Genomic DNA, 59,542 nt, shown 5'->3' on the forward strand with positions numbered 1-59,542 from the left:
ATTCCCTCCTTTCATTCATTTATTCCAAATACTCATATGAAGGGCCTGTGGTGCTGCCAGACTCTGAGAATCACAGACGCACCAGGCACCAGTCCCGGCCTGGAGGGACAAGTCCCTGCCTGGTATCCTCCTTGGGATACCCACACACGTGGGTGCCTGTGAGCATCACAGTGAGCAGTGACAGGCTGCATAGTGGGTAAGCTCAGAGGGCTCGAGGATCCAGAGCAGGGACCCTGGCCCAGGCACCACGCCTACACAAAGCTCTGCCCCCAGCAGCCCCTGTGCTCCCCGCCCATGCACACCTGCCGCATGCACAGCAGCCCCTGGGGGTTAACACCCCAACACATATTGACTCATGGAAAAGGCTGAGATGCTCTGACCACCCACTCTGTGCCCTGCACAGTGCTCACACACGCACCCAATGTGCTGTTGCCACCTAGCTTGCACCCCTTGCCCCTGGGGTCTGTCCCTAACCCACTCCCTATCCCATTAGTCAAGCCAGACTGTGCCCCACCTTCTCTCTGGCTGGAAAGATGGGCATGTGACCCATACCTAGCCAATGATGGCACGCTATCACTTTGTCTTTGGTGTTTGGCCCAAGGGCCCCTCATGTGATCCAGATGGTGCCAATCAACTTTCCTCCATGAGATCTGATCTTTGGACATACCTCCTGCTGTGGGACCAAGATCTGTTAGGATGTAGGCTGAGGCTTGTCAGGGGAATCTCCCATTTCACCTGGAGGACCAGGACTCTGCGAGGTCACACAAAGAGGCCTGGGCACAGAGAGCTGAGAGATGAATAGAGGGAGGATCCTGACAGAGGTGGGCACACACACACATACCCACTCATACACAAGGATATAGACGCAGCTCCGGGCAGAAGAATCAAGCCAGACAATGGCTGTTGTCATGTGTTGCCGTCTTTATTGACAAGAGCTAAGGGCAGAAGCAGCAAAGAATTCCCCTACGGGTTCTTCCAGCCACCCTTGCAGAACAGGCTCACCTGCCCCAGGAATCAGGAAGGCAGCGCTGGCCAAAGAATGCTGGAATGCCAGAGGCCCTCTTGCCTCAGACCCCCAGAACCTCCCCAAGGGAGGAGGGCCTGGCCCCCGGCCTCCACACAAAGTCTGGTTTTGTGAACTTGCTCCCCCATGAGAGGGCGCCTCTCCCCCACAAGCCCTGCTTCCCTGATCTTTGGCTTCTTACCCCAACTCCCCCTTTCTCACTTCCAGCAGTGTCCTCACCCCCAAGGATAGGACAGGAGACAGGCTACTTGATGGAGAACAGGGTGTAGGCCAAGCCTGGCAGGAGGCTACCTCCACTATATAATCTGTATGTCCCTCTGCACATGCCCCCCATTGTAGTATGCATGGCAGCCTACCCAGTATGACTCATTTTCCTCCCCCAAATCCCAGGAGGCAGGCAACTACATCCAGTTTCTTATGGGGAAACTGAGGCCCAGAGAGGTCAAAGCTAGGATCCTGAGGAGGGTTGGCTATCTGGGTCCCACAGCTCATGGTTCACATGCTTTCCCTGAGGATGCCCCCCCCCTCCTGCGGGGTGGAGGGTTTGGGGATGTAACCTGAGGTTCCACTCTCCGTGGGGCCGGTTCACTCATCTCTGGCTGGGAGTCCAGCCCTGGACAGCGGCCTTTTACTGCCTTACCTTTCCTGGGTCTCCTAAACTGTAGCCCCAGGAATGCAGAAAACAGGGAGGCCTGCTCCTCAGGCCCCAGGCCCTGCTTCTCAGCTCTGTCCCCAGGCCCCCACCAAGGTCCAGGCTTCCTTACCAGGCCCTCCAGGGGGCTGGCCCCTACCTTCCTGAGCGTTTGCTTTCCTGTCCTGATCACACGTGCATCCTTGAGACTGAAGAGGCCAGGCAGGAGCAACCCAGTTCCATGGACGCCGCAACTACGCTCAGCGCAGAGGGACCGGTGGGGGGGGCACCCGGGTCACGGCCGCTTCTGACCTCCGCCCCCCACCACCGTCCTCGTCCTCCTCCGGGCTGTGCTGTTTAGACACTTTCCACGCCAGTCTACCTGGCCCTCTGGGAAGGGAAGGCCAGGGCTGCGTGGCCCTGTCAAAGACCCAGGGCCACCCACCTGCAACCACAGGACACTGTAGGATTGAGCTAGGCTTTGGGTGGCCTAAGCTTATGCAATTTGGGGTCACTCTTTAAGAAAAGAAATATAAAAGTACAGATAAAAATTAGATGCAGGGCCTCAGAAAGGCCCAGGCAGTAAGGGACCCTGAAGCTGGAAATTTCCTGGGAAATCTATCTCCTCTCATCATGTCTAGAGCACAGGGGTCCCAGCCCTGACTGTTTGGGCCAGGGGTTCAGCAGGTGAGGCCTGAGCCCCAGAAAAGAAAAGGGCTGAGCCACGGCCTTGCGGCAGCCTGGGCCTCCCACCCTCCTTCCCACCCCACTAGGGGGACCTTCCCGGCCCCGGCCCCTCTCCTGTGAACCTGACTCTGAGCCCAGGAAACTCAGGCCTTTGTTTATCCCTCTAAGGTCCAAGACTCAGGCTGACCCGCCAGGACGCTCTGTCTCCGAGGAGGAAAGCCGGTCTGCACCTTTCCCCTTAACCTGGGTCCCACGTAGGAAGGACATCCCAGTGGTGATAGCACTCCAGGCCTCTCACCTGACAGACCTCATCTAGGCTGGTCACCCCTACCCCTAAGTCACAGAAGAGAACAGGGGGCCCAGAGAGGGGAAGTGACCTATTCAAGGCCACACAGCAAGTCTCAGCAGCAATGGGATCAGAGCCCACCATGAGCCACTGACACCATGGGCAGAAGTTCCTAGGTGCACCCACAGCTTCTGCCTCATCCTCTGGCCACCCTGGCCCTCTGCAGGCCCCTACAGATAGCTGATGTGCAGGGTGCTTGACTTCTCCCCAGCTGAGGCCTCTTGGGGTAGAAACTGCTGCTCCTTGCTGGCCGTGCGGCTGAGTGGCCGCTCTGGTGCGCTGGTGCCAGGCCGGGAGATCTGGCTGACCTGGCCATTCATCTCCTCCCCTTGTCCCTGCTTTCCACTCCCCTCCTCCCTGTCTTCCTCCCCATCCTCATCCTCATCCTCTCCAGTCTTCTCCAGAGGCCCCACGGGAGGCTCCTGGCTGCGCACGCGGCGGGAAGGCCGCAGCAGGACCCTGCGGAAGCCTTGTTTGAAGCGGTAGGAGAGGAAGCCATAAAGGATGGGATTGGCACAGCTGTTGGCATAGGGCAGTGCCACCACCAGGAAGTAGAGGCCAAAGAAGGCAGGCTCCTCGGGCAGTGGGCGCACCACGTTGATGATATTGAGCACGTAGAAGGGCATCCAGCAGAGGACGAAGAGTGCCACCACGGCCACTACCATGCGCGTGACCCTGCGCTCGGAGCGCCTCCGCCGCTGGCTCAAGGGTGCCTGCACCCTCCGCCCCGCTGAGCGCACCTTCACCACGATGAGCAGGTAGCAGAGGCAGATGACCAGCAGCGGCCCGAAGAAGCCTAGCACGGCTGTGTAGATGATGAAGCCGGCACGCCAGGCCGCTGCCGGCTCGGGCCACTGCATGTGGCAGGTGCTCATGCCATGGGGCACACCAGAGAAGACCACCACAGGCAGCACCACCACGGCTGAGGCCACCCAGACAGCCGCGCTGACCGTGCGAGCCACGGGCGCCGTGCGCCAGCGGGCTGAGCGGGTGGGATGTACCACTGCCAGGTAGCGATCCACACTCATGACCGTGAGGCAGAAGATGCTGGTGAACTGGTTGATGCCATCCACGGCCATGACCAAGCGGCACATGAGGGAGCCGAAGGGCCAGTAGGACAGGGCGTTCTGGGCAGCCAGGAAGGGCAGCCCCAGCATGAAGAGCTCATCAGCCAGTGCCAGGTTGAGGATGTAGACATTGGTGACCGATGGGCTGGCCGTGTGTCTCAGGACCACGTAGATGACCAGAGAGTTGCCCAGCAGGCCCACCACGCACACGACCAGGTAGACGAGTGGGATGAGGACGCCACTGACAGCCAGCCCTGCTGCACTGGGGTCCCCTGACACGTTTCCCAGGGTGGCAGCCAGGAGCCAGGTGGAGGAGGCATTCCCAGATTCCAAGGTCATGGGCACCAATGAAGGCGTGTCCATGGCTGAGGGGAGGGCAGTCAGCAGTCAGCTACTGGCCTAGGGGAGGAAGGACAGAGCTCCATCAGAAGATAGCTTTCTCTCCACTGCCCCTACCCCATCACACTGAACTTGGAGGCTTACTGGGTGCCTGGCCAGGTGTGACATGCACCAGCTCAGTCTGCCCAGGCTGGCAAGGTGGGCCAGCTGGACATTCTCACTTCTCACATGAGTCTCAGAGAGGTAGAGTGACCGCCATGTATCACACAGCCCATGTATGGCGTGGGATGTGGGCTTGCCTGGCTCCAAAGGGCAGGCACCAGTGCTGGCCTGTGCACCACTGTATCCCTTCATCTGTGTGCAGGGTGAGTGCTCCCAAACGCCAATGTAGGGATGAATGGGTCATTCAATCAGCCATGATGACAAAGGCCCTTTCCTCTATGCCAGTGTTTTTCAAACATTTTGACACCATTGCATTTTACATTGCAACCCATGCCATAAAGCAATGCTTGCCCTTTCCACATACAATGCCCCAGTTGGCAGAGCCCCACGTGGATCACCCACTGTGACAGACTAAATGTGTCCTTCACTAAATTCATATGTTGAAATCCGAACTCCCAAAGATGATGGTACTTGGAGGTTGGGCCCCTGGGGGGTGATTAGATCATGAGGGAAGAATCCCCAGGATTGGGATCAGTGCCCTTATAAAGAAGCTCCCGAGGGCTTCCTTGCCCCTCCCTCCATGCTGGGACACAGTGAGAAGGCAACAGCTCTGAAGAGGACCCTTAGCAGAGAGTGACCGTGCTGGCACCTTGTGCTCGGACTCCCAGCTTCCAGAACGGTGAGAAACAAAAAATTTCTGTTGTTTATTTGCCACCCAGTCAACTTGTGGCATTCCGTTACGGCAGCCTGAACAGACACTATCAGCCACCAAAACATCTCGACATTTGAAAAATATGGTTGCATATCATAGGTCCTCAACCTGGAAGGTGGGTCTCTAGATAAGCTTCAGAGGATCTGTGAACCCTCAAAACTCTGGTGAAAGTTAATGTGTGTGTGTATTTTTTGAACAGAGCCCCCCCCACCCAAGAGCTTTCATCAGATTCCTCAGATTCCAAATGGAATTAAGAACCACAGACACAGGGTGTCCCCTCCCCTGGGGTCAGAACCCTTGGGGACCCTCTCAGCCCAGCCCAGCCCACTGCACCCCCACAAAGGCCCTGTGAACCTGCAGGGTGGGAGGCTAGGGCCCCTGCTTTCTTGTGGAGAAATTGGCTACATACTGGAGGTGGGTACCTGAGCAGCCACCTCCCCACCCTGTGCCAGTGAGGCAGGCTTCCCCAGGAAGAGGGCATTTCATGTGGGTCTTGAAGGATGAATAAGAGCTTGCCCAAGAGCAGCTCCATTGACTTTTCTTACCACCTCTCCCGGTAATTATAAGGAGCTAGGCCTCTTCTGGCTCCCTGGCCAGACATGACTCTCTCTCAGGGTGGGGACGCTTTTACTTGCCTTTGAACTTTTCCCTGCTCACTTTCACATGAGCACAAGCTCTGCATCAGTGTTTGACACATTGAATGAATCAGAGGAATCCTGAGTGATCAATACTTAGCATGAAGTGGGAATGGATTGTTGATAGTGGAAATTCAGGCCCTACTGGAAAGGCCACCCACCACAGGATCTGCTGGCCTCCCCCAGCAGGACTTCCTGGCTTCAGAAGGCCCAGTTAGAGGCCAAGGCTGAAAGCTGGAGCCTCCTCTGGGGCCACAGCCTACGCCCACCCCTCCTTCCTAATGATCCTGCCTGGAGTCCAGGTCCCCTGGTTCCCCGCTGGCTCCTGACTCCCTGCAGAAAGTCCCGAGGGAGAAAGCAAGCTCTCAGAGGAGGGGCCCTCCCTCCAGTGTCCTCCCTCTGACCCAGCGCTGGGTCCGAACCCCCTCCTGTGGGCCCTCTCCAGACACTACTTTCAAGAGGCAAAGCTCCTGCAAAGGGGAGGTACCCCAACTTGGAGCAAAGACTTCTGGGTGGGTGGCATGCCTGCTCCCCCTGCACAAGGACCTGCGGCTTCCAAGGGCTCCGAAACAGGCTGGTGATGCCGAAAATGGCAATGAGCCCCTTGGCCATGACTCCTCCTTATGCTGCCCCAGTTGCACCTTTTCCTGCTCCTCCAGGCCCTGGGGGAGCCCCCCAACCTGTCCTCACCCTGGGCCCTCATCAGCCCTCCTGAGCCTGCGACAGTGGCACTAACGGACAGTGGTCACAGTGCTGCCAGCTCCTTGTCGCTGGCCCTAGCTGCCAGGTTGCAGGGGAAGCTGGTGATGTGCAGCATCCAGAGGGATCTGACAGGGAAGGCACTACGCTGTCCCCACCACACAGACAGGGAACAAAAGTGAAGCCATGTGCTCTGGTCACACAGCTAGGAAGGGCAGAGCTGGCAGGACCCTTGAGCCCACCCCACCCCCTTCCATTTCACAGGACGGCAGACTGAGGCTGGACTGGAGGAGGCACTTGCGTAATCATCACAGCTGGTCAGAGTACCCAGCTGGCACCCAGCTCCGCCACTGGCCTGTTCTGAGCTCCCCTTGCTGTTCCTCAGGCCCTTGAACTATTAGGATCATAGATTCAAACCCCTAGAATCTTAGAAGCCTAAAAATAGAACTTTAGATTCTTAGAACTGATTTGTAGAGTCATAGATTTTTAGACTCCATGCCGTTGAATCAGAGAAGGTCAGAATTCCAGAATGCTGGAAGTGGCCCTCCTTAGACCTGGAACTATGGACTCTGGAACCTCGGAGTCTTGGCTTCCTGCCAGGCCTCCTCCCTCCCTGTGCCCACATCCTCTGTATAGCACAGGCAGCCAATCACAACCTAGGGCTGTTGGAGGAAGGGGAGAGCCAGGCTCCCAAGAAAGGGGCAATGAGCTGGGCCAACCCAGTTTCCAGGCTTCAGGGACAGATGCCCGCAGGGAAGCCTGGGCTGAGCTCTGGGAAGAGCCCCCCTCCTAGGCACACACGTGCCCTCCCATAGGCACATGTGCCCTGGAGGGACGCAGTGTACCCAGCCCGGCCCTGCCTTAGTGCCAGAGGATGAAACAGCCCCTCCCAAAGCTCCTGGCTGCCCCTCAACCGAGATGCCCTGCTTCCACCCTTATTTGGGCCCATCTTCCCTGTCAGTTTAACAGGCAGGCTGCCAGAAGCTGGGAAATTAAGCTTTCCGCAGGCATAAGCCAGACCTGCAATTTGGGTCCTGCCTTGTCTTTAAGGAGCTGGAATCCTGTGCGTTGATCTAGTTCATCCTCGGGGAGGAGGGCCTTTTCCTCCCTGTCTGGTTTATCTTTGGCACAAGCTTGCCTGAAAGCTGGGGGCGGACTCCTCAGATAACTATTTGGGTGGGGACAGAGGCCCAGAGAGGGTGAGTGGCTGCCCTGGGCCACACAGTAATTCAGGATGGCCCCTCAGGTTGGCCAGACACCCCAGGTATTTTCCATCTGTCTCCCACCTTTTCCCTCTGGAGAGCCAGCTCCTGGGTACAGGGGCCCAGAGCTATTAACTTCTTTAGCCTCAGCCCCTGGCCCAGTCCTTGGAACTCTGGCAAATAAGAACAAACCCAGGAATTCAGCAAGCAGGGCTCTGAGCACGGTGGAGTGTTCCTCCTGGGCAGAGGCGTCAAACTCACATCATGAAATCCTCACAAAACCCAGGAGGAAAGGTTTTTGAAGAGGAGGAAGTTGAGGCTCAGAGAGTTGAAGTTTAGTAACTTGTACAAAGTCACCCAGCTAGCGAGTGGGAGGCCAGAATTCAAATCCAGTTCTGTCTGTTCCTAAATAATCAGTACCTCCTGGCCCTGCCGGCTTCCCCGAAGGCCTCAGGCTGCGAGAAACCAAGGGCTGGGCAGCCCTGAACCATGCAGGCTGATGCCCTTGGCTGACTCTGCGTTCTGCTTGACCTCTGCTACCCTGGGCCTCCCCCAGAGAGCCCCGGATTGTGCTAGTCACACTGACCAACTCCCACCCCACAGCGGGGGTCTGATCCCCAGGAACTCACCCCACAAGCCCTAGATTGGAGGCTTGGGACCTCCCATGGAGTGATAATGCCAAATTACTGGGTGACCTTGGGCAAGTCCCTTCCCATCTCTGGAGATGTGTTTCTTCCTATTAAAATGAAGACAGGAGTACCCACATCCCAGAGTTGTTGTAAAGATTAAATGGGAGTGTGCTGAGCACAGTGCCCAGCACAGAGGGGCAGCCCAGGAAGCTGGCACGGAAGCTGAGGAGGCCGAACAACATGCCGCATCTGGTTTCTTCCGGCTCTGACATTCTGCTCTTCTGTAGCTCCCAGATTCTAGAATTATGGCCTGAGATTCCAAGATCAACATTCCCCAAACCCCCACAGCCCACCAAGAGGGCACAGGAAGGCCTCCTTCTCCCTGGGCCTCCAGCCCCAGCCTCCCAAGTACATCCTGAGCAGAGGGTGGGCTCCAGCACCCCACTGTCCAGGTCCCCACCCAGGCCCCAGCCTCCTTACCTGCCCACTGGGTGACAGCTTCCCTTCTCGCCGCCAAGCCAGTTATCATTCTGCTGCCCCTCTTCCTGCCCAGTGCCCAGGTGCCCCCAGAGCACCCCTTAGCCAGGGTCCCCACACAGTGCCCACTTCTAGACCGCTTGTGGGCCCAGGCCCCCTCCTAGGCTCGCGGCGGCCACTTCTGCCCACAGAGCCTCTCTCTGGCCTCCAGCCCTGACTTCCCACGGGCGCCTGGTACATCACCCTCCATTTCCAGGACACGTCCTGGGGAGGCGGCAGGCAGGGGCCCAGATGGGGGGTCTGCAGGCAGGAGCTGGGGGGTGGGGAGAGGGAGAGAGACGCCTCCCAAGGAAGAGAGAAGGGAAGCGGGGAACTGTGAGACGCCAATAGAAATAGAGGGGAAAGGGGGGTCGGTCGGAGGTGGAGGGAGAGAGAGAGAAGACAGTGAGTGGGTGGAAGCCAGAATGGGGGGGAGCGGTGAGAACTGCGTGACAGGAGAGAAGGAGCAGGAGAGAGAGCGGGAGAAGGGGCGAGAGGGAGAGATGGGGAGGCAGGGACAGCGAGCCGGGAAGGAGGAGGAGGGGGTGGCAGGAGAGTGACAGAGAAGGATTGTGCCACAGATGGTGACACGGAGAGCCAAGGAAGGGGGGTGTGGGAGGGGCCGGGGAGCGGGTGCCAGGGTGAGGGAGGAGGGGCGCAGGTTAGGAGGGGAGGCTGGAAGGGGGGCCAACCCCATTACTGCGGAGATCCCAGCCACCCACGCTGGCCTTGGCTCCCGCAGGGGGATGGAGAGAAGAGCGTGGTGCTCAGGGAATCTGGACGCCCCCTAGGCCATGGTGGCACCCATCCCCCAGGATGACAGCTGGGACCCGGGCCAGGCAGATGTGGGACTGGGCAGTAACGAGGGGAGGGCTGGATCACTCACAGGGGGAGCACTGTGTTGGGAGTCCACAGTCCTGCTCTCCTGGCTCATTGTCTACAGATGGACAACAGCCACAGAGGAAAGCCAGGTGGGGGGTCATTGGTCCTGAGACTGGTTGATTCTGGAGAGCCCTGTGCAGGCTGAGGAGTGAAAGGACAGGGTGAAGAGTAAATATTTCAGGCTTTTGGGGCCAAGGGAAGGGTGGAATTCTCTGGGGGGGGTCGCTTAATTTTAGTTCAAAGTTAGTATTTCCTACTGTCAAATGATTGCAAATGGTCATTTAGGAAATCCATTCTTAGCCGGCTGGCTCTACAAAACCAAGCAGTGGGCCAGATCTGGCTCCTGGGCCAGCTTTGCCAACCCCTGGCCTAAGATGCTCTGACCGGGGCTTGAGCAGGGGCCTGGCTGCTCCAGGACACTGTGCCCCCGCTTGTGCTGACGGATGTGACTGTGGGCCGGGTGTCCCTTCTCTGGGCCTCAATTTCCTCACTGGATGGTGGGGAGGTCAGACAAGATCATTCCTAGCGTCCCTTTCGATGTGCGCACTACAAACCCTAAGGGTCAGTCAGTCATGCCAGCCATTTTTATTAAGCCCTCATCTCGAGCTGGCTGCTTCACGCACATCCCCTTGCTTCCTTGCCCGCACGGTGAGCAGTAGTAGTGCATTTGGTGTGCACTTGGGGAAGCTGGGGCTCAGAGCGGGGGCCAGGTTGCTCCGGTCACACGTGCCATGAGTGGAGAAGCGGCCTCGTGCCAAAGGTATGCTCCTGCCCACGCAAACAGCCTCTCTCAGGAGGGCAAGGTGAGAAGCAGGCAGAGAAGGAAAGGAAATGCATCTTTGTGGAGCACCTACTGTGTGCCAGGCACCACATCCAGGGGCCTTTCCACAGCGAACCATTCCTCAGGATGAGGGCTGTACCTGCATTGTCCTGAGGTCCCCAGGGTTAGTGTGTGGTAGCCCTCGGAGTACCAGGAATCCAATTCTCCCTGAGGGGCTGTGCCAGAGTGCTCTCCTCACACACCCCACCCACCCCTACGTGCAAGGCGCCTCCTCCTAGAGGCCCCCCTCCATGGTCTAGGCCCCTCCCCCACACTTCCCAGTGTCTCCCACAGGCCTCAAGTCCAAGCCCATGAGACTTTCATTTCCATGTCTTCTGTGCTGGGCTGTGAGCTCCAGAAGGGCAGACTTTGTGTGTCCCACCACGTCCCCAGGCCTGGCACCAGCCTGGCATGAGGTGGCATTTGCTGCATGTCTAATGAAGAAAAAGCAATAGATGGACAGTTGGCGGCAGGGTGGCAGGAGACGGGAGGGTATCTGCAGAAGGCCTGCTGGAGGTGGGGAGGGGTCCTGGGCTCCAGGCTGGGGGCAGGTGTGACCTGAGCCAGACACCGACCCCCACCCAGGAACCTGCCCTGAGCAGAAGGGCCCCTGGGGCCCCTGATCAGCTCCTCCTCCTGGGGGTGGCAGGGTAGAAAGAGGAAGTGGGGCTCCACACCTGTGGGCCCTGGGGAGCTGGGGCCACTGGGGTCTGGGGGCCGTGGGGTGGCCCCTCTCTGACTGGCTTGGAGGTCCTTGAGCATGAGAGCCTCTCACCTCAAGCTGGACCTGGCATGCCAGTGCTGTCACCTGTGCCTGGTACCCCAGAGGGACCCCCTGGCCTGTCTTCATGGGATAGGACATCAGTATGTCTCCCCCATCAGACCCTGGCCTCCACAGAATTAGGGCCATCTCTCTCAGATTGGGGGGCCCACCAGGACCAACAGTGGTGCCTGTGCCGTCGGACAGGTGGTTTTCCAGGAGCACCCATCCCTGAGAGCCAGGACAGAGCCCCCACCTCTCCCCTCTCTCCCACAATACCTCAGCAAGAGCTGACCGCTGTGCAGAGTAGGGGCCTCGGCTACTGACGCTGAGGCCTGTCCTCTCAAATGAAATGGGTTGAGCCAAAACACCTTCACAGCTTAGCCCCTGTGGCTTTGTCGCTGGAGTCCCTGTTAAGGGTGTCCTCTGGTTTAACAGCCCCTGGGGGCTCCTGCTGGGGTTTAATCTTAGCTTCTCCACTCACTGGCTGTGTGACCTTGGATATGTGACTTAACCTCTCTGAGCCTCAGTCCCTCATCTTCAGTACCTACTGCACAGGGCTGCTGCAAGGATAGAATTAGTTAACCCCTTTACGCAGCAGCTCCCAGGGACACGGAAAGCTACATGTTAGTGTGACCCTCCCACTCCTCATCTGTGGTGCCGGGAACCAGGCTAAGAGACCGGGCAGCACGACTTTGTGAAACCACTCTGTGAACTTTTTTCTTCAGTGGAAAATGTCCACCTTCCCGCCTAGTTGCACAGTTCTTGTGAAGATCAAATGAAGGAAATGCCTGTCAGCTCGTTGCCCCAACATCAAGTCTTACGGCTTCAGCTCAAACTCAGCCTTCTAACCTGACCACTGCCCTCCATACTCTGGGGCTCCCTCCTGCCAAGCCACCATCACCTCTTGTTGGTTGCCCTGTTTCTGCCCTCAGGAGGGAGAGTGAGACTGTTAAAAGCAACTCACAGCAGTTGCTTCCTCCTTGAGACAAGCCCCCAGGGCCACCTGTTGCTGTAGAATGAAATTCACAATCCCACCCGTGGCCTGAGTACCCCTCGTAACCTGCTTATGCCTGCTTCCCTTCCCATGTGCCTCTTACTCTCTTTCTACAGCATCAAGGCCTTCAGTCTGAACCTCACACATGCCCCATACCCTTTGCACAGACAATTCCCTGTCCCTCTCTTAATCCTGCAACAGATTTAGGCATCAGCTGCTCCAAAGCCTTCCTATTCTCTGACACTCCCTCCTCTGGTTCTTCTCTGGAATGCAAATTATTTTTAATTTGCTTTTATTATTATCAAAGTACTATTTACAACTAAGTTTTTAAAAACAAATAGTGCCAAAAAGACTTAAAATGAAAAAATAGCAGTCCTCCCATGACCCTGACCCACACCATATCCCAGAAGCAATTCCACCCTCCTGATTATTTCTCCTTGTATTTATCTCCATCCTGTTAAAGGTTGGGTTTGTTTTTCAATCTCTTAACTCCCAAGTTTCACCCATTATCTATTGATTTCCTATTATTGTAGGTGAGGATTTTAGATTTCTTACACACTCTCATCCCTTCTCCCCATCCTCTCAGCATAATATAATTTCCTGTTAAAGGCATATTCAGTGTTTCCATTATGAATATTATGTAAATATTATTTCCTGCTTAGCCAGGAGTTAATAATTGCTTTGTTTTTGCATTTGCTTAGTTACGTTTTTTGTGTTTTTTTTAATCTTAATTTTCTAGGACCAAGTATTTCCATATATTCCCACGGCTTCATAAAAGCCTCAGTGGAATTTCCAGGGGCTGAGCTCAGTGAGAATTTTTTCTTGGAAATTCCTAAACTCCTCAGATCTATCCCAGCTGTCCTCTCTGCCCATGTATAGTTGACACCCTGAGATTCTCTCTCTACCATCATCATATCAGACATTCCCTTCATTTTTTCCCATGTTAGACCCCATTTATTGAATCATCCTGGTTTACTCTGTTATTTTGTTGGCATACGTCCTCCAGTAACTTCCTGAGAATGTGTGCATGTTTGAAACTAGTTAATTCTCCTCTCATACTTATTGATAGCATGGCTGGGTATAGAATTCCGGGTTGAGAATCACTTTGACTCAGATGGTAGATGGCATCTGTCCATATCTCTAGCTTCCAGCACTATGCTTATTCTCAATCCATTGCGTGTAACTTTAAGTAGTTTTTTTCCTTATTCCAGTGCTTCTAGGATCTTTGCTTTATACCTAAGTTTCTGAAATTTCATAATATTTCGGATGTGTCCCCTCCTCCCACCCTAGCACCAAGTATTTGGAGCATTCTGTGAATTGTTTTAATCTGAAGATTTGTGTTCTTCAATTCTGGGAAAGATTTTTCTATTGTTTTCTTCTGGAACTCCTATTATTTGACTATTGACCACTTAGAATAATCCTTTAATTTTTTGTTTACTTTTACCATCTTATCTACCTTCTGGGATGTTTTTGTTTGGGCACTTGTTTTGTTCACTTTTTCTCGTCCAACTTTTCTATTTTTAAAAAATTTTAATTAACATATTTTTAAGTTCTAAGAGCTCTGCTCTATTTTCTGATTATTCCTTTGTTACAGCTTTCTGAATTTATTTGTGGATATAATATCTTTCCTTATCTCTTGAAAGATAGCAACTAGGGTTTCTTTGACATTTTCTTTTGAACACTACATTGTCTCTATTTCTTACTAGTTCATTTTTTCTATTTGTTTGATTGGGTCTCTTTCATGTTAGAGCTTTCCTCAATTGTATGGTCATCTTTTGTTACCCATTCATTTTTCAGAATGAAGCAATAAAAGCTGAACTGGGAGCCCATGCAGGAAGCCAGGGCTTGCAAAATAGTGAACATCTTTGTAAGGACAGCTGGATCCCCTGTAAAGGACATCCAAATGCCACCAGGTATCAGCATCTGTAAAAACCTTTCACTGGGATGTTCCACAGTTTTCTGTCTAGGATGAGTACATGCCTGAGTGCTAGCATTCCTGAACTGGACCAGGGGAGGTGGCTGGAGTGACCCTGTTCAGTATTCAGACATTCACTGAATCCCTCTATATCAGTCAACTATCGCTGAGTAACAAACAACTCCAAAGATCTCTGTGGCACACAAAAACAAGCATTTAATGCACTTCAGGTCAGCTGGGATGGGGTGATAGAGGCTGGGCTCGGCCAGGCAGATACTGCTTTGAGCTGCAGATCTGCAGTTCAGCAGGACATCTCTGCTCCGTATTTCTCTTACACTCTTGGAACCAGTGGGCTTACCAGGGCATGTTCCATTATCAGTACAAGAAAGCATGTGCAAGGGTGCAAACATATCAAGTCTCTCCTTGCGATACATATGCTAACATCCCATTGGCCAAAGCAGCTCACATAGCCATCAGTGGGGAAGTACGCTTCTCCCCTGGAGTGTGGGGTAGAGGGAGTGATTATCTATTAAGCATAATCAAATCTGCCACATCACCAGTAATAAGTCTGGCATCTCACCCCTGCTCTGTAGCTGGCGTCTTTGGGTCCAGAACTCTCTGGCTGTACTTCCCTGCCCGGATTAGGGAGGGGTGGTTGTCTGGCTGTATAGTGCAGTGGGAAGGACCTGAAACAGACTTGCAAAGAACCCCCTGTTTTTAGCCTCCTGTCTCACCATATGTGGTCTGGGTCCCCTACTTCAGAGCCTCCCTGGGCTTCTGCAAAGCCAGTCAGTTTGCATTTCTCTGTCTCGTCGCCCCTCCACCCCGCCCCACCACAGAACAGCAGGCACTCGGGTTTGCCTTTCCTGGCTCTGTTAAATCATTTACTACCCCTCCATCTGCTGTCTGCACTTGTGTGCTGTGGTTTGGGGTCACAGGTGTCTCCTGGTTTCTTTGAAGATGGAGTTTGTGTTTCTGTTTCATGTTCTCCTTATTGTCACAGCTGCTTTTCAGCAAGAGGGCAGGATAGAAACACTCTACCCTGGCACCTTGAGACCAGTCTCTTCCTTTCTCTATTAAATGCGCTTCCATGATTTGCTGATTAAAGCTCATGGCAAGTGTTGATTTACACTTCTGTCTCGCACTGGCTTCTAAGTAAGCAGAGGGTTTTGTCTTACCCCTCTCTGCACCTCCAGGGACAACTTGGCATGGAGCCCATGGGTAGAAAATGGGAACTAATTGAACTGAACTTCAGATCACACTGGAGACTGCCCATCATTCCACTTCCCTTGAGGTCTTCAGAAGTCTTCTAGAAACATCCTAGATCTCTGTCTTCCTCCCCAGAGCCATATCCCATGAGACCTGGGTGGAATCAGCTCTCCCTAGAGGTAAATATTTATTAGGCAGTAGGGGAGTAAAAGGGTAGGAAAAAGATGCCAAAAAGAGGTCAAACAAAGAAATAGCAAGGGGCTTTAGCCCCAGAAAAGTCATTGTTTCAGTATGCCACTTCATTATCTCTCATGATCCTGCAAGTTGGCTGGGCTCATTTGGGTGACTCTTCTGCTCCACATGGTGTTGCCTGGGGCTGCAGTCATCTGGGGACTTGACTGGGGTGGCCCATCCAAGATGCCTCATACGCATGACTGGTGCCTTGGCAAGAATGACTGGAAGGCTTGGCTCACCTGGGTCAGTGGAAGGGTTGGGTGTCTCTTTCCATTTAAGTCCACTTTCCATCTGCTTATCAATTTATATAAACAGCATACCTCTATCCAGCATCTATTAGGTGTCAGGTACTTGCTAGGGTCACAGCAAGCCATCCAAGCAGAGGGTACATTTCCCTGGACTCTATGCTGGCCTGGCAGCCTCTCTGCTGGGCTGTGGCCTCCCAGGAGCATGCTCATGCTTGAATCACCCTCAAACCCCGTTTGGCACACAGTTTCAAGAACTATTTGCTAAATGCTTAGATGATTAAATGAATCAATGGTTGTATAAGCATTTTAAAGGCAATAAGTATACATGGCAGTATCTAAGAGGTATAATTTTTTGTAAATGAGGAAGATCCCCCAGGCTGTGTGGTGGAGGTTGGAGCATAAACAGAGAGAGTGGAGGCAGGGAGGCCAGTGAGGAGGCTGTAGTTACTGTCCAGGGTAGAGATGCAAGACCTACAGCAGGGAATGACCATGGGCTAGATAAGGGAGCATGTCTAACACATGGGGAGGCCAAATATTCCAGTCCTGGTGACCAATGAATGCTGGGGGATGGAATGGGAGGAGCCAGGGGGATCCCCAGGTTCTTTGATGCAAGAAGGAAAAAGGAGCTGAAAGGCTGTGAGACCCGGAGCCCCAAATAAAGTAGTCTCATCTGACAGTTGCTTTCCTTGTCCGCCAGGCAATGATTTCATTGCAAGGCAGTAAGTCTAATGCATCTGCACCTGATGCCCAGCCTGGGCCTGACACTAGGTGGAGGCTCGGGAGTGGTTGCTGTCAAGCGAGTGAGCATCACACATCATCAGCTCCTGCCCATGACCAGCACTTCTTCCTGTTTTGAAACCGTCTCCTCAACAACTTCCCTCAAAGTTTCTCTGTCCTATCTAAGGGCCTCTGGTCCGTAGCCACTTTGCAGAGCAGTAGCAAGTGACTCACCCAGTGACTGCTGGACACAATGATACAGAGGAAACAGCATGGGGCCAGGAGTCCTAAGATTTCAGTTACAAATGCTGTCAGCTATCAGTAACAGAGGCCTGACCAACAGTGACATAAATAAATAGGGGAGTTCATTTTTCACTTTGTTCCTAACAAAGTGGCCATTGGCATTGGTTCAGCTGCCAACCAAAGTTGTCAAGGATCTAGACTCCTTTTATCTTCCTGCTCCGCCATTCTGAGCAAGTTAGCTTGTTCTCTTCATGCTTGTGGTTTCAACTTCATAAATGGCTGCTGCAGCTCCAGACACATCATCAGTATTCTTCAGGGAAGGGGGACAGGACAAAGGGCAGCATCAGCTGGGTCTATCATTTTTTATGGAAGAAAACAAAACTTTTACAGAAGCCGCCTCTCCCACTGACTAACACGTAAGTCTTGTCAGAACATGTGACTTTGGGACCCCAGCTGCAAAGCAGGCTGGGAAAACAAGTACTTGGGTCTGGGACTAGATACACAGCCAATCTGTACAAAACCAGCATGCTGATAGCAAGGAGGATGGAGTAGTGGCAGAGGGTGGAAAAGTACTGTCTCCCTTCGTGAGGTGAACTCAAACACCTGTCTCCTCCTGCGCCCCTATTTCCTTCCCTGCCAAATGAACTGCAGGTCCCTGCACTGGGAGGCTACTAGGAGCCTTAAATGAGATAATATGTGAGACCACACAACAGTGAGAGAGTTGATCTACTGTTGTTATTATTGGTATAAAGCAAGGACTGTGTCCACTGAGCAAGAGACACTTGACAGAGGCCCCCAGCCCACTCTTGGCATGAAGGGAAGTTCAAGGAGATGAGGAAACTATTCGAGGTCTAGAGCGGCGGCGAGGCAGAGGGCTTGGTGAGAGACGCATGAGGGTGGCTTTGAGGAAATGAGGGTCCAGTCTGATGGTGGAGGTGTGAGTATAGGAGGAGAGAGGGAGACAGAATGTGGGCAGGCGTCTTGAGCCACTGGAAGGGGTCCCAAATTTATCCCAAGGCCTAGTAAGAGCAGGAGACAGAAAGCCTCCCCTCAGACTCTGGTGGACTGGAGGGAACACCTCAGGGCTTTGCAGCACCAAGTGTATTAGGGTGTGGGGTCTGCCCCACCCCCATCTGTGATTGTGTCATGCATGTTTGGGTTTTAATAGGAGGGGGTTGTTTTAGAGGGGAAGTAACTTTAAAAATATAATGGCCTGTCTGAGCTGAAACTAAAAATGCCATGGGGCTTTGCCCCTGGACCCAGGGTCTTTCAAGAGAGTGGAGACCTGGGAAGCCAGTGAGCTGGAAGGTCCTGCCATGGGACTTCAGGACTCCTGGGAGGCTGGGAGATCTGGATGAGCAGAAAATGGAAACCCCAAGCATTTCCTTGGCTGGGAACTGGGGGACTTCTGTGTTGCCGGGGATGGAGTCTTGTATCTCTTTCTTTATTCCTTAATTTCAGCCTCTCTAAGGTGTCAGCCCTCCAAGGGCAGGAACTCCTGTGCACCACTGCAGTCCCACTCCTAGAACAGTGCTTGGTACAAAGTAGGCACTCAGTAAATACATGTTGGATGAATGGATGAAGTTTAGATAGAGAAGAGTGATGGCTCCTAGGAGCGGAAAGACTGGCATTTGTGAATTAGCAAACATCAAGGTGGGGCTGACTCCACAGCAAGGACGGGTGTTCTTCATGGATGAATTCCTGAAGCCCTCACAACAGTGCCATCTCTCTTGTAAAGACACTTGCCTTTGCTTCATGCTTGCTGGGATACTTCCCTGTGATCTCCAGTAGCAGAGGTGGGGGTTTCTGGCTGCCTAACATCCATATCCCCAAATTCCAGCAATGCTCTCAGTCTCCATTTGGGAACAGCCCCTCAACCCTAGTGTGCCTGGTTTTGATGGGATTGCCTCCACTCCCAGTCTAGCAAGGCATGTGGTCCAGGCCTAGCCAGTCAGAGCACAGCATCCACCTGACAAGTATGATTGGTTGAAGGGGGAGGGCCTAAGACCTAACTGGTCCAATCAGAGTAAACCTTAATTAGAACTTTGCCCAGGCAGACACTTGGCCTTCTGCTAAACTTGAACCTAGAAAAATGAAGCCCTGAGAGTCACCTCCAGAGAATAAACCAAACAGCAAAAGACAGAGCAAAGAGGTACAGGAAAGTAAGCCCTGATTATATAATTTGAGCCTCCTTGATCAAGCTACACCTGAAGTCGTAATATTTCCAAACTTGAATCAATAAATTTATTTTCTCTTTAAGCAGGTTGAATTGGGTTTTCTATTTGCAATAGCCAAAGTTCTGACTGGTAGGGTCTGAAAGCTTTAAGACTCTCATGGGCAAATGCAGCTCAGGATCCTGTGAGTGGAACAGAAAGACTTAAGAGATGGCAGGATTCAGCATGATGCAGGTTTTTGATTGACTGATACCAGGAAGCCAGTGAGCTGGAGGGTCCTGCCTCAGAACTTCAGGACTTCTGGGGGCAGAGAGGATAACTGGGAGCTCTTGAAGAGTAGAAAGTAGAAACCCAAAGCATTTTGTTGTCTGGGAATTAGGGGACTCCTGTATTGTCAGGGACATTTAGGGAATTTGATCTGTTTTATCTTGTCCCCAAAAGGAGAATGAAGACAAGAGAAGCAAACTTCTGAGACACTCATTTTAGCTAATACAAGGAGGCTGTCTGACAAGCAGGGCCATCGGTATTGCAGGAGCCTGCAGCAGGAGGGAGCATGACCCATCCCTGGAAGAATACGAGGGGTGGGCCGCAGCCATCTGGCCTGAAACGTTCAGAGGGGATGCAGGCGTTGGGTGGGCTGGACTACACGGGTAGAGGCTGCCAGATGTGGCAGCTGGCACTGACCACAGTAATGCAGGGGTGGCTTATTGGGTCCTGGGGCTCCCCTCTGGCTCCTGGGAAGGCAGGAACATGAGGGGGTTGGGATGCAGCACCTGCAACTTCACACCCTTCAGGCCCCAGAGGACGTCCAGCACAGAGAAGATGGTCGACCAAGCTCTGCAGCCATCTGCTAAGAAACGCCACAGGAAGGAGACAGTGTGGCCAGCCAGGATACCACTGGGCTTTGGGTGGGGGCCCTGGGCGGTCAGACCATCTGACTGAGTGGGCTGGATGCCACCTGGAAGGGAGACAAGCCAGCGGTGAGAATCTGGGGACAAGCAGAATGTACGGCTCGCTGGCGGCTTTCCTGGCTCATGGCTCCTTCCCCCCTCCCGGCTTTGGCCCCAGGTTGGCCCTCCCACCAGGGCTGCCCTCCCTGCTCTGCTGCCACACCAAGTCCCTCTGTCCTTGTCTCACCTCTCCAGGAAGCCCTGCAGGCTGCCTCCAACCCACACAGATCCCTCTTCTGCCCCAGGTGCCCTGGCCCAGTCTGCCCTGCCCCCACCCCTGCATGTGCGTGTTAGGGGTGGGCCTTCCTAGGGGACTGGGGCCAAGGCATCTTTCCATCCGGTCCTCCCCACCCTCTTGCAGGGATGGCAGAATGGGAGCTCAGGGACACCCACCCCCTAACTCAGGCCACCTGGTGTTTTCTGATATCTTGGACCTTCTCTCTAGGAACTGGGCTCCACCGAGCTGGACTGGCTCAGGCAGAAAGGGGAGCTGAGGCCACTTTGATAGTCCCTGTCTGGTCCTGGCCTCCGTGCTGCTCCCAGTGGAGCCCAAGGCCCCACCGCACCATGTGTGTGGTGGGGGAGGCTGTGCAGAAGGGCCAGGCTCTCACCCCTAGAGGAGGATGCAGGGGCGCTTCTGCGGCCGCGTGGGCTGGGGGCACAGGACGGCCCGGATCGCCTCATCAAAGACGGTTTTCAGGCCTCGCTGGGTGAGCGCTGAACACTCCAGGTATTTCACCGAATCTAGGGCAAGGCACAAGAGAAAAGAGGTCTACGTCAGGGGAGGGCCCTGGGCAGAAACCCCTCCCAAGCCAAACAACAGTGCTAGGCTGTGGGGGCCACCTGAGCTGTGTCACTCAGAGCAGGGTATTTACCTCTCTGGGCCTAAGTTTCCACATGCACAAAATAGAGAGCTTGAATTCAAAGGAGAGGTGAAGACCCACTAGAGTGGTCTGTGTCTTAGACACATAAGCCCTTCATTTGCAGAAGGCAGGCAGGATTTTTGATACTTTCCTGGAAGAAAGGGCTCACGCTAGAGTGACTGAATCTGGGCCTCAGTTTCTTCTAAAAAGTAACCACACCCCTGCCTCCAGGCTTCCTCCAGGAGGCTGACACACTTCTGGCCCATTCTTCAGGACCTTTCAGTGTCACCTGACTGTTCCTTAGCAGCACCCCACCTTACAGATGAGGAAACTGGGGCTCCTAGAGGCAAAGTCACTTCGTCCAAAGTCACATGCTGGGTGTTTCTCCTCCACGGAGGGGCAGCTGGGGCCCCCCCGAGAGAGAGCCGGGAATTGGAGAGCTCCTCCTTCTCCCCTGAGGGGACGGCCTTCTCCCTGTGCTGGAGCCCAGGGCACAGACAGCAAGAAAGGCCTGGGGGTGCAGGCAATGGTTCCAGGGCTTGGCTGGCCAGAACAAGACCCTGAGTTTGGTCCAAGAGTCTCATCACCGAAACCCTCTGTGCCTAGAAGGGTGTCACTGGGCATCTGACCACCGCCTCCCTGCCAGGGACCATAGCCAGAGTTCACTTCTTCCACAGCCACCAGCTGCCTCCTTCCTGGCACCCGTGCCCTCTTGCTTTTCTTAGCTCAGTGGTGTCCAGAGCAAGGGTCCTGAGCTGGGGGCCTGGGTTCCCCTCAGCTCCACCCCTGATCTCCCCTAGGCCACTGGCCAGCCCCCTCTCTGAGCCTCAGTCTGCCATCTGTCCAGAGCAGGCTGACATGTGATGGCTGGTCACGCGGAGCCAGGGGTGGGAGAAGAGCTGCAGAGAGGGGCGGAGGCAGGCCAGAGGGCAGCAGACGCCCCCGATCTTCATGACTGAGGGAGCCAGGCAGCCCAGGCTCGAATCTGAACTCAGCCGTATCCTGCCTGGGTGGCCTTGGGTCAGTGACTTTTCCTCCCTGAGCTGAGCCTCGGTTTCCTCGTCTGTAAAGTGGAGGTGATGAGAGCCCCTCCTTTGTAGTTGCTGTGAGAACAAAGTGGGGATATGCACAGGCCCAACACCCAGAAAGGGCTCAGTCCACGTCCGCTGTGATTACCAGCAGGGCTAGAGCTGCCCCCACACCCCGGCGATCGCCCAGGCCGGTGGGCGGAGGCAGCTGCCATCCTCTTCATCAGCCGCCCAGGCCCCCCAGGCCCCGTAGGCCTCCCCTTGGGCCTGGGCTGATCTGAAGCAAGGTCAAAGGGCAGCCCTGCCCTTCCCCCACGTGGGATGGCCCCAGGAGGGACTGCCTAGAGGCTGAGGCCCAGAGAAGGGGAGCCACAGCAGGAGGTCACACAGCCAGTGCCGAGCCAGGACCTGAATCCAGGCTTCCGGGCCCCTTCTGGGTGTCCCAAAGCGCATGCCTTAAAAGGGAAAGGGAAAGAAGGAGGCTGAACAGTCCGTCTTGGGCGGAAGGAGTCCAGGGGACAGACTGGTCTGAAAGCAGAGAAGGCAGGGGTGTCATCCCTGGTACTTGTGAAGAAAGGCCAGTGGCCTGGGAGCCAGAGCCCCCAGGACGGGGCATAGGGCCGGGGTTTACGAGCCGGCCTGAGGACCCCGGGGAAGGTGGCCATGTCACTGGGCCAGTTGTGGAAGCCGGAGGTGGTGGCTGCGGTTTCTCTTCCTGTGCAGAGATGTGAGTCCCCAGGGCCCTCCCAGTTCCGGCGGAAGGAAGAGGGGTAGGGCTGGGGCAGGGAGGGGGTGGGGCAGCTCCACCTTCGGAGGCCAGCCCCTGGGCCCACGGACCCTGTGAGGTACAGCCCTGAGCCACTGGGTCACTGCTCATGGTGACCAAACCTGGCTGCTGGTCCTGGGCAAGCGGGCGAGCGCCCCATCCCGGGGCTGCAGGCAGGGTGCGACGACCAGGGACAGCAGGCCACAGCACCATGAAGAGGCCAAACCCATCAGTCACCACCTCCCTGGGGCAGGCAGCCCTGAGCCACCTCGAGGAGCCCCCCACCCGGTCTGCTGTCTGTGTCCCAGTCCCAGTTCTGCCACCTCCTAGCCACCTCGAGAAGTCACTTTGCTTCTCTGGCCCAGTGATCAGGAGGCACAGGGGAGTTGGGCTGAGAAGCTAGCAGGTGAGGAAAGGGAGGCAAGAAGGGGGAGGAAGGGAAGTCACCCCTCAAACCCAGTACAGAAGCACCGCCTCCAGGAAGCCTTCCCAGAAAAACCAAGCTCATCGTCAGAGCAACCACAGCACACCTCACTCCACCCCAGCTCCTGTCTGCTCAAAACACACTTATTTCCGTATCTACTCACGGATTTTACCACTACTACTAACACGAATGCAGAGTGTCTCCTGTGTATGGGGCGGCCCTAGGAGCTTCACGGGTGATAATGCGCTTAGTCCTCCCCACAGGCACAAAGACTCACGCAGGGTCGCACCGCTGTACCTGGCACAGCTGTGGTGTGACCCACACAGCCTGGCCCTGGAACCCATGTTTGCAATCCCCATGAGACTGAGTGGGGGCCCCCAACTCTGCCAGCTCCCCCCTCAGCCAGAGCCCTGTACCGATCTCCTTGGCCAGTGCCAGGCCCTGCGGGTAGGTAATAGGCGCCAGCTTCTTTTCCTTCAGCCTCTCGATGGTGTCCTTGTCATCTCGCAGGTCAAGCTTGGTGCCCACCAGGATGATGGGAGTGCTCGGGCAGTGGTGCCGCACCTCAGGGAACCACTGGGCAGGTGGGCGGGGCCAGAGGGCGTGCAGGGGAGTGGGGAGCAGGGGGGCAGCAAATGCAACAAGACATGAGGGTGTGAGAAGAAGAGACGTGAGGTTTTGCAGGAAGAGAGGAGGCAAGATTTTGTGCAGAGATAAGAGGTGAGCAGAGGTTACGTGGTATAAGCAGAGGCATGAGTTTCATGGGAGGAGAGGGAACAAGGTTAGGGCGCAAAGTAAGTGAACTTTCCCGGCCCCCTCTGAGGCCCCACCCAAGTCTCAGCCCTGAGTGCCCTGGCCCTGGCCTGCCCCGGGGGCCTTCTCCGCCCACACCCTCTGCGGCCCCCGGGGCAGGCCTAGAGTTGCCCTCTCTCCCTGCCCAGGGTCATCTACCCTGGACTCCCAGGGTCCCACTGAGTCCAGCTCACCTTGGCGCGGACGTTCTCATAGGAGGCCGGGCTGACGAGGGAGAAGCAGATGAGGAAGACGTCCTGGGGACAGAGTAGGTAGGCTCACCCACCAGGAGAGGCAGGACCCCACTCCTGGGCAGCATCTACGGGGCGCATCCTGGGCTCCCTGAGTGGTGGAGCGGCCCAGGGCACGCTGGCGGCTTAGGATCTGCCAGAGCAGGAGGCGGCCTCTACCACCAAGCTGCCCTTTGTTTATCCAGCACTCCCTAAAGGCCGGGGCCTGTTCTGAGAGCTGAGTCCCCACAGCCTTCAGTAAGTGCTGCTACAACCCCCATTCCGCAGAGGGGGAGAGTGAGGCTGACAGTTAAAGGGCCTGCAGCTGGAGCCCCAGAACGCATACCCCTCTCAGGGTACTCACCACCCCACCGTCTGCTTGCCAGCTCCAGCCCCTTCCTTGCCACTCTGGAGGGAGAGGCTGTGGGGTCCTAGCAGCCACAGAGCCCCCTGTAGGCTTGTCCCCTACCCCAGAGCCCCAAGGCTCAGAGTCCTGGGCTCCCCACTGGGGTCCTGTCCAAGGCCTGCCTGCCCCTCCCCAGGGGCACCCGGTGGTGTCAGAGCCTATAAGGAGGAGGGGCAGGCCAGGCAGGTGCCATGAGAGTGATGGAAGGGCACAGGGCCGGTGGGGTGTCCTTGCGTGCCAGGGGCCCAGAGGGTCAGGGTTCCCAGGCCCAGCTGGCCCAGGGGGAGCCCAGGCAGAGGGAGCAGGGAGAGCAGAAGCCCAGCCGAGAGGAGGGCTGGGGGCAGCGCACCGTCTGTGGGTAGGAGAGCGGCCGCAGGCGGTCATAGTCCTCCTGTCCTGCAGTGTCCCACAGCCCCAGGTTCACCGGCTTGCTGTCCACCATCACATTGGCTGAATAGTTGTCAAACCTGTGTGAAGCAGGCAAGACAGAAGGGTCAGTCTCCATCCCCAGAGCCCAGGGCCCTCCTGTCCAGCCCTGAGTTACCAGTGGCAGAGGCCAGGACCCAGAGAGGGGCTGTGGAGGGACCAGACCCACACAGCACTGTGCACCTGACTTTTCATTTACTTCGTTACTGATTCATTACATTGAAAAAATTAATGCAGTTAATAATAAAGAGGAAAACATTGTTTCAATCATTTTCCTGCCCTTACCTACCCTCTGGAGAGGTAGTTTTTAGAGGCTGCATAGCAACCCCTCCAAGGCTTGATCACAATAAACTTTACCCACCTCCCATGCTGTACACGGAGGTCGGTCACCCAGTGTTTGTTGAATGAATGCCCAACCTAAGAGCAAAGCTGAGACAAGAAGGGAGCACCAGAGGCTTATTTAGGAAGTGACCCCGGTGGCCAAGGGATGGGGGTGGGGAAGAGATGAGGAAGGGCCAGCAGCCAGTAGAGAACGCGCTACAGGGTTGTGGGCATCGGGGGAAGGCCTGGAGCGCTCCTGCGCATCCCCCGGTGGGGCTGGGAGCCGGGCTGTTGCCCACCATCTCCATCTCCCACTGGCAGATGGAGTGTTAACTCGCTGCTCTTCCAGCACATGCCAGAGCTGCCCTGGAAGCTGTCCGTCACATAGCCCTTGGGAAAGGCCCCCGCACACGGGGCAGAGACCCTGGTTGGAGGGCTGGGGTGAGCACCAACAGCCACTGCTGAGGGCCCTGCCAGCACCGGAGGGGCTTCCAGGGCCACCCAACAAACGTCCAGAGTTTGAAAAACTTCAACCCAACAATATTTCCCATTGCACACCCCCCTGAGAGGAAGGTGCTGGTTGCTCATGCTGTGGGAAGGAAAACTGGGATCAGAGAGGTGTCGTGACCTGCCCAAGGCCAAGTGTGGCGACACGGCCCGTGGCCAGACCCAGTGAGAAGCCAGTTCCATCTGACTGGGCAGCCAGCTCACTGCCCTGGGCCCCAGCTCTGCTTCCTCAGATGCCCTCCCCCACCGCCTCTAAAGGATGGGGACCACAACCTTGTCTCTCCTCACTGAGGTCACCCACACAGGTCCTGCTCCTTGTCCCCTTGACCTGGCCCACTGAGACCTCAGGCTCTTCCAGCTTCTCTGCTTTGTCCTTCCCTCACATACCAGCCAAACTGTTTCCTGGGCAAGGCTCACACTGCCTGGCTCACTGCGCTTGCTCAGGCTATGTCCCCTCCCCGAATGCCCTTCCCCACCTCTCCTTGTCCAGATATTCCCACCTGCCCTGACCATGGCCTGCTCATACTCTGGGCTGTTGCTGCCATCTGTGCCTCTCTCTGGAGTACCCTTCTATCCCCTTTCACCCTGGACTCCTAGTCATGCTTCAAAACGCTGCCCAGGCAGTCCTGCTCTGTGGAAAAACCTCCAGGCCACCTCCTTTCCTGGCCCGGCCTGGAAAGAGGTCATTATTCCCTCCCTCAGGCAACCTCTTTGCCTTGACCTTGAACAGGGAGTTAGTGTGTCTCTGTCCTGCCATGGGCTGTGGGCTCCACGTGGGCAGGGCCCATGCCCACTTTCCCTCTGCAGTCTCAGGCCTGGCACCCGGTGAGTGCAAGTGGAACAGCATTAAACCAAACTTAACTGAAGCCCTTGGGATGCCACCTTCTCCGTGAAGCCCTCAGAGAATGCTGCTCAGTGACAGGCTGCAGAAGCCCTAATGCTTCAGAGAAACTCCAAAGATACCAGTCCTGAGAAAGACACTGCCCCCCAAAACCGGCAGCCTGACTTAATTAGCACACTGCCTGTTCAGCCCTGGAGTGTTCCTGGTCGCCTCTCAGTTCCTCAGATGGCCCTGCTCTCCTGCCTGGAAAGTTCCTGCAAACTGCACCCCCCCTGACTTCCCACTCTTCCCTACTCAGCCTCCCGGAGCCAGCTGACTCTTACTCACCCGCTCCAGCTCCATCTCAAGGTCACTTCTTCCAGGAAGCCTTTCCTGACCTCCAGCCAGGACCCCAACCCAGTAATCTTTGGGGAACTTAGCACCCCAAAAAGCAGGCACCAGGCCTGGCTTATTTCTCACTGCACCCTGAGGCCAACACAGTGTTCCCACATACTAGGTGCTCTGTGGACCTACTCTAGATACCAGCCATACTGCCATGGGATTTCAGGAAGACGGCACTGTCCAGACACCACTGGGCATGATGGGAAAGAAGCACCTGTATTGTCTTTGGCTTCAGCCAGAAACACTCCTTCGGTACACTCTTAGGGTATAGGGGTACTCTCTCCTCTAGTGTCCAGTCTGAAGTTCTGGTGCCAAAAAAACTCCCAAGATTCCTTGAGCTAAAGGCTTCTGTCTTCTCTGAGCCACCCCTAGGGTCTCAGGGGCCATGGCAATGGGGAAGTGCTGGATCCTGGGACCTGTAGCTGCAGCAGGCAGCTGCTCGGGGGCTGAGCAGCGGGCTGGAGGCCTTCATAGCTAGATCATGAAGTCCCATGTGACCCAAGGCAAAAGGACCTCAATTCACTCCCATTAGACAGATGAGGAAACTGAGGCCCCAAGATGTCAAGAAAGTTCTCCAAGTCCAGCCATCTCATAAGCACGGACTAGAACTGGAGCCCTTCTCCCTCTGTGACACCCATTAGTGAGCAAGTGAGTCGACAAATGAGGCACAGGAAGGCTGATTCATCCAGGACAGCCACCCCAGGACAGCCCCCAGGATTGGGAGGGAACACAGACTTCTTTGTGAAGCCTCATGCTGGCTGTGTGAGCCTGGGGGAGTAACCTGACTTCTCTGAGCCTCACTTTCTTCACTGTGAGAAATGCCTTATTTCTTGGAGCCGTTAGAGGATCAAGCCACGCGAGGGTGAGATGCTGGGAAGCTGAGCAATCTCATTTTTGATGTCCTCACACACACACTCCCCCTCGACTGGTCTCTCCCCAGAGGACCACCTGCCAGAGCCTGATCATTGCAGGGCTGCATCAATGGCTGCACCTCCCCCGTGTCCCCCTTGCTTCAGAAACCCACAGGCAGCCAGGACCAGAGCACCCTTACACCACCATGGCAGCCAACCCTCACTCTCATTTTCCAGATGAGGAAACTGAGGCTCCCAGACAGGAAGGGACTTGTCCAAGATGTCACAGTCAGTGGTGGCACAGCCTGGGCTGGATCCTGCTACCTAATTCAGAAACTGCCATGTGGCAAGCATCACTGCTATTTCATGGCTGGAGACTCAGTGGAGTTTGGGCCGGGGCGTGGGGGCTGCCCCTGAGCTGTGGGGAGGGCAGGGGGCTCCCGTTTGTCGAGCATCCAGGGGTAGCCAGCGCTCTTGCAGGCCCTTCATACTTAGGTCATTTCGGTGGGTCCCGGAAGTGGATTCTACCAGTTACACACGAGGAAACTGGCACCCAGAGACTGGGGTGGCCTGCCCGAGGTCACACTGCTGGGGTGTTTTCACCCAGAGTCTGTGGAGGCCCTTTCTGCATTCTGCAGGCCCAGCCCTGACCCTGCGTTGGAGTGGACGAGGGGCATGGAGGTAGGTGACAGCGGGCTCAGCACCCAGGCACCACCTGACCCCACCTAAGCCCACCCCTCTGAAAGGAAGATGGACATGCAAAGAACCCAGAGACCCTAGTGTGGGCGCACCTGGTGACCTGGGGGCCAGGGAGCATTGAGCAGGTCAGGCGGGGCAGGGGTCACTGTTAGGATTCAGGTCTTGGTCCCTAGAGCCACGGAGGGGCTTCACCAAGCAGGAGGTGAGGTGATCAGAGGTGCATCTAGAAAAGGTTCCTCTGGGCCACTGCATAGAGGAGCCTTGGACGAGGGTCAGAGGGAAGCTGGGGGGCTGAGGGGTGCAGTGAGCAGCAGTGGGAGGAGCTTACAGAGCAGGCAGGAGAGGGGAGGAGGACTGGAGGAGATGGGGAGAGGCGGGGAGGTGTCCCAGGCCGGGCCAAGGCGGGGAGGTTCTAACCAGCAGCCACAGGGAGGGAATGACATGCCTGGAGGCCGGAAAGCCCGGCAGGGTCCCTTGTGGGTTCCAGACAGGAGGGCTGGATGTTACCCTATCTATGGGAACTCCACACTTGATTTGCCAGCTCACAAATGAAGGTAAAAATAGAGTACTGGCTGATCCGATCTAACTTAGCTGTGTTCGTCCTTCCCAGGTAGAGGCCCCAACTGGTGGCCGAATGCCAGCACCTTCTCAGGGCAGCCTGGAGCTGCCCACCTGCCCGCCAGAGTAGTCCAGTCACTACGGAGCACCAGCGATGGGCTTGGCTCTATTGTAAAAGCTGGTAAGACAACAGAGAGCTAGGCTCACAGAGCTCCCACCCCAGCAGGGAAGGCAGACTGGGAAGGGCTGGGAAGGACATCATGCAGGGTAGTGGGGGTGGAGGGGTCTTGAGGGGAAGCAGGGGTCAGGAAGGTGCTACCTCAGCAGGGAACTGAATGATGGGAAGGGGATGTGCAGAGGCTGGGATGTCTGGGATCTGCAGGGAAGCCTGGGAGTCGGGCAGACCAGGTGAGGGGTGCACGGGAGGGGAGGGGGCTGCGGGGAGGTCCTCCTTCAGGGATTTACATGCCAGAATAAGAGATGGGTTGTAAGTGTGAAGAGGAGCTGTGGGAGGGATTTAGGCCAGGGTATGACTCCATCTAATTTTCACTTTTGAAAGCCCACCTGGGCTTCCATTTGAGACTAGTTATAAGGAGGAGAAACAGAAGACAGAGACCCCCCTCCATCACAGACACACAAGAGCAGGGTCTTCCTGCCAGGTCGTTGTATCCTACCACCCAGCCCAGGCCCAGCCACAGAGCAGGCCGCAGTCTCCCCATCTGTGAAACTGGACCCTGAGCTGCTAACCCCCCCGCTCTGAGAAGCAAGCTGAGCTCAGCTTTCCCGGAGCTTATCTGATCCTGTGTCAGCAGCACGGGCCTCCCAGCCCCCAGCAAACCCACCTTCCCCAGCCCAGATGCTCTCCAGACCTTCTCTCTGTGCCAGGGATGTCGGGCTGCCTGCTCGTCTCCCTGACCACACCCTCCACTGGCGAGGGCTCAGTGTAACTTGAGCCTGTCACAGGGGTGCAGGCAATGCAGCAGAAGCCCCTCTGGGGGCTTGTCCAGAGCTGAGCAACTCTGTATTGGAAGACCAAGAAGGGTGCCAGGCAGGACCAGCCATATACTCTGCAGGGTCCGGGGCAAAAGGAAAATGCAAGGTCCTTTGTTTAAAAATTCACAGTCTCAATTGTAATATAAATTTGTCATGGGGATGAAAGTACAGCATAAAGAATATGGTCAATAATACTATATCTTTCTATGTTGAAAGATAGTAACTACACTAACTGGCATTAATAAGGTAGATAACTGTCAAATCACTACATTGTATACTTGAAACCAATATAATATTGTATCAACTGTACTTCAATTTAAAAAAAAAAAAACAATTTTAAGACAGGAATCATAAAGCATTAAGCCCAGTGCAGGACCTTTCTAAGCTTGGGGTCTCAGTGTGACTTCATAGATGGCACCCCCATGAAGCAGGCCCTAGTCTCTGACCCTACTCAGAGTCCTAGGGACCTTATCTGGTCCATTCTGTCTGTCCTTCTGCAAGGTTGTCCAGTGCCCTGAGTCCTGCAGGGACCAGCGGGGCCAGAGGCCTCCAAGTGCTGAGAGCACTAGCCCTTCTGGCCTCTCCTAGTCCTGCCATCTTGCACCAGAAATCACATCTTCCATCTCTCATAGGGGAGGCACCCTGGGCAATGAGTTTGGGCTCTTCCTCCCAGCCTCCTCTTCTTCTAGAAAGGGAAACTGAGGCTCAGAGAATGGAAGTGATTGGTCTGAGGTCCTTTAATAAGTGAGCCCTCCAGCCCAGCTGGGACAGGCAGAGGCAGGAATAGAGGCAGTGCCAGCACATCCCTGCAGACAATGGCCTTCTGCAAGAGCTACCTTACCTCATCTTGTGCCAGCCTCCCTGTTCAGGTCTGCAGCCAGCCCCCTCCCCGCACTAGAAGGTGCCTGATGACTGGGCAGACAGAGGCAGTGCAGGGAGTGGCATGCACTAGCACCTGGCCACGTGGGGTCATGGAACTGAGCTGGGGCAGAAGAAAAGTTTTCCAGGCTCCCTACTCAGATTTCTCTGTCCTGTCCTGGCTGCCTGCCTTCCTCCTGCCCGGGGTACCTGAGGTAACTGGTCAGTGTCCCTAGGAGAAATAGCAGCAGGAGCCCAGCCCACCCAGTGACCCTAGAGGTTGACCCTTAGCTGTGTTCAGCCCACCTAGTGACCCTTAGCTGCTGTGAGTCTCAGCTTCCCCGCTGGGTGTCCTGGGTATAATACCCATCTGTCTCAAGAAGTACATGGGGTCACACATGTGACATTTCATGCAAGGGCCAGCACACAGTAGGCCCTCAATAAATGGTAGGTAGCTACAATCCATCTTCCTAGAGCCTCTCAGTGAAGTTCAACTCCAGTCAATTCGAAACATATCTATTGTGCACCAGACGCTGTGTAGATTACACTGTGTATAAGCCACTGTGCTTAGACAGGAAGGTGACCTGGAAAGAAGTGGGCTGGCTCCCTGCACTGCAGAGGTTCATGGTTACAGGGAAGCTCAGATAAAGTCACTGGGGAGTGAGAGAGCCCTGTAGGCTGGTTCAGGAGGGCTTCCTGAGGAGGGGGCACTGGAGCCAGCCTGGACGGAGGGAACAGTTTGCACAAAGGCCCTGAGGGGGACATGCCCAGGCATTTGGTGGGCAGCAGGGATGGACACAGACAGAGCATGAAGCAGAGTGAGGGGCCGTGAGCTGGAAGGGGGCATTGAGAGAAGCTCCCATGGAGCCTTGCATACAGAGCTTCTGGGCTGGGAAGTTGTCCTGTGAGTAAGGGGCCGCTGAGGGCCGGGTGGCTGCCTCCGCACGTCTCCCCTCCGGGTGGGCTGCTCACATACTCCTACAGGCACTCACTGACAGTCCTCCCTCCACATCCAACAGGAGAACGGGGGCCCCGGAGGCCTCCAGGTGGCACTGCCCTGCCCCACCACACGGGGTCCTAGGTGTCTCCTCCCCCTCCCCCCACCCAGCCCCACTTCCCACCTCCTGCGGAGGCCCAGCCTAAAGGCCACCTGCTCCCCTCCGGCGCCAGCGCACCCTGACGCCCTCTCTCTCTGCCCTGGGAGCCCGCACCACTTGCGCTCAGAGCTCATCTGGGCATTGGCTGCTGTCCCCCAACCAGGTCAGCAAACAGCTCTACCAGGCGGAGACTCCCAAGGCCCAGCATGCCCAGTGCGCAGGAAGGGCCTGCAAAGGGGGTGGGCTTCACCACGCGGTCTCCCCATTGCCAAGCACTCACACGGTGGGGATGTACTCTCCCGGGAATGCGTTGGTGGTGTAGCTGATGAGAAGGCAGGTCTTGCCCACGGCTCTGCAAGACAGGAAGTGAGAGAGGGTAGCGGTCATGGACCCTGCCCGAGACACAGGGAGGTCCCCAAGCACCTGTCTGGTCCTCTAGCTCAGCCCTCAGGGAAGACCCAGGCCCACACCTCTCGGCCTCAGTTTCCCATGTCAGTGTTCTCAAACCTGAGAGTCGTTAAGAGTCATCTGGGGTGTTTATTAAAGGACAGACTTTGGGGTCCTACCCTGAGACTTTGATCTATGGATGTGGGTGGGGTAGAACTGGGAATCTGTATTTTTAACAAGCTTTCCCAGGAGACACTGATGTGAGACAGAGGGTTAAGGCAAGGGGTGCCCAGGAGACTCCCTGAAACAGACAAGGCCCCAGGGCACCTGACCAGGGCTCTGCTACCACACACCCGGGCTTCAGATCCCAGCTCCACCACCTACCAGTGGTACAACCTTGGGCCCCCTATGCCTCAGTTCCCCCATCTAGAAAATAGGAATGAGCCCATCCTCATAGGCAGAAGTTAACTAGATGAAGCCCGAAAAAGAACCTAGCACAGCGCCCAGTGTAGCAGAGCAGCCGGTAAACATTAGGGAAGCTGCCCCCCAGCCCACCCTCCCACCTCACCAGGAGCCCAGCAGTTAGGAGCACTGCGCTCTGGAGTCCAAGAGAACTCAACTGCTCCGAGCTTCGGTTTTCCCATCTATGAAATGGGCCCCATATTTGGGTTGGTGGGAGGATAAAATAGAAGGGATGTGGCAAAGGCCAGGGCCCAGTTAGTGCCCAAGTAGAGTGATGGCCATGCACCGTCTTCCCCCTTAGTCTGGTGGGCTGGGTGGGAGATGCGGGGAACACAGCAGGAAGCTGAGAGGACAAAGGGGCAGCTCTGGGCCTTCCCCTGCTCCCCTCAGCTTATCCACTTCCTGTTCTGAGGAGGCTGGGTGCCCTCTCCTCCCCGCTGCTGCCCTCCCTGGGGCCTGCCTCCAAGGTGGCTTTGAATGACTGGGAAGCCGCCCTCGGCTTCTGCCCTCCCCTCCTCAGATCAGACGCAAAGCAGAAGTGCACAGGCCTGGCAGGCAGGTGGGCAGATAAGGGCTGTACACTGGAATCAGCTGGGAGTTGCCCAGTGAACCGGCCTTCAAGGCCCAGCAGAGCCCCGTCCAGGAAAGGTCTGACTCTCTCCAGGCCTCGGGTTGCCCCTCTATAGAATAGGAGAGTTGGACTCTGCCCAGCTAGAACACACTGGGGTATCTGGGCTGGACTCACAGAGAACCCCAGGATGTTCCTGGGGACTGAGCCCTAAGACATTGCTGCTGGCAGGCACGAAGACTGACATACTGGCCCTGTCATTTTACAGATGAGGAAACCGAGGCCCACAGGTGCCATGGCAATCTGAAGTCGCTGAGATCGGACAGCTGAGAAGGCCCCACAGCCCAGGCTGCCCCCGAGTAAAGCCAAGATCACCTGCCCTCCCCAGCAGTGTCTCTCAGGCGTCCTCCCCACTTCTGCTCCTCATCCGCATCCCCACACATACCCTCCCCAACCAGAAGGGGTGGAGGTGAGGGGAGCAGGGGACTACGAGAGGGGCTAGGAGGCTAACATTTATTGAGCACACACTACATGTAGGACAACCACTCAAAATATGTCAGGCGACCCCACATCAACCCTGAGGGTGTGGCCCCTTTCCAGATGGCCAAGCTGAGGTTCAGAGAGGCTCTGCGACTTGCCCAAACACACACAGCTGCACAAGCCAGTTACTACAGCTCAGGACAGCCTCCGGACAAAGGCCAGATTCTTGGTTCCCCACCCCCCACCTGAACCCACAGAACTGAAGTTGGAGACCTGCCCCAAGCACTCCCACCTACAGCCCTGCACCCTCCAAGCAGGCAGATGCCAGGGTCAGGGGGTGCCTCCTGGGAGCACTTGGGAGAAGAGGGGAACGCTTCTCCCAGGGACCCCTATATCTGCTGGGGACTCCTGGGCAGGAGGGTCTCAGGGCTACCCCATGGCGCATGTGAGGAAGTCCAGCCAGGTACCTACCCATCTCCCACCACCACACACTTGATGGCCTGCATGGTGTCTGGGGTCGGGAGCGGCGGTAACAGCTCACACAGGGGCAAGGAGTGCTTCTGTGGGCGCCAGGGGTGTGGAGAGCCTGGCAAGGCGCCCCGCCGAGAAGCAGAGGAGCAGCGGGACAGGAGGCAGGAGGAAGCGGAAGGGGAACTTACCCAAGCGGCTGCCCCTAGGGCCGTTTGCAGGAGGCGGAGCATGCGGTCTACCAGAACAGCCAGCGCCCCTCAGGTGCTGGGCCAGGGCACCAGCAAGAGACCTGAGGACTCTCTGGGCCGGAGACTCGCTTCCATGAGTCCAGAGGATGTTCCCTAAGAACTTGAGACTTGCAAGCATTCAGTTCACCTCAATGCTAAAAAATAAGCATTTAATGTGCCAGGCACTGTCTGGTGCTGGTGAGTCCAGGATGCAAGACATGCAGCCGGTCCCTGGGGAAGACATGACCACATTATGGGTGTCCGTAAAATAAAGTAGGAAGTGATGGGGCCACGGGGATCTGCAGGGAGGGGGCCTCAGAGTTACACAGGGAGACCAGGCTTCGAGGTGGCATTTGAGCCAGCACTTGAAAGGTGGTGTTGGAGAGATGGGCACTCCCAGAGAGGGGATTTAATGAGCATGATGTGGAGGCTCCCCCAGGTGGGGGCTGGTGTGGGACCCCGGAGTGTGGAGAGATGGGAGAGATGGGGGTGGGGAGGAAGCAGGAAGGGAGGTGGGGGCAGCTGATGGGGAAGGGGAAATAAAAGGGGAGGGCAGGGAGTGCCCCCCACGAGCCAGGCCCTGTGCTGGAGGCGGCCCCATGGGACCAGGCACCCTGAGTCTCGGAGCCCAGACCCATTTTCACAATGGGGAGACAAGGGAGTCTAACAAGTCAGCTGACTCCCTAGGATCACTCAGCCTGGAATCAAAACCAGGCCAGGTGACCCCAAGCTCTTCGGGCACCCAGCTGCTGTCTGCAGGGACAAACCTTGAGTTCTGCGGCTCAGAGGGGTCAGTGCTTCCTCTTGGCCTTGCCAGACTCAGGACGTGAGCGGCACTGGGTCCTCCCAATAGGCTCCACGTTCACCCAGTTCTTACTGTTTATCACCACTGCTCCCTTTCCAGATGCAAGGCAACGGGCAAGGGGAGGAATGGGCAGAGCTACTGGTCCCCCACCCTGGACTGTCACTCAGGACAAACTGGGGCACCCCAGGAGGGCGGCCTGCTCCAACACACGGCCAGTCTACCAGTCGGTAATTAAAACCAGCCAGCAAACACTGACGTCCTTCCTCTGTGCTTTGCATAAGCCGAGCTGAACTGGTGGGAAGCAGGTTATGGCGCCCAGATGGGTCAGGAAGACCAAGTGTTGCCCCCATACCCCGCCCTGGGTTCCCTGCCTCACAAGCCATCTAAGGATTTTATTCTGGGTACACCCCTGCAGCCACATTTGTTTCCTATCTACTGCTAGCCTGTAGGGCAACCTCTGTGTTATCTTAAAAAAAACACTAAATCCAATGTGGCATCCTGGAATGGATCCTGGAACAGAGAAAGAACATTAGTGAAAAAGTACTAAAATTCAAATCAAGTCTGAGATTGAGGTACCAGTATCGTACCAATGTTCATTTCTTAGTTTTGACAGACCTACTGTGGTTATGTAAATGATGTTACCATGAAGGGAAACTGGGGGAAGGATATGCATGAAATCTCCTACTGTCTTTGCAACTTTTTTGTAAATCTAAAATTATTCCAGAATAAAACTTAGGGCCCTCTGCCTCTCGCCTTCATCCAGCATGCACTGATTATACACCACCTGAATACCTAGGTCTGGGCTTGGTGCTGCAGCAGATACAAAACACAGAAGACTAGAACTCTGCCCCCAGAGAACTTGGGACTTGTACTGAGAGTGACAGAGGCACCCTGAAACCACTCTCGGGAGGCCTCCAATCTGCAGGTGTCCCTTGGGCTGTGTGTCAGGCCAGGGTTGGCAAGGGGACAGGATGGGGAGTGGCTGCCTGGACATCAGCCGGGCAGACGCAGGGCTGCAAGGATGGTAGCAATCACTGTGTGCTTCCAGCCCAGCAACGAGCCACCCTTCTCAGCACATGACTGCCAGCGTCTCTGTTGTTTCCCCTGCTTTACAGAAGAGGACACCAAGGCACCAAGGGGCTCACTCACTTATCCAGGATGGCACACTTGTAGCCACTGCACTGGAAGTGAATGGAGGTCTCCTTGTCCAATACCCTCATTTCACATGTGGGGAAACTGAGGCCCTAGTCCACATGACCAAGGCCAGGAGCAGCCCTGACCTTCTGGCCAGTCCTTTTCACCTTTTCTTTTTCTTTTTCTTTTTCTTCTTCTTTTTGGAAGTGTCTCTGTTGAGATACAGTTTACACACAATAAATGAATCCATTTAAAGTGTACAGTCCCTCCCGCTGACAGATGCTCCAAGAAACCACCACAACTGAGATCAGAGCACTCCCACCGCTGTGGGGGCTTCCTCAGTGCACTGCATCCCTCCATCCCCTCCCCACTACCACGCAGAAGCTCTGGGCTGCTTTCTGTCATCATAGATTACTCTGCATTTTCTAGAAGTTTACATCGATTTGTCACGCAGTACGTGGCCTTGTGCACAAGACCACTTTCACTCAGCGTGTTTCTGAGACACATCCATGCTGTTACCTATGCTGTGGCCCACACCCTTTCATTTTCAAGAGGAAAGAAAAAAATAAAGTACCTCTTCGGGAAGACACAGCCAATGAGTATGGCCACATGACTGGAAAGGGGTATATGTACTGGGGTTTATCCACCATTTGCCCCCACTAGGGTGGAGCGTCCTTATGCAATGAACAACCTGCCCAACCGTACCTGACATGTGTCACAGTGTGGATCTTCATCCAGTCCTATCCTCTTACCCACACTTTACAAACTCAGTGAATCACAGAACGTGGGGCCTTGGGGCAGGTGTAGAGGGACCATCAAGGCCATCTTTACCCAGACCTGCCCTTGCACCCCTGGTATCCAGGGCATGGTTCACTGCCTACGCAGCAGCCTGCCAGCCCCTGCTCACATACCTTCAATGACCGGGAAATCATTCCCCTAGATTGTCCCCACAGAAGTCCTAGTTCTTATTCTGAAGCCATTCAGGTCAGTCAACTCCCTCCCGGGGGAACCACAGGCCTTAGAATTCCGGAGGCACAACTTCCACCCACCAATGCTCTGGGAAGTGTTTAAGGGTGTAGCCTCATTTAGTTACCTTCCCTGGTGTAACATTCTGTGATATGAATGAATCAGAATGTATTTGTCCAATCTCCCCCTTTAATGAGCATGTTTCACACTTGCAGTGTATCCTTACAAATAGTCCTGCTATGAATACTCATGGCCTCCTGGAGCCTGTGTGTGAGATTTCCCTACAAGCAGGACCCCAGAGCTGCAGGACATTAACATCTTTCCCCTCAACAGTGAGAAGTCATTCTCAGGGGTCCCCCTTTGGTCCACACAGTCACCCCCACGTGGCCTAGGAAGGTTTTATGCTTTTGCCAACTCATGGCTGTGAATTGGCATCTCATGGTTTCCATTCACATTATCTCTGGTGGTGTGGAGCCTCTGTCAAATATTGATTGAAGATTCGTGCTTCCTGTCCCATAAATTCGCTCTTACTATCTCTTGTCCATTTCTCTATGCTCTTACATTTGTTTAGAGAAGTTCCTTGTATATTCTAATTTCCAAAGATTTCCAAGGATTTCCATCTTTCTTCCAGTCTTTGGGATGTCCTTTAATCAGTTTGTGACTTTTAATAAACAGAATTTTGGTCTGAATGTAGTCTGTTCAATTTCTTCCCTAATGACTTGTTCTTTAGGAGTGAGTCCTTTCCTTCTTCTAGTCTCATAAAGATGTTCCCCTCTATTTTCTTCTAAAGCTTTTAAAGTTTTGTTTTTCATATTCAGGTCTTCCCATACTTGGGATGGATTTTAGGATGTGGCATGATAGGGATTTAATTAACTTCACCATGTCTATCACCAGTCCACCCAGCACTGGTTACTAAGGAACAAAGCCTGTCCTTTTCCGCTGAGCCGCAGCCCAGCTGTCTCCTGGCAAGCGTGCGTCTGCCCCCAGTTTCTCTGTCTGCTGGTCTGTTTGTCCACCCTGGAGCCACCACAACACTGCCTTAATTACTGAAGTTCTATGTCAGCTCTTTTCATCCAGCAGGGCAGATTTTCCTCCCTTGAACTTTTTCAGAACAGTGGTAGTTACCACTCACCACTGGCTCTTCCATATGAATTTTCGAATAAGCTTATCAAGTTCCAAGAAAACTATGTCAGAATTCTAATTAGAATCCTGTTCAATTTGTAGAGGACTTGGGGGTGAACTGACATCTTTGTAATACTCAGTCATCCTACCCATTAACACGTTATATTTCTTCTTTATATATTTCAATAACGTTGCATAATTTCCCCCAGAAAGATCATGCACATTTTCTCATGAATTTTATTCCTTCATACCTTATTGCTTTTGATGTTTTTGTACCTAACACTTCTTAAAATTTCGTTTTCTCTTTGCTGCTTCTATGTAGGGAAAATGCCAAACTTTGCGTAGTGGACTTACATATATGGCAAACTGGATGGAAATTCTTTAAGTTTATTGAGAGATTTTTGCTACGAAAAAACTCTAAAACGGTCTTTGTAGATGATCTTCATTTGTAGAAAATGAGTTTTATATCTTCCTTCCCAATTTTTATAACATTAACCCCTTTGGTTGTCTGGAGCCTGTACCGCAGTGTGGATGCAATCAGGGATGGCAGGCATGTTTGCCTTGTTTCTGACTTTAAAATGCATGCTTCTAGTGTTTCACCATTGAACATGATGTAAGCTTTTGGCAGATATTATTATCAGCTAAAGACGTTTTTCTGCTATTCTTAGTAACAAGTTTTGTTTTGTTTTTATGGTGTGTTTAATCCTACTGAATTTTTTTTCTGTATCTATGGAGATGTTGTGAATAACATTAATATATTTTCTAATGTTCAGTTTACCCGCATGCATCCCTGCATGAACCCAACTTAGTCACCCTGGGCACTACTGCTGATTGTCCCTCAGTAGCCATTCCCTGCTTCTTCTCTTTAATCAGAGCTCCAAGACCTGTAGCCAGCTGCATCCTCGCCCAGCTGCGCACCACATTTCTCCGTCTGCCCTACAGCAAGGTGTGGTCAGTGATTAAGTTTAGCGGGGGGGAATGGATGTGAAATGGAAATAATGTGTGTGACTTCTGAGTCACCATGTCCTTGAAGGCTAAACTCTTGGTCCTGTCTTCTTTAAGCCACTGTGGGGCTTTTTTGTTGTTGTTATAGCAGCTTAAATGATACTTTAAGGAACGCAGTCGTGATGATGTATTTTACGTATGGGCTGGCTTCAAACTGCCAGTATTGGGAGGGAGGGTTCCCATCAGCAGCAGCAAAATTGGCCAGTCATTTTCTTTTCTCATATTGTTCTTGTCCTATTTTTTTTTGGTGGGTAGGGATCAAGGGTTTATTAGTTTCAGTAAACGAGTTGGTGATATTGTCTCTTTTTCTATTTTTAGAAAAGTTTGGACAATATTGAACTATCTCTACCTTGACTATTTTACAACATAAGTAAAGCCACGTGAGCCTGGTTTTGGAACGATGGGGGAGGAGGGAGAAGTAGGCTTTACACTATTAATTCAATTTCTTTAATGGCTGTAGGATTATTTGGAATTTCTATTCTTTCATATATTTTCTAGTTTGCTTGGGTTTTCATCTTTATGTCAAATTTTATATACAATTCATATTCTTTCATCTTTCATATATTTTTCTAGTTTGCTTGGGTTTTCAAACTTCATGTCAAATTTTATATCAAATTCATTGATAAAAGCTATTCATAGTACTATCTCATATCTTTTTAACCTTTTTAAATTTCTGTCATCTCCCTCCTTTTCATCCCATATTGTTTATTTTTGCCTCCAACCTTGGGTCCTGCTTGCTGCCAAAATTTGTTAATTACGCTAATCTTTTCAAACAAACAACTTTTGGCCTCGTTAGTCCTTTCTCCTCCACAATTTTTTCCCCACTTAACTAATTTCTGTCCTTATCTTTCTTATTTTATTTTTGATTTGGGCTTATTCTATTGTTGTTATTTTACTTCCGTGTTGAATGCTTAGCTCATGAATTTTCAGTCCTGTTTCGCTCCTAACACAAACTCAAATAGACATTTGCTCAACTACTACTCTAGTTGCAACCTGTAGCTGTCTTTTTTAAATTGTGGTAGAGTATATGTCACATAAAATGTACCACAGCCTACGATTTTGATAGGCAACTATCTTATTATATTTTAGTTCTAGTAAGATTTTCACTATGATTTTCTTTTGGATCAGTGACTTCTTTAAAATTGTGTCATTACTTTTCAAGTGTTGGGGGAAGAGATGGTTATCTTTTCTGCTATTGTTTTCTTTATGATAATGTGCTCAAAGAACATGGACTGTATCACACCGATTCTTCTCAATTTGTGGAGACTTGCCTTTTGGATGACCTGGTAAGAGGTTCATTTCTCATAAGTGTGTAGATATTCAACATTCCACATATGCCTAATAAATTAAAGATGTTAACTGTGCTTCTCACATTTTTTATATCATTATAAATTGTTTCATTTGTCTGGCTTTATCTATCAGCTCCTGAGAAAAGTATGTTAACTCTCCTACTTGTGAATTTGTCACTTCTCGTAATTGTTACTTATCATTTTTGTTTTATAAATCTTTAAACTACACCATCAAATGCATACAATTTTAGAATTATTATATCTTCCTAAAAATGTTAACTTTTTATTAAAATACCAGCCCACATTTTCTAAGCCTTTGTTGTATGCTAAGAGCTGGCACTTAAGAAATTGTTATAGAAGAGTTTTAGAAAAGAAAAAGGGAACCCCCTCAGGGTGGGGGTGCCCTGGGGTCTCAGGCAGGCTCCCTGCTGGCAGCGCTGGGAACCCACTGGGGTGGGGGCGCACCCTGCCTCAGGTCAGCCCCATGCTGGACATCACACAGCTCAGAGAAGGGGTCAGAAATGGGTGGCCATCTCTGGGAAGTCCCCAGTGGCTGGAATCTGGTCCGCATCCTGGCAGAGTCCTCCCAGAGTGACTGGGCCCTGGGGTCAAATTCCTAGGGGACCCATTCAGACTCTGATGACTGTTCCCCAGCCCAGTTCCTGGGGCTGACCACCTTGGGTCGCCTCTCAGTTCAATCATCTCCCTCCTTCAGCTGCTGGAGGAGCCAAATTTGGGCCCGAAGGCTTGTGGGGCAAATTCAGGACTCAGGGAAGGGATTTTCTCCTAGGAGATCCCCATGGGGCCCTGCATGCAGCCTGCAAGCCCCTCTTTCACAGGGGCTTTCCTTCTGCCCCCAGATCAGGTTCTGTGCCCCAGACATACCCAGAGACCCAGCCATGCTCTCCTTGCCCACCCTCCCACCCCCAGTCCCAGGGAAGGCCTCCCTGCAGCCCCCATGGCCCCCCTCTGACTGATGGATGGACAAAGCTGCTCCTCCACGTTCCCAGACAGGCGCTCTCTCCCTGTCCTCCACTTCATACGCCTGTCCCTAAGGACACTGTTGGCACGTCTCGTTACACCCTTAGCAGCCTCCTGAGCCATGCCCTGGCTTCCACTGGCATCCTGGAGGCCTGTGCAGATGCTCCTCACCCCACCCAGATGCCCACAGGCCCCTCAGCCTTAACAGCTTGCCCCTTCTCCCCTCCCAACCATCCCACTCCCAAACTGGGACCTAGACAGCACACTTTTGTAAAGTTTTTCTTATTACATTCCAATATTTTGATATTACCTTTGAATAAGTATTCATCCACATGGTCCAGAATTTAAAAGGTACAAGAGCTTATCGTAATAAGACAGACTTCCAGCCCCTCTCCCAGCTACCCAGTCCCCTCCTAGGAGGCCACCTCCTATGCCAATTTCTTACGTGTCCTTCCAGGGATATTCCAGGGGGGAAAAAAGAATTCTTTATTTCTTTTCTCTCACCCCAAACGGGAGCACATGATGCACTGGTTCCCGTCCACTATTTACCTTGAAGTTTGTTCTGTATTTGTCCACAAAGGGCTTCCTCCTTGTTTTTGAGCTGAACAGCATTCCATTGTTGAGGCAAGCTGGACTCGATCTGATTAGTTCCTATTGAAGGCCAGTTAGGTTTTCCCCCAACTTTTGCTGCTGCCACATGTTCATGGTGTGCGTACACTTGTCACCAGGTGTCAGCATCTGAGGCTGCCTCCCTTTGGGAGGGTTGCTGGATGGTAAATGCATCATTTGTATCAGTTTGTGTCCACGGGGGCTGGACCCATCTTTTCCCCAGGGGCAATGCACAAAAGCACATTTTCCTGCATCTTCACCAACACCGTCTTTCGGACGCCTCTCTTATTTCTGATCCTCCAGTAGGCAAAAAAAATGATATTGTGACCGAGTTTTCATTTGTATTTCTGTTAGTGTGGCTGAGCATTTTTTCAGAGGGTTAAAAGCCATTTGTATTTTCCCTTTTCTGTGAACTGTGTTTTCATACTCTGGGCCTGTTTTCTTATTTCCTGTAGGTCTTTTTCATTGATTTCCATATTAGGGATATTAGCTCTTTGTCACACAAGTTACAACCATGTTTTCTCAGATTGTCACTGGCTTTCCTAACAGTGGCTTGAGCCACGCAGACTTCTTCATATTTATAACATTTAGTTCACCAGTCTCTTCTTTTATGGCTTCAGGTTCTTGGTGATTCTCAGAAAGGCCTCTGCCACTCCAAAATTATATTTTTAAAGCATTCTTCATGGTTTCTTCTGATAGTGTTATGGTTTGACTTTTTACATTTGATGATTTGATATTTGGTATTTGATCTCCTATCATCAATGTGAGATGTGGATCCCACTTTGTTTGAAAAAAATAACGGAGGCTGAGGAGAAGAGAGTGATGAAGACAGAGCTCTGCAGAGACTGGGGAAGAGCGCAGCAGGTGGAAGGGCCTGCCAAAGGAAAGGTGGGAGGGAGCTCGGGGTTTGCAGCGGAGCCAAGAAGGCCCACGGGGCTTGAATGGACTGCACGAGGCTGGGTGGCCCCGAGGGCCTGGGCACCAGTAAAGGACTCTGCCTTCGTACTGCGAGCGGGAAACCGCCAAGATCGCTGCAGATCTGAATCCAGAGGCGCCCTCTAGTGCCCATCTGAGGGATAGACCATAGTGGGACAAGGGCAAAGCTGGGAGACCCTGCTGTCACCCAGGTATCCGGCGAGAGGGGATGGAGGCTTGGACTAGGGAGATGATAGTGAGGGATGTGAGAGGTGGCCAGGCCCAGAATATATTCTGTACAGTCTACAGGATTTGACGATGGAGTCAAAGATGGTGCCAGTTTCGTTCTTGGCAACCCGGCAGATGTAAGTGCCATTTAACCAGGAGGGGTTGGGAATAGGCATTAAGGTGTTAAGTGAGTCAGTTCTTAACATTTACCTCTGCCATAAAGGGACTTAGTTGGCTCATGGAGCCAAGTTGTCCAGCCTTCGAGCACTGATGGATCCAGAAGCTCATGTGACTCCATCCAGACTCAATCTCTTGCTCTCCATCTCCCCCCATCACCTTCCTCTGCTTTGGCTTAATTGTCAGGCTCCTTCAGGTGGCACTAGCAGCTCCAGATTTGCACCATCCTCACAGCTAGAAAACACAGCTGAAAAAGAGCTTTGTTTTCTTAGTTATTTCAGCAAAATTCCCAGGACTGAATCTCACTGGCCCTACTTTGGTCACAGGACCACCCTTGAATGCATCTTCAGAACCAGGAGATGGAATATTATTAGCTGCACGTAGGTCATGCCTTCTCCGTCCCCTTCCTGGAGCTAGGGGTGGGGTCAGCCTCATTGAGAACACAGACTGCAAGTGGAGGTGTGAGGGTCCCGAAAGAAAGTACTCTCTGAAGTAGGAGGAGCGGACGCTATATAAGCACAAACAATAGATGCCTCTAGGACCCTCCCTCACTTTCCCTGACAAGTCTCCCCCAGTGCTTCTACTTCTCTGCCCTCATCTGCAGCTCTGGGACCTTCTTCCAGCTGAGACTCCATAATGCTGGGCCCCACAGGGATTCTGAACTCAACTCTTTCTCACTCCAAAGCCTCCATGAACAAGCCCACACAGTCCCATGACCTTGTGGTCACTGGCTTGTTGGTGATACCCAGATACATTTCTCTAAACTAGACCTTTCTGTGAAGCTCCAGATCTGTTCAGTGGGTCCATTTTTAATATTTGCTATACCCATAAATACACATAACATCAAATTTACCATCTTAGCCATTTTTAGGTTTTTCAGTGGTATTAAATATTTTGGTAATGTTATGCCACCAGCACCACCATCCATCTCCAGAATTCTTTTAATCTTGTAAAACTAAAACTCTGACCCCATTAAACGCTGACCACTCCACCACCACCCCATTCCTCCTCTCCCAGTGCCTGGCAACCACCATTCTACCTTCTGTCTATGATTTTGACTCTTCTAAGTACCTCATATATGTGGAATCATACAGTTTTTGTCCTTTTGTGTCTTATTTCACTCAGCATAATATCCTCCAGGTTCAGCCACGTTGTAGCATATTGCAGAATTTCTTTCCTTTTTCAGCCTGAATAATATTCCATTGTGTGGACACCACAGTTTGCTTATCCATTCACCCATCAATAGACATCTGGGCTGCTCCCATGTTTTAACTACTACAAATAATTCTGCTATGAACATGGGTATACAAATAGTTCTTCAAGATCTTGCTTTCAATTCTTTGGGGTATATACCCAGGAGTGGAATTGCTGAATCATATGATAATTCCATTTTTAATTTTTTGAGGAACCACCATACTGTTCTCCACAGCGGCCGCACCATTTTACCCTTCCTCCAACAGTGCGTGAGGGTTCCAATTTCTCCACATTCTCTCCAACATTTGTTATTTTCTGTTTGTTTGTTTTTTTAGATCACAGTTATCCTAATGGGTGTGAGGAGGTGTCTCACTGTGGTTCTGATTCACATCTCCCAAATGATTAATGCTGTTGAACATCTTTTCATGTGCTCATTAGCCATTTGTATTTCTTCTTTGGAGAAATGTCTGCTCGAGCCATTTACCCATTTATGAATTGAATTATTTGGTCTTCTGTTGCTGAGTTTTAGGTGTTTTCTCTATATTCTGATGCTCCCCTGTCAGCTATATGATTTGTGAGTATTTTGCCCATTCTGGGGGTTGCCTTTTTCCTCTGATGACAGTGGGTTTTGATGCACAAAAGTGTTTAGTTTTCATGAAGTCCAATTTGTCTATTTTTTCTTTTGTTTCTTTGCCTCACTGCCAAACCCAATGCCATACACATTTGTCCTGTTGTCCTCTAAGAGTTGCATTGTTTTAGCTCTTACATGTAGGTCCTTGACGCATGTCGAGTGTATTTCTGTATATGGCGTTAGGTGAAGGACCAGGCTCCCTCTGGCACGTGGATATCCAGTTTGGCCGTCGCCGTTTGTTGAAAGACTTTCCTTTCCTCATTGACTGGTCTTGGCCCCCTTATCAAAAATCATCTGGGTCTGTCTGCTTTAAATCTATATATCAAGTTCTTCGTTTACATAACAGTCAAAGAAAACTTTCTCAAAGGCAAGTATAACCCAGCAGTGGCCTCTGGTTCCCCCCAGTCTGGCTCTGTGACCCCAGGGGAGTGATAGAACCTCTCTGGGGCTCAGTCTCACTTGTCTAGGAAGCAAGATCACAAGAGCTATCTGGAAGGGATGCGGTGAAGAGCTTTTGAATCAAGGGATGTGAATACCCTTCTGGCCCAAGAGAGATTTCCCAACAAGGCTGCTTCCTTTCTTATCTATTACCAGTCAGGTAAGATAAGAAACGTACGGTCTGGCATCTAAAACCAGTGTGGGCCGCATTTCTCTTTCGAGGCTCACCCTGCCACCCACTCAGCTGTACGCGGACATCCCCTCCCCTGACAGCCATGCTCCCGGGCATGGATGTGCCTGGGGGTCACCCTCTGGGGTCCACCTCTGCAGGTTGCTCCTGTGCTTTCCACCCCTCTATGCCGTTCCTTCATCTGCCTCCTCTCATCCAAGCCAGCGCACCTAACCCCTTCCTCCGCAGCCCCTCTGCTGGTTCTCCCCACCCAGGACCCATCATCACCTGTTCTTACCTGTTCCAAGGACTCATCACATGCCAGTAGAATCATCAGAGGATTGTCTGCCTCATCGGACAGGCTGCACAGAACACGGTGGACCTCGCTCCACCCCGAGGAGGGGCAGTAACGTGGAAAGACGGACATGGTCTTGTGACTCAGACATCAGACACGGGTCTCACATCACTATCACCTGTAGATGGTGGGACCCTGGGTGAGAACTTTATCCTCTGGGCCTCAGTCCCTCATCTGTAAAATGGGGATGATCATATCTATTTCACTGAATGTTGGGAAGATTAGAGATCAAGAGGTTTTTTAAATAATGTATTCAAGTATTATATGAATAATCTTTAAAGGTAAAACTATGTCAAGTGGAAAGTACAGATTGAATAGGTTGTCCAGAATGGGCGGTCAGAGTGCGAACTCAGGCCATCTAAATGCAGGATGTGAATACCCACTATGGACAGATGGACAGGTGATGGACGGATGGATGAGGAGTGGACAGTGGAGGGAGACTGGGAGGGTGGCTGCACGCCCAGTCCCTGGAGAGTCAGGACTCCCCGAGAGGCTCTGCCAGCACTGGGGCTGCAACCCAGCCACGCCCACCTGCCCCCAGGCAGGGCTGGGCCGGGGTGAGGCAAGTGGGGCGCTCACTTCTGGCACAAAATCAAAAAGGAAGCCACTCACTAATCAAGATAAATAATGCCTTATAGATATTTTCTAAATCAAAATTGATGCAATAAATCATGATGAACAAAATATAAACAGTTTAAATAAAGGCAGGACGTGATCCAGCACTTGTGTGACCTCGTCCACCCCAGCTGGTGGAGGACCCCGCCCTTGACCACCCCCACCCCCCGCCACACCAAGACGGCTGCCATGGAGAACGACAGGGAAGAAACATGGAACCGCCATAGTCTTCCCAGCCCCAGCCTGGCCCCAGCTACAATCGCCGCCCCACAAGCCCCTGGGTGTTGGGGTGAAGGGCCCCCCAAGGTCTCTGTCACACAGGGGACCCCCCAGGCCCTGGCTTCTCTAAGTGGCGTCCCCACGGCCACCACAGGGTGGAGCCTGCAGGCTGGTTTTGTCTCTGAGGACACGGGGGAAGCAGGTGAGGGAGGGCTCCCTGTGCGCTCCATCTCCTGCCCAGGCTCCCTGAGCCGACAGACCCAGACCAGCCCTCCCACTCGGCCCCCAGGGGTTCCAAGCCCTGACCAGGGCCGTGCGGGTGCTAGCTGCCTACGTGGGATCTTGCATGAAATCTCCCACATTCACCCTTGTGGGAGGTGTCATCATTATCCTCATTTTTGCAGGAAAAAAAACCAAGGCCCAAGGATGGAAAGTACTTGTGGGCCGCAGCAGGTGGTGCAAGGGAGGACCTGGCCGTGTCTGCCTGGCTCCTCAGCCTGCCCTGCCTGTTCAGTGGATGCTCAGGGCCCACAGCCCCAGTGGCCCTCAGACAGCATTCTGAGCATGTCTAAGGAATAAATGTGCATAGTCCCATTTTGCAGAGTTGGAGACCAAGGCTCAGCATGGCTGAGTAACTAAGCTCCCATCACACAGCTGGAAGGACCAGAGCCTCAGGGGAAGCCTGCTCTGCCTGAGCACCAGCTATGTGTCCTCCCTGTGCCATCCTGTGGCCTCCCCAACCCAGTGTGACCCCCACCTGGGATGCCCCATGCCCTGGCCTGCAGGCTCAGCTGGGCCCAGATAGAAAGGCCTAGCAGGTGGGGTCAGGAGTCCTTTGCCCCTCTCTGTCTTGGTTCTGACTTTGGGCAAGTCGTGTCCCTGTCTGCGCCAGGGCTGTCTCAGGGCACTGGGCCCAGGGTTACACAGAAAAACCGGGCATGGCCTCCTCCCCAACACGCTGGCAGCCTGGTGTGGGCCGGTGGCAGAGCCTGAGGGGCAGCTGAGGGGACAGAAAGGACAGTAGGAAAAGAGAATGAAAACCCTGGACTCAGGGAGCTCGGGAACTCTCCCCAACCCCTCGGCCCCGCCAAGGTTTTCCCTTCCTTGACTATAGGGGAGAGACTGTGGACACCCCTGGGGGGCCCTTCGAGCCGAATGTTCTGGGATCCAGGGACCACAAGCTCACTGCGGTCACAGGCTGGTCTATTCCACCACCCCTGGACGAGACTCCACAGGCCAGCTTGGCCAAGGGACCTGGCTTCTGGGTGGCTGAAGGTTCCAATTAACAGAGATCACCTTGCCCACACGAATATGACCAACTTCACTGTTTAACATTAGAAAATGGGTAGAAATGGCTGCTGGACTCAGCTCTCACTTTATCCCAGGGCCACATTGGGAGTAAATGCTATCACCTCCAGAACCGGGTTGCTGGGTGGGGCAGTGAGGGTACCTGAGGAGCCCACCCCTTTGGGATTCATTTGGGACATCCGAGTCCAGGGGATATTGATCATCGAGGCAGGAAGCAAGGAGAAGGGGTCAAACTTGATTCCCAGGGTCCCTCTGAGGTGACTCAGGGGGGCAGTGCTGGGTTTGCTAAACTGGAGGACACAGCAGGGAAACAAGGGCCAGTGTGGGGCCCATGGGGCTGAGGGCCCCCTGAGACACCCGAATGGACCTGTCAGGTAGCAAACCAGAAATGTGGGGCAGGGGTCAGAGGAGAGCACTGTGTGGAAGGTACGGATTTGGGGTGTCATTGTGGGGATATGGGCCTTGAGTGATAAAGAAGCCCTGGGACAGACCCTGGGGGAACCCCAGCATCCTACACACCACAGTGTCCATGTCCCCAAGGCCTGGCACGTTGCTTGGCATGAGAATGGCAGGTGGTTTTTTGGAAAGATGGCCACACCAACATCTCCCATCCCATATGCTCTTCTTACACTGTGACCCTGTGTGTGGAAGTGATGCTGTAACACTTCTGAGGGCAGGTCATGAAAGCGACAGTTCCCATCGGGCTCTCTGTCTTGGGACATGCACCTCGGCCGTCAAGGCCAGCAGCTATGCCAGAGCCACCACGCTGCAGGGACCACATGGAGGGTCCACACTGAGCAAGAGAGAGAGACGCCCAAGGAGCTCCAGGTGTTCAAGCCCCAGATGCACCACCAAGATGCAAGAGAAGAAGCCTTCAGATACTCCAGGTCCAGTCTTGGTGACACCAAGCGACAGCAAGTGGAGCAGAGACCCGCTATGCCCACTGAGCCCTGCCTAGACTGCAGATTTGCAGGAAAATAAATGTTGTTTCTTTGAAGAGGAGTTTTTGGGTGATTTGTTACATAGAACAGGGAGGGCACTGCATAAGTATTTATTAAAGGAACAATTTCAACAGGCAGAGAAAAAGGAGGCTGCAGAGGAGACTGCAAAATGGCCAGGAAGTCAGAGAGAATCACAGTGTACGTGGTCCAAGGGCACATAGCAGCCTGGTGGCCAAAATTTCAGTTTGGGCTCCCCTGACTACTGTACTTATATTTTGCCTGAGAATTTTATTCTATCTTTCTTCCTTCCTTCCTTCTTTTCTTTTATATTGAGAATCTATCTCCCAGACCATTGCCCATATATACAAAAAGCTAAGAATATGAAAGTAGAGAATTAGAACCAAGGAGAAAAGGAGAAGGCAAATACACCAAATGATGGGTTGGTGCAGCTGAGCTTCAGATTTGCCTGAGCTTCCTGGAAGCTGAGGCAGAAAGGGAAACAGGGCAAGTTACTCAGTTCTCCTTACTGGAAAAGGGGAAACATGCCAGTTCTCTGGTGAGTTGGGTTTTCTTATCACCATGCTAGAAGAAAGCACTTGTGTACTCTTGATGTAAAGTGACGTCATGCCTTCAACAGCAAATACAGAAGTGGTTTCTTTGTTTCCTGTAATAACTTCTTTGCCAAAGGCTGAACCCCAAGGCTCTGAAGCCCAAAGTATATCCTGACATTTTTACAGGCAGAAGAGGACAACATCACCCTTGCTGGGGTCACAGGCAACTGGAAACATGTTTAAAATAATTATTTCAGTTCTCTCCATCAAAGGATGGACTCAGGAGTCAGTGACCTGGAAGTCTGTATCTTAACAGGCCCCCAGTTACGCAGGTGCACATCCAGGATTGGGGTCCCCTAAGTAAGACAATCTTTGCTAAATCTCAAGAAACAGACAATCAAGTAAGGTCCTACTGTCTGCGAGATGCCGGAGCACTTTGAAAACCAGACAAGCAGTGGAGGGACTGACAAAGGTCTCAGTGGACGCCTGCATGGAGGCCCCTCTCTAGGCCAGACCCTTTACCACTCCGCCCGCTTATCTGCAGTGTCCACATTTTACAGATGAGAATGCTGAGCCAGGGGGATGCCGCCACAGCTCATCAGTAGAGGCACTGAGGTTCCAAGCCGGGGTGACCCACCAGAACCCTCTGAGCTACATGATGACACCAGGAAGAGGCCAGTCTCCCTGGCTGCAGTGCACATCAGCCCTTCCTCAACACAGCCCGAGCCTCACAGGCAACGGTGTCACATTCATTCCTTCCAGAAGCATGCATTGAACGCCTACTGTGTGCGGCATCTGTTCTCAGTGCTTGGGATACAGCGTGGAACCAAACAATGCAATGTATCAGTGATATACTAACCACATTTCCTTGTCTTCTGAATTCTTCATGCTCTGTCATCAAGATAACCAGGGTTAGCCAGTTTCTGGAGAGTAAATGACTGGCCTGCCTTTCAGATGCAAATCCTAAGCCTACCCCACTTGCTCCCTTTGTCTGGCTTTACACTCCAGGAGCCAATCGTCCTCTGCCCTCATCATCCCAGGGCCACATACCAGACAACTAGGAACCACCCTACAGTCCAGAGGCTGCCAGAACGATTCCCACTAGCCAGTCCTAAGCCTGCTCCGCGGCTCACCTTGCCTCACCCCTTCTTCCGGGATGACCACAGTAAAGGCTCTCCTGCCTGCTGACTGGCCCTGGTGCTCCCTGCTGGGCCCTTCGGGGCGCCGTGCCCCCTCCCCTCGGGAGCTGTGAGTAACCAATGGCATCTCTTTTCAATGGCAGTCATCTCCCGCTCCACTGCCCTCACCCACCCGAGTAAAACCACAATCCCAGGTCACCTTCTAAAATACCCAGCCCCGCCCTCTGAATCCACAGAAATGATTCTAACCAGTCAGTTTTCAGAGCAGGAGTCCCAAGGAACCCCATCACTGCCCTGAGGTCAGTGCCCTAATAGTGGGGCACTGCCCTGATGGTGGGGTCACCCCACAGGCCACACCCTCACCCAGGATGTGCGGCGGGGTAGCCCCGGCCTTTCCCCAGGCTGCAGGGCCCATGAACTTGGAAAATGTTGGGAAGAGGATCAGGGGGCACAGGGGAACATAGGTTAACAGATCATTTTTTGAAAGCTCTCTAATTATACTTTTGAGCAAAAAAGTGACACGCCACAGTAGACCCAACCCGACACAAGTTTAAATACTGAAGTAACACACTTCAATCTTTTGAAGGACTGACAAAAACTCCTGAGTGGCTTCTAAAATCACTAGAACTGATGTCCCAGAAAAATGACTCAGCCCTAAGCCCAGAATGCAACTGTCAGAGCTAAACTCGGGCCGGAATCCTGCCTGTTGGCAGCAACCCTCTGAGACTCAGTTTCCTGGAGATGCCCTCGGGTTGGGGGAATCCTCCAGCCTTTCCCCTTGGGCTGCCCCTCCACTCTGGGTCCCACTCTCCTCCTGCCAGGGACCCCTTCTAGTCACAAATATACTGGGTCTCTGGTGGCATGACTCAAGTAAAGTCACTCTCTTCCTAAAAACACGCTCCTCGCCCACCCCCTCTGCCCCAACAGACCCCACCTCCTGCTCTTTCTGCACCACCCACCTCCCTGCCCCCACCTCCTCAGATGCCCCTGCCTGTCGCCCCGTAACCCCCCACCCCCAGCTGCCTGACTGCTAACACACTGGATGTCCAGAGACCTGTGCCTCGCTTGCACCCAGGAGGACTCTAAGCCACTTCTTCAAAAGGCCTTCATCTTGGGTTTCCTCCTTTGTCTCTGACTATCCCCCAGGGTCCCTATGGTGGCATCTCCCTCCAGGGCTTCACAGGCCAGTGCCCTGTTCCCACCAGCAGCCCCCTCCATCCCATCTCCCTGGCTGGGGAAGCCCACCTCCCACTGGATGCTGCAAATGTCTGGTGCTCTGTTTCCCAGGATTCTTTGCATGGGTCCACCCTGGCCAAAGGGACTGCAGAGCTCTGGTGCATGTGGTCAGGTAAGTCAGTAACACCTGGAAGTGCTGCAGCCATTTGGTGACCAGGGGAAGGTGTGACACAGGGAGACATCGCCTCTGGCTCATTTCAGACTTCAGCACCATCGCACCCCACGACACAGCCACCTGGGCCCACTGGAGACCTCCTGCTTCTTCCAGGCCGCTGCTCCAGTGAGCGTGGCAGGAAGGCGGAGCCAGGGACCACCCGGGTGCACACCTGATGTGCAAGTGTGCAGTCCTGTCCCCAGCAGAAACTGTTGTCCCCAAACTACTGCTGCCTGGGCTAGAAAGGGGAAGTGGGGGTCAGGGAGCAGTTGGGTGGGTGGTGGGGGCCTAGGAGGAGGAGAGAGGTGGGGAGAGACCCCAGGCAGAACTAGGTCCAGGCCTAGATTCATCCCAAGTCCCACCCTCCATCCCTCTCAAGCCCCGGAGTCTTTGCTTGAGTTGTTCCTTCAACCTGGAGCACCTTTCCCATCACCTCCAAAGCACAAACTCCTGCCTGACCTTCCACAGGTCTCTTTCCTCCTTTGTACAAAAATCTCACAGACTCAGGACATGCATTTCTGCTTTGTGTGGCCCTCGCTGAATTGGCCATGGCTCTCCGCCCCCAGGGCTTAGCCCCAAGTGTTGGTGGCTGTTTAGGTTTCTGTCCCCAGCACCTAGCCCTTGGCTTGGCACAAAGTGTGCTCTAGGAGCTCTTGGCCGCCTACTCAACGTGAGGTGGCAGCTCTCACCTGAAATCTCCCCTCCCCTTGAAATCCCAGCTTGGGGGTCCCATGCTGGGGTTGAAACCCCCAAGGATCCAGGAAGCACGCAGATCTCCAGCAGAGCAGGGCCCGAAGTCTGAGTTGTGTGGCGTGGCCACAACCCTGAATCCCGGACTATGGTCTTTACATGCGTTGCTTTCGCATCTCCTCATCCACACAGGAAAGAAGGAGACCTTCTTACCTCCCCTTTGCACATAAGGGCACTGACTCACGAGGTAAGGTCACGTGCCCCCAGCCACATAGGTAGAATCTGAACCCAAGCCCAGGGCTTCTCAGACAAGGGAGGAGTCCACCTGCCTAGGCTGTTGCTAAGAATGCAGCTTTGGCCCCACCCTGCTCGGCCCCTGCTTGGGGTCAAGACCCACGCCCATCCACAGGCAGAAACTGACTTTCTGGGATGCCCCAGGCACCCCCGTCTGGCTGTTATCCTTTCCATCTTCTTTTCCCAGGTGCCCTCCACCCTGCTTTCTGAAGCTTTTGCCATTTCTTCTGTTGTTGATGTTGAATAAAACACTTAAATACATAGAAAATACAAAGAAAGTTCAAAACACCTTAAACTCCACAACATAGAGACAATGTGTGGTAACATTTCTGAACCTTCTTCATCACACGTTTATACCTGAGGCCTCAAATGGGTAGCCATGAGCGAGAATCACCCGTTTTGTTGGCTTTCACCATGTTTTCCAGCTCAACATTTTGCAATTTTTTCAAAAACTAATTGATATTAATATCACATAAAAATTTATAAATCCATATATCCTTGGAAAACTGTGATCTGGCCACCCTGGGATCCTGTCTCTTCCTTGCAACAGTCAGCTAGAAATGAGGACCAGCTGCCCACTTTATATAGGACAAGCTTCTCCATTTTGTTACAGTCCCTGCCATTCCCTGTAGTGTCCCCAAGTAGGTCCACTTCCTCATTTACTTCCCCACCAGACCCCTGTGGGCACTAAGGTTGCCAGCCTCTGTTCGGGTGTCTACAATAGCTAACAACAGTAAAAACCTACTACGTGCCAACCACCACTCACACAGTCTTGATGTGGGTTAACTTGTTTACTTCTCATAGTATCGATATGACATAGGCATTATTATTGTGCCCACTTTATAGATGAGGAAACTGTGACTCAAAGAAGTTGTGTCAAGTGCTCAAGACCACCATGAGAAAGTGGCAAAGTCAGGCTTTGAACTCAGGCAGTCTGGCTCCAGAGCACCTCTGACCCCCATGTCATATGTAAGACACACTTAGCTATACGTTGAGGATCATCTTCCGTATCAATCCATATAGTCTAGGCTCATGTGTCTAAAATCAAGAGAAACTAAAAAGTTAAAAACTTACCCCAAAAATAGCCAAAGTGGGCACCTGTTGTTTGTATCCATCCAGTTTTCCTTTCTTTGTGGAACTGCCCTGCTCCTGGTGGGCTGCCCATCCCCTCTTACCTCCCTTCTGACCAGAGGGCTAGGCATGTGACCCAGGCTTGACCAATCATGGCATTCCCCCCATGTTTTTGCAGTGATTGGTCCAGAGATAGGCATGTGACCCAGGCCCAACCAATCAAAGTCTTCCCTGAAAATTTTTTGGTAGGCCATCTTTCTGAAATCAAAGGTGATTTGATATGAGCCTGAAGACATCTTTGGCCAGGCTGACTACCCTGTGGAGGAAATCCATCTGCAGCCAAAGAAAGAAACAGATAAGACAGACTGAGAGAATGAGGGAGGGACTGAGAGAGAAAAGAGAGACAAGGACATTTTGAGTTTCTGGTATCCATACACCCAAGGCCCACCCCGCCCCTGACTCTAGGAACTGAGCCAGTAAATTCCAGTTTAAGCCAAACTGAGTTATGCTTACTTAAACCCAAAATATGCCTGATTTCTACATCATCATTATTCTTCTTAACAACTCACACTGGCCCATCATCTGGATGCAGCATAATTTATTAACCATTCAGCCCCTGATGAGCATTTCACTCTTACCAAATTCCCCAGTTACCAGTGATGAATGAAGGAGCTTTCATGTGCTCACTCCTCTCCACATGTGCACAATTATCCCATGAAGGGCAGTTTCTGGATGTGAACTTGAACATCAAAGTGTGCTCCACTGCCCTGGACCCCCATCCCTGCCTTTAGCTTACTGAGTCACAGACCTTCCCCCAAGCTGTATCCTTCTGTCCCGGTGCTCGAGGCTCCCAGTAATTCTCATAGAGTCACAGGTCTGGGGAAAACTGGGCAAGTGTAGAGAGCCCCTGGGCTTCTGAAGCCCTGCTTGCAGCCCAGGTCTCACAGGCCAGACTTTCAGCAGGCCCAGGATGGAGGGCTGCTCTGTCTGCCAGACAGAGGCTGACACCCATTCAGACTCATGAGGAACAATGAGAAATCAGAGAAAACTAGGAGGGGATGGCTCTCAGATGATTCATCCCAGACACACACCCTGCCCACCACTTGCCACACCCCATCTGGCCCAGCTAACTCACCCAGGTACCCCATGAGGGCCATGAATTTTGTCTGTCTTGTGCCAATGCCAAGAACAGCACACAGCATATGGTAGGCCTTAGATTAACATTCAACGAATGAATGAATGAGCAAATGGATGATTGGAGTACTCCACCTGTGCAGCCCAAATGGCTCAAGGGTAGGCTGTGCCCCTTACTCACTCTGTCAGGTCCCCTCATCCCTTCTTGGTTACCCACGTGTAAATGAGGTCGTTGTGTGAGGCCACCTGTAAGCTCCTTCCAGCTCTCGTCTAGCCCTGAAGCCAGCTGAGTCCAGATGACGAATTCTGACATTTTTGGAAAACAGAAAGCACTGCCCATACAATTGTCTACAATTCAATTCAAGTGATGACCCTTTCCATCTCTCCCTGAGGGGTGGGAAGGCCACTGAATTTCTTTCTAAATATTTGAAGTGATGTTTCATAAGTTCAGGGTAGAAATCAACTCAGACAGCACAGGGCTGGAATCTGAGCTTGCCTACTCCTGGCTTTGTGACTTTGGGCAGATGACTTAACCTCTCTGAATTCAGTTTCAACATCTAAAAAACAAGGATTGTAATACACTTTGTTCAGCTGTGGAAAGGACTAAATGGATGATGTACAAACACTTGGCACAGTACCTGGCATGTAGTGAGCACTCCATAAATGGTAGGGGAGGTTGTTTGAGAATCTCCCAGACCCTGTGTTTGAGGACAACTGTGTGTTGTCACCTAGTGCATGTGGAGGAAGCAGAGCCCAATTTGGGGGGAAAGAGTTGACCTGAGGCCAAAATGAGCTTCAAGCCCTTTTAGGGGAGCCCCTCCTACCTTCATCCTTCTTCCTACCTGAAATTCAAGCACAACGGCTGGAGGTCGGGCAGCCATTTTGGACAATGAGGAGACCCTGAGGATAGAAGCAGAAAGTTAGAAGGAGCCTGGGTCCCTGATTGTCAGGTTTCTATGAAAGCAGTCCTGTATTACCTGTCTCAGGCTTCTTTCTCATTAAGAGATAAATACACCTCAATATCTTTAAACCATTGTTATTTAGGTTTTCTGTTTCATGTAAGCAAACCTAATCTTATCTGTCCTCATTTTGCAGATGGTAAAAAACAAGGCTCAGAGAGGAGAAGTTCACATAACTAGCCAGTGCTGAGTCAGGATTTGAATCCAGGTTTCTTTGGCCCCCTATTATTGATTCTACCAAACCCTTTGCCGCCCACAATGAGAGGGTCCCTCCCTCCCACGTTACCTGCGTATAAGCTACTAGATGTAATCAGGGCTTTAGGGATAGAGGGAAGGAGGTCACAGAAGCCTTCACAGAGGAAGTGGTATCTGAGTTGAGTCTTAGGGAATGAAATAATAATAACTGAGCCATTCAACCAGCCCTTAAGACAAAAAGGGAAGCCCCACATGCCATACGGTGGCTCTGGGCAAAGTACACCCATTGGGACTGACTGCAGCACTAGGGCTTATGTCAGACATCCCCCAAGACCATCATCTGCAGGTTCAACAACTCACCAGGCAGAGTCACAGAGCTCAGCACATAGTCTTGCCTATAGCTATGATCTATTACAGCAAAAGGGTACAAAGTCAAGCCAGCCAAAGCACTGGGGTACAGTCCAGGGGAAAATAGGGGTGAGAGCCCAGGAGGCCACTCCCAGGGGAGCCACACAGGAGGCACTGAATTCCTCCAGCCACAAGTTGTGACACCACATGGGAAATGTGGTCTACCAGGGATGCCTGTTGGAGACTCTGGGCCCATGGCTTATCCTGGGGCTGGTCACACTGAAATCCAGTCTCCCAGGAGGAAAGCAGGTGTTCAGCGTAAACTGCATTGTCCGTACAAACGGTTCAGGCCCAGGGAGCCAACCTTATCAGGGAATGGCAGGTACCCTCCTGAAATCCAAGTTCCCAGACACCAGCCAAGGGTCAAACTTACATGCAGGCCTTCTAAAACATAGCAGCCTCACTCCTGCTGCGTTAACGCCTCTGTACAGAGAATTACACCTTTCTCTCCATTTCTATTTTTGAAGTGACCCAAGAAATGGTTTTTTGTGTCTCAGGCCCAGATCTGCTGAGAAAAATCTCGTTGACTGTGGTGATGACTTCAACAAGTTTCCTAGAAAATAGCCGAGTTACGTCAGGCACCAAGTGGTGGGGAGGGGCAGGTTCAAAGGGTCCTGAGAACACTAGACTGGCGGTTACCAGGCCTGGCTTCTAGGCCTCAGCTGGCCACAAACTCAAGTTCCAACTCGGTCAAGACGTTAAAGTAATGAGCTTCAACTTTTCCTTCAAAGAAATGAAGTATTGGATTTCATCTGCATCGGTGAGCTTCTGCTGCATAACAAACCACCCCAAAAGTCGGTAGCTTAAAACAACTAACATTTGCTAATCCTCACGGTTCTACAGGACAGTGGTTGTTTGAGGTTGTTTGAGAATCTGTGTTTGAGGACAACTGTGTGTTGTCACCTAGTGCATGTGGAGGAAGCAGAGCCCAATTTGGGGGGGAAGAGTTGACCTGAGGCCAAAATGAGCTTCAAGCCCTTTTAGGGGAGCCCCTCCTACCTTCATCCTTCTTCCTACCTGAAATTCAAGCACAATGGCTGGAGGTCGGGCAGCCATTTTGGGTCAACTTGGATTGGGCTCAGCTTAGCCATTCTTCTAGTGCTGCCTGGGCTCATTCATGAAGCGCAACCTGGTGGCAGTCAGGACGCCATGTGGTCTCCCATCCTCCAGCAGGCTACCCCAGCTTGGTTCTCATGGCTACTGGCCAGGGGTCCAAGAGCAAGAGTAGGAGCTATAAGGCTTCTCAAGGCCTAGCCTCGAAAGCCATGTAATGTCCTTTCTGGCACATTCTAGTGGTCAAGGAAAGACACGGCCCAGTCCAGATTAAAGGAGAGGACAAATAGACTCCCCCTCTTGATGGGGAGAGAGGCAGGGTCACAGTGCAAAGGTGTGTGGGTAAGGGAGTGGTGGAAATTGCAGCCAACTTTTGCATCAACTACACCATCTCCCCTATGTTCCTTTCACTCATTCATTCATCCATCGCACATCAGAGCCCCCTCTATGTCCCAGCACCTACCAGACATGGGGACACAGAGGTGACCCTGTCCTCAAGGGGCCTCCACACCATTAGATGGAAACAGAGGAATAAACTAATAAATGCCACAAGTTTCAAGGAATGAGCATTTCTTTTATAGCTATTTCTTTACACCGTATTTTTTTTCCACAAAGGAGTCAACCCACCTAAAAAGGCATAAGCAATAAACTTGTGCATTTTAGCCAAAGAAGAAAATTAAAACAGGGAAAGAAGAAAGAGTTTATTGAGTGCCTGTTATGTCCCTAGCATCTACACACATTACGCACATTATCTCCCTCCATCTTTCCATAACCTTGAAGCAAGTGGATTATTCCCCTTTTATAGGTAAGCAAACAGAGGCTCATTGCAATAAGTGACTTGTCCAGCTTCATACAGGTCCTGAGTGGCATTGCTGAGAGTCACACAGCTGAGTCTGGCCCCAGAGTCCATAGGCTACGATAGAACAGCTGCAAAGGAGCTTCAGATTTTACATGAGTTTCCTAGCAGCTCAAGGGAAAAGAGAAACTGAACATGTTTCCCAGTTACTAGACAGGAAAAAGCCAGACATTTCATTGAAAGGAAGCAAAACCCTTCCTAGCACTGAATCAAATTTTCTTTTCTCAAGGGAGACATTATAAAAGAGAGCTTATGGGTGGAATCTAT

The 59,542-nt window shown here is 52.9% G+C and overlaps 2 protein-coding genes and 1 long non-coding RNA gene across 4 annotated transcripts; 1 reads left to right on the forward strand and 2 right to left on the reverse strand.

Moving 5' to 3' along the window:
* Positions 1 to 906: 906 nt before the first annotated feature.
* SSTR3 (somatostatin receptor 3) lies at positions 907 to 9,275 on the reverse strand. The gene is made up of 2 exons (XM_017653043.3): positions 8,614 to 9,275; positions 907 to 4,154 (listed from the first exon to the last, which is right to left on the reverse strand). The coding sequence occupies exon 2, from the start codon at positions 4,116 to 4,118 to the stop codon at positions 2,859 to 2,861; it is 1,260 nt and encodes a 419-aa protein (XP_017508532.2). The 5' UTR covers positions 4,119 to 4,154; positions 8,614 to 9,275; the 3' UTR covers positions 907 to 2,858.
* Positions 9,276 to 18,895: 9,620 nt separating this feature from the next.
* On the reverse strand, positions 18,896 to 34,384 carry RAC2 (Rac family small GTPase 2). 2 transcript variants are annotated; one of them, XM_017653044.3, is made up of 7 exons: positions 34,208 to 34,380; positions 32,120 to 32,191; positions 24,657 to 24,774; positions 23,866 to 23,928; positions 23,296 to 23,455; positions 20,410 to 20,542; positions 18,896 to 19,806 (listed from the first exon to the last, which is right to left on the reverse strand). In XM_017653044.3, exons 1-6 carry the CDS (start codon positions 34,240 to 34,242, stop codon positions 20,412 to 20,414), a joined length of 579 nt encoding a protein of 192 aa, XP_017508533.1. In that variant the 5' UTR covers positions 34,243 to 34,380; the 3' UTR covers positions 18,896 to 19,806; positions 20,410 to 20,411. The 2 variants fall into 2 exon arrangements, with proteins under 2 accessions (XP_017508533.1, XP_036862919.1); XM_037007024.2 differs by lacking the exon at positions 18,896 to 19,806 and having other exon boundaries at positions 20,410 to 20,537; positions 23,284 to 23,455; positions 34,208 to 34,384.
* Positions 20,549 to 34,197, forward strand: LOC118970300 (uncharacterized). The gene is made up of 3 exons (XR_005058189.2): positions 20,549 to 22,416; positions 28,944 to 29,072; positions 33,525 to 34,197. It is a non-coding gene; the product is annotated as an uncharacterized lncRNA (long non-coding RNA).
* Positions 34,385 to 59,542: the final 25,158 nt, after the last annotated feature.

Source organism: Manis javanica, chromosome 10 (genome assembly GCF_040802235.1).
Source record: "Manis javanica isolate MJ-LG chromosome 10, MJ_LKY, whole genome shotgun sequence".
Classification (NCBI taxonomy): Eukaryota; Metazoa; Chordata; class Mammalia; order Pholidota; family Manidae; genus Manis; species Manis javanica.

Bases quoted from the DNA above. Each gene is read 5' to 3' on its own strand.
- RAC2 (XM_017653044.3), bottom strand. From the start codon at position 34,242: ATGCAGGCCATCAAGTGTGTGGTGGTGGGAGATGG. The intron at 32,192-34,207 runs GTAGGTACCTGG...CCTGTCTTGCAG, and splicing joins TGTGTGGTGGTGGGAGATGG to AGCCGTGGGCAAGACCTGCC. The intron at 20,543-23,295 runs GTACAGGGCTCT...GCCTTGCCCTAG, and splicing joins GGCACTGGCCAAGGAGATCG to ATTCGGTGAAATACCTGGAG.
- SSTR3 (XM_017653043.3), bottom strand. From the start codon at position 4,118: ATGGACACGCCTTCATTGGTGCCCATGACCTTGGAATCTGGGAATGCC.